Source organism: Ambystoma mexicanum, chromosome 3q, assembly GCF_040938575.1.
Source record: "Ambystoma mexicanum isolate Mex_15411 chromosome 3q, UKY_AmexF1_1, whole genome shotgun sequence".
NCBI lineage: Eukaryota > Metazoa > Chordata > Amphibia > Caudata > Ambystomatidae > Ambystoma > Ambystoma mexicanum.
Window position 1 is genome coordinate 1240027213 of NC_090926.1, and position 72089 is coordinate 1240099301.

Below are 72089 nucleotides of genomic sequence, written 5' to 3' on the forward strand. Positions count from 1 at the left end.
GTAGATTTGGCACGCGAACAGGATACACGCAGCCCAGGACAGCCGCGCTTGGAGATAGCGTCCGCGTGGAGATTTGGCACGCGAACAGGATACACGGCTCCAGAAATTAGCGTGTGGCGGAAAACACGCTACAAAAGGCCAAAGAAGTTGCTGAAGGGAATGCGAGGACGCAGGTCCAGAGTTCAGCTACAAAACGCCAATAATGAATTAATCAGAAGCAGCGATCGACGTTTCCACGCTGCTTATGTATGTGCTGCCGTGACACACGTGACGGAACTAAGTCACGTGAATTTAACGACGTGAAAAATGCAGACGTCGTTTTCCTGGCAATGCATCAAACAACCTCCTTTTCGAATAGAACGGTCTAGCGGTTCTATGGGCGTAACTCATTCTGTATGGAGAGGTTGTTCCCGGTCCAGAGATAGGTCCAGCAGGCATGACAATCGCTTATCTTCTCGCGAACCCTAACTCCCAGCGAGACTCATTATTCTGTCCTAGAAAAGGAACTGTTAGCCATCCGTCAAGCTTTTACAGAGTGGCGTCATCTACTTTTGGAGGCAAAACATCCTGTTCAGGTCCGTACGGACCATCGGAATCTTCAAGTGCTACAATTCCTGGAATGTAGGAATAATCGTCAAGCCCGCTGGGCCTTCTTCTTCGCACAGTATCAGTTCCAAATACAACATGTTCCTGGAACTCACAACATAATTGCTGATGCCTTCAGAGGAGGCATGCTGTCATGAGCCATCGGACTCGTCCCTTCTGGACTTCCTGGTCCCTCACCGATAGAGGCTTACACTCAGCAGTCCATCCAACATGGCCACCGACCGTGGAACGCTGCACACCAGTTTCCTTGTCGCACGCATCACGTTCTATAAAGCGGCCACGCCCCCACGTCTCTGCGCGTCTCAACGCTACTGTTTACTGTGGTTGACGCGTGCTGCCGAAGTTCGCTCTCGTTAAGTTCTTGTTCCTGGTTCCTGGCTCCATTGAACCCTCCACCTACCTCCTTTTCCTTGCCCTCCTTTTCATCCCGGATCTCTGCGTACACTCTGCCCAGTGTAAGCTTCGCTGTTTCCAGGAATTCCCGGACATTCTAAACGATCCAGGACTCGGATCGCGGAACGCACGTTGGAAGCCGAGGACATTCGCGCGGGCTTATATAAGACCAATACCGTACGCATGAAGACTCCATCGAAGAAAGAACACAAACAGGTAAGAAGGGGGGAAACCTGTGACAACCGTAGCCGGTTTGACGACAGGAAGAACAACAGAAAAGGGCGAAGGGCCAGGCACCGAAAAGGAAAGAAGAGCCAGAACAGAAAAAGAGCAGGGAAAAAGGCAGCAGCAGCTACAAGCAGAAAACTAAGGAACATTAACCCAAAGTGAAAGCGAACTCAAGGGGTTGCAACGCGCAGTCGAAAGAAAGGGCGGAGCTAAACTAGGAAGCAGAAAGAGAGAGGACAGAAAACTAGACCGTCAAAATGACGGTGTAGGAAACGTGCCGGGTAACTCAATGGCGGCACAAACAACATGAAGACCACAAGTGCCAGGAATGCAGGCGCGTGACAGGTAGGCGGTCTGTAGCTCACTTTTCAGAAGAGGCCCCATAGAAAATGTTTTAGATTTTCTTCCCATCCCAATTGCTTGGTTAATAGTTCGAAATTCAGAAAAACAAATCCTAGATCTTCGCCCTCCCAAGTATGGCTGAAGTATCCCTTGAAGTAGCAAGGGCCTTGCTTGTAACTCAACCAATTTTGTCAAATTCTCTTGAAGCCTAGCTTCGGCCTGAATGTGATGGGTGGGCAGTTGGCCCATGACAGCTGTCAGGTCAGCCATTTCTTCCTGCGGGGAAACTGAATCGGAAAAGGTTGACTCCCTCTGATAGAATTTTGAAGTCGTCTGACTCCTCCGAGTCTGAATCTGCTGAAGGGAAAGACTTAGATAGACTGGTTAAACCTGATGGACCAGCGACTGACGTTAAGTTTGAACCAAAAAAAAAAAAGGTTTGGGCCAGGGGAATTTAGAGCACTTTGTGTATAGGCGTGTTATAAGTGCCATATCATATCACATCATATCAATGAAGGTGTGGGCTGGCCATGTTTTTAATCTTATTCGATTCCACTGTTTGATGTTATAGTGAAAATGTATTTAATAAAAACTGGGTTAAAAAGAAAATCTTGTTGACCAGTTGGGACGTGCAGCTGGGAGAGCCAAACCTCTTTAAGGGTGGATACCCAGTCAGAGTCATGGCGTTCAAGGATTCTATTTTCCCCTTCTAGTGGCACAACGATTATCAGCATGGATTCTAAGTTTTTATCAAATGAATCACATCCCACTCTGGGCACCACATGTAAGGAAGGTATGGTATCAACAGTAAAACAGACACAAGTGACCATAGTTCAAGGGTGTTTATGGGACTTCAAAAAGGGTTTCAAAAATGCCTACCTATTCCTAAATCTGCAGATGGGAGCAAGCTACGACCATCAAATAATAATAGCGCAGTCCTTGTGGTGTCTTGTCAAAATAAAAGGGCCTATACTAATAAATCTATTACCTCCAAATACAAATAGTGAGGGAAACAATGTTATGTAAAAGAATGACATGTTCAAGAAATATGTAAGAATATTTAGGCCGGTGGCCTCCCTTCTCTCATGTTTTCAGCACGGGAGAAGGCAGTACTCTCGAGCTTAGCACAGTCTCTGGCTTCTCTAGCACAAGAGTGAAGTTCAAACACTATCATCAGGGCCTTTTGTGCCCGAGTCTCTTGGCCTTTGAAAATCTTTTCTTGCAGAGGACCTAATGCAACAAACAATACGTTATTTTCCTCTTCAGAATTTCACACATACTCAAGTTCTCATTTGATTCACTATTCTCAGCCGGGCTCAGATCCACTTTAACACAAACTTCATAGGATTTTCATTTGTTCAAATTCTCGGGTGATTCACTATTCACCCCGGATGCCCCTCAGCCGGGCTCAGATCTGTTTTAACACTATGTTCAATCAGTCTCCCTCTGACGTACCCGGACCAATTTAATTCACTTTAACACAAACTTGCTTTATCCAAAATTATTTCAATTGATCTCCCTCGTTCGGGCTCAGACCAACTTTCTCTATTTGTTCAATCAACCTGCTTGCCAGTATCAACATCGAAGACTTTCGATTGTGCACAGAATTTTGCTTGACCCATCGCTGGACCACTTTGATGTACAGTTCTTTGCCACTCTTTCACCTTTCTGAACTCTCAGTTGAATACCTTACAGAGACATTCGAATGACCACACATGCGCGGCCTGACCACTCTGTCAAGGGTATCGTAACTTGGTTTTAAAGTTCACTCACTTATCTGTTGTTCATTTTTTGCCCATGTTGGTTATCACATGCATTAATGCACTGTTTGCTTCAGCTCTCGCCACACAATGTGGCTGCTTGCAACCTTGGCTTCAACACAAACCTGTTTGGCATCAGCCTCTCCAACTCACAGACTGTGTTGATTTCTCTGGCACTGCTTTGTTTTAGGAGCCAAGGAAAGTACCATGGCGGCAAGTGATTCTCCCTGCCTTGATTATCGATGCACAAGGGTCCTGGGTACCTCCGACAACAATGCAGGATTCTCAGCATGTTTACCTGGTCTTACACTTTCTATTCTCGAGGGTTTGTGAAAGTAACGGACCCTCGTCGAAAAGGCTAAAGGCACTTCCCTCCTTGTGATTCCCTTTGGATTCACAGTTTTTCGCCTCGTGTTAAACTGCCTTCTTGGAACTGCTGCTTTCTCTGATGTTTTGCCTTGCTCAGGGTGTGCTCTCGTACTCCGCCTTTTATCCGTGTGGGGAAGTGTAATGGAAGTCAGGTGTGTGTGATGGTCAGTAATTGCCTGACCCTGCCTGACCATTTTATTGGGATATGTCAGGTATATGGCTCAGGTGTTAATCTGTTTTCTCTCATAACAAGCTGTCCGTGAGAAAGTGTTTGCGTTGTGAAAGAGGGTGGGGAGGGGGGGGTTGAGTTCCTAAGTATCCTACTTGATAGGATGTGGTATAGGTGTTACAGGGGATACCGCATCTCTCCCTCCAGTGACCCACTACCACTTCCCGAAGACCCCTCACCCAGGTGATCCTCCCGCACTGTCCACCCCCAGGAACTTGATCCAAAAGCGATGGCCATGTCCTGGCCACCTGGATGACAGACCCCCAGGGGCTAGCATGTGAGACACCTTCAGGTTTCTCACAGAAGGCAATACCAGGATTGCTGATGTCTTGGAGGTATGAGGGGGCGAAGAAGGTCTTAGTGTCAGCTGGCAGAGTTTTATACTCCAAGAAGCAGTCCATCTACGTAATCTGGAATGAGATTCGTAAGCAGCCTTTAAAACACTGAAGAAAGCCATCTGAACCACTCATGTACCAAACATTCGCCATTTCATCAACAAGTGGGCCTGATCTTACATAAGAGCTGTATAAATCTAGCTTAATAATGTTGAAGACCCTCTGGCGGCCTTCATCAGCAATCATTCGTTCATAATAAAGTCATAATAACATACAACACTTATAGCCTATCCACCTCATTTTGCTCTTTTCTTAACTGAGCCAATTAGGGAAAGAGGCTTAGGCTCCACTCCTGCAAGACATTTTCAGGTTATTTACTGTACATTGTGTGCATGAAAGTAATCCACAGCTCTCCTAAACCTTTTCCTCTTGTTTTGTTTGGAGTGCAGAGTTCTAACTCATCCACTTCAAAAAACCGCCTGCTCCCTTATTCCAGCATATAACGTCATGTGCTTCAGCTTTAGAGTGACTGGTGGGCTATTTGCAGTGTAATGTTTCAGGCCCATGCCTTCACACCATCCATCATGTATGAAGGTAGTAGAGAGGAAGCCTCTTGAGTAAAGAAATTAATTTTCAGGTAGATAGGGATGTCTGGAGTTTGGAGGAATGGTGGACCCCTGCGCTATCAATTAGTTTGAATGATTAGTCCGTTATGTCCTGTAGCCTAGAACATGGTTTGCTTGGGAACCAAAACTCCAAAGTTCCCAATGGTATTGTGTATTGGTAAGTATGCAAACCTTGTTTAGTAATGGCGCTGGAGAATGGTTGGGACCATATTTTGCGATTGCTGATTGAAAGAGGTCTGCAACACTTTGTTTGTGTTCACATGTAGAGTTTATTGGTAGAGGTCAAGTGGCTTAGCATGATATAATAGGTGCATGTGAGAAAAGCCAACACATGTTTCGACTGAAGTCTTTGTCAGGCTAAGTAGCTACTGTGTGTTTGCCGGATGGCGGACCGTGGTTCAGTGGTGTGTGTCTCGATGACACACACTGTTGAACCACGGTCCGCCATCCGGCAAACACACAGTGGTACTCAGCGTGCTATCAGGAACTGGTACTGCAACAACTGACAGGCCCAAGGCATCCTTAAGAAGGATCACCCACCACTGCCCTCTGCCTTGACAAAGACTACGGTTGAAACACGTGTTGGCTTTTCTCACATGCACCTGGCATATCATGCTAGGCCACTTGATCTCTATTAATAAACTCTACATGTGAACACAAACAAAGTGTTGGAAGACTTTTTTGAATCATCAATTGCAAAATATGGTCCCAACTATTCTCCAGGGCCATTGCTAAACAAGGTTTGGATACTTACCAATTCATTTTCAGGTAGTGTTCAACTTGTGGAGAAAACAAACGTTTTTCTGAAAGACTGTCACACTGATTGCCTTTTGTCAGGGATGCAGATAGTAGATGCAGAGGCTTGCTTGGCGCACACAATGCTTACTCACAAGACCCTCTAAGGCTGGCTGAGGCACCTATTCGTTTACCTTAGCAATTGGGCAATGTCCTCTTCAGGTGACAAATCTGTCAGAACGGTCAAAGAGTCCTCATAAAGGGGCAGCATCCTTGAGATGCAATCATTTAACAAAATGAGCGTTTAATTAGAGGTGAAACTTCCTGAGGGAAAGAGAATAAATATATCCACCCTGCTCCAATGTTTACCCTCTGATAGACCTTCTACGGAGTCTCCGGTCACTCCTACAATTTCTGTGTCCACCAAAATGGCTTCCGTATCCAAAACTTCATCAACTATGACAGTTTTCAATCCCTTTAGTGGAGAAGATCTGCTTTGAGAACCGCTCCATCAATATCATCTGCCAGTGAAAAAGAATAGGGTATTCAGATAGTGTCTACAGTAGTGGATGCAGAGCTATACTTACTCTTTCGAAAGATGCTCTCATTTGGTATTGAGGGATCATTTGAACCAACTAACATCTAAAGGCTAGTAGCCCCTAGAAGCAAAAACTCTGTGCATAAACGTGTCAGAGCCTCGGGTCATAGAGTGCAGTTATTAATGCAAACCCTCCACTGGTGAAGGAGGCACTGTCTTCTGGTGGACATGCTGAGTAGGGCATCAAAAAGAGCAGTCCGTCTGATAGAGTCAGTCTGTGGTGCTGGATCCCCACTTTTATGTGAGGCAGGGAAATATTTGTAGCTAGTTGGAGGTGGAGCGATAACTAGAAGTGACCTCTCAATTCTGATTAAAAAGGTTCAATAGCACATGTGCCTACTACAGGTATCCATGCAAGATCCGAGTCCATAGCCGTGGCCGAGCTCTCAGTTAATGAGAAGGCGTAAAACACCGCCTTGCAAAAATGCGATCTGCGCATATAGACGGTGCAGTTCACTGCCAAAGCCTGATCTGGATCATATACAGAACTCCAGAGGAAAACTTAGAGCAGAAATAAAAAATCAGGCACACCTGCAGTGCATGCTGTCGCTAACCTCCACTCCAGTGTAGAAGAGCAGGTGCTTTATTTGGACAGGTGCTTTATTTCAACATTTTGAATCTTGGGAGTTCTCACCTATGTCTCAGAGTCTCTCAAGTCAGATACATATTGAATAGCATGGGCGACAGGGGGCATCCCTGTTCCAATCCCCTAAATGTTTTTATACTTCTAGAGTATATGCCCTGTGCTAACAGGCATACTCGTACCAAGGTGGAGGAGTAGAGAGCCTTTATGGCCTCAATCTGATGCTGAGGGCAATTCCAGTTCTTTAATTTGTCCCACACGCGCTCTTTACATACACTATCAAAGGCCAGTTCTAAATCTATGAAGGCCATGCATATCAGTGTTTTGTTGTTTATTCCATTTAGTTTTAACAGACTTAATAGAAATATGTTCAAATGGGTCCTGTAAGGAACTCATGGTGACAACAGTAAAGACAGACACAAGTGATCACAGTTCAAGAGTGTTTATTAAACTGTAAATGCAGGGTGGAAAAATGCTTAACCTGAACCTAAATCTAAGATGGGAGCAAGCGTCGACCATGAAATGAAAAATAAAGTAGTCCTTGTGGCGTCTTGTCAAAGTAAAAAAGCCTCTACTGAAAAAAACCTATTACCAATTCCTTACAACTAATTACAGAAAGAGTGTGGGACAGGGTATTCAAATAAAGGAAAATGTGTTCAAAAATAATAAGTCAGGATGTGATTGCCTTGAGGTCTCCCTTCACCACGTTCTTAGCACAGGACAAGGTGGGACTTTGGAGCACAGCACACGGTCAAGCCTTCCCAGCACAAGCTAACAGTTCCGTCTAAGCTATCAGGTTCTTCAATGGTTAAGTCTCTTTTCAATAAAAGTCTCCCGTGTTCTAGGCCTGATGCTCTCAACAACATTCTGTTCTGAGAACACTTTGGGTGATGGCTTCACCCCTGGGTCACCCTCCTCTGAGCACAGACCCCTTAGAAGTTGTATTCAACAATTTAACAAGACAGTTCCTTTTGAATGGATTGTGTCCTCCCACGTATTCCTCATGTTTGATATTCATATCACAATTCAAAAGTGCCTATCTGAAAGGATATCCTAACTAGCAAACAATAACATACCATATTATTTCATTAACATATACTTACATTTTATTACTCACATATTTGAAAATTCTCAATAAAAACAATCATAAAAAATGATCATATCACATAAAACAATTACAAAAGTAAAAAAGCAACACAAGTATATCTGTATAAGTGGGTCCTAATGGTACGATTTTTCTAAGGTCAATAACAGTGTCAACAATTCACACTCGGGTCCTTAAGCCACAGAAGAATCTGGCTGTTTCATATTCTTTGATGTATTCAATAGGTTCCCAACTTGCACAAGGTTCTGTCCCTTAGACACACAGAATGTAGGACATTCTTCAGGGGTATAAAATGTCTTGTGTCGATTGTATTCAAAAAAGCTTCTAACATTGAGGGGATACCCTGCAGGTCAAAAAAGAAGGCACTAATTAGTACTGCATCTCTCTATATAGGTCATTTTAATTTAACCATTTAATAACCCCAACCCCCAATGGTGCAAGGTATATTATTAATCACATACCTCTCTGTCTCGTGGGATAATTGTCCCGGAGTCTCTTAAACCTTTAACTTGGTTTATAAATGGCAGGTTCCAATTGATTGCGGAAATATTGCCTTTGTTTTCCTCTAGCTCCCAACCTAGGGCATAATAGATAATCAGACTTAGAAGTTTCTAATGTCAAAAATGTCACCCTAACTCACTTAATAGAAAACATGAGAAAGGGAGAAGTCTTACCCAATATTGGCTGGGTCTTCAATTGTCAGCTTATTGTAAAACACCTACTGGGTGTTTCTGGTCTAAAGACACCCAAAATAGTTCAGGAATAATGCTTGTTGTTGTCTGCAAATAAAACAAACAAGCCACAACATTTGTCAGCTATGAAGGTATATAGAGGTACCCCATTCCTAACGTAGATGTCCAGAATCCCACTTACTTGCATATGAAAATGGTTTTCTCCACTCTATTCTTCTAATCCTCCCAGTGGAGTAGTATGCAGTACAGGCAAAACCACTCTTCTTAAGGTTTATCCAGCCTGATACAAAACCCAAAAAGACAAAGAGCCCCCACCTCTAGGTTAAATAATTGAATAAGTATTCACTCTGTCTTATGGCCCCTATTTAAAAAAAAGGCGTCTGAATACTCACATGGGCTTTCCTTTAGTTGTAAGCCACACTTTCTTTAAATGTAACTCCTGTTTACCAGCACGAAAATGCCGCAAATGTAAATTCGGCACTTTTTATGACGTCACTGCGTCATCGCGTAATGACGTCATCACGTATGCGTCATGACGTCATCGCGTATGCGTAAAAAAACATATATTTTTTTTTTGTACCCTGGGAATTGAAGTCCCAAGTGTATAATAACCCTGAGGGACATCGGAAAATGGCAAATATCCTCCAAGTGCCTAGATGCTTTTTTGAAATAAGCCTGCTTAATTTTATTTAGTTACATATAATGTTAGATGCCGGAGAATCCTAGTCTACTATTCACATGCAATATTCATAATGGCCTCAATTCCATATCGATCTACCCAGGATGCCAAAAGGAAAAGGACTCCTTAGTATGGGTAGCAGCCTACATTATATGAAGTATACACCTCAATGGCAGTACTCTGTTACCAATAATTGTATTTTGAACATTCCACGAGACTCAAAGAGGTTGGTTAAACAGGTATTCAGTCTTAGGGGATAGTCGAAGTTTCATTACATAGTTCAGGTGTTATCTCATGGAGCATCTACATATAGAACAAATATAGCATCTCTGGTGTGGAAACCATTGGTCTCTACTAATGTATACATACACACATATCACTACCACCACTTGATCAAATGTACCCCTTATGATGTGCTCCCAGGGTATGTGGAGTCATCAATACCCTGTAACGCTTTATACAACAATTATGCGTGGACTCAAAACAGATGGGAACCGTCCACTATTCCACCATACACTTCATAATGATTGCAGTTCAGTTTCTATTGCTCAAGGATGATCCAGCACCTCAAAGTTGTTTTATGCCTTGTGCCATTCCACATTTTCGTTAAGGCCTTGGATATGGCTTTTTGTCAATAAAATCAATTCTTGTTCCAAATGTAGCAATTTTTTATTGATCTCAATGTGTGAATGACCTTTAATATGTTTAAGTATCACCCATTCAAAATCATTACAACCATGGCTTTTTTCCAAAAAATGTTTTACAAGGGGAGCCTGTTCTACTTAGTTTTTTATACAACTTTTGTGCTCAATCATCCTTGTCTTACATTTTCTGTTAGTCTTGCCTATATAGATCTTCCTGCAAGGGCATTTGATTAGGTAAATTACATTACTGGTATTACAGTTTGTCTGTTCTCCGAGTTTCCACATTTTATCTGAACCCAAATCTACATTCTGAGTTTTAGTCGTTTGGGTGCACATTATACAATTGCCACATGGATAGTGACCTAAAACTGGGGGAAGACCCCATAGGTTAGTCTGTTGTTGTTTGCTCTTTTTGTTGACTATATCATTTCTCATGACTAGATTTCGTACAGTGGTACTCTTCTTGAATGCTACAAGTGGTCTACCTGCTTCTTTTGTCATGATTTATTTCCAATTTCTATTGATGATGCTTTTGATTTTGTATGATAGATTACTAAATGTGTTCACAAACACAAGAGGTGTCTCTTTTGCCATATCGTCTCCTTGTATTTGTTTGTCTAGTAAAGCTTCGCGATTATTATTAAACGCTCATTTAGCTGCTCGCTTGACCATGGGTACAGGGTACCCTCGATGTACCAATTTATCAATAAGATTATTCGCTCCTCTTTCATAGGATTTGTTGGTGCTACTGTTCTTTTTCAGGCGCAAAAATTGCCCAAATGCACAAGTTATTTTTCACATGCTGGGCATGATGGCTGCTAAAGTGCAGTAATGCATTCTTGTTGGTATCTTTAGTATGTGGCCTTACCAACAAACTTCCTTGGTCATGATATATACAAATATCTAAAAAGTGTACTTGTTCATTACTGGTGTCGCTAGTAAATTTCAAATACCTATTTTGTTGGTTCAACCACTTGACAAAAGCTTGTGCTTCTTCCTCATTCCCTTTCCAGATGACGAAAACATCATCTATATAGCATAGCCAACAGACTATATTGTCTTGAAATGGGTTCAAATTGGTGTACACTACTGTTTCCTCAAACATATTGACATATAGATAGGCCACATTGGGAGCCATGGCTGCCCCCATTGCTGTACCCTCAATCTGTTTATAGAATGACCCATGAACTGAAAAAGGTTATTGGTAAGTGCCATTTCAGTGCACCATTTTATGAAGGAATTAGATACAAGATGCTGATCTTCTCTCATAAGTAGAGTGTCACAACCCCCATCCAGAAGACCCCCTGGCAAGCCCATGGGCCAGGAAGGTTCTCCACTAAAACCAGGCATCCTTATCCTAGGCCTCCTTTGGCGCCAGGCTCATACTTGATAAAGGACTTGTATTGGGAACTACTTTATTTCAGCGTCAATCAACATAGAGACATCCATATAGCTTGGCTCCCTGGAACCAAGCTATGCGGTATAGTATTTTTGGGTGTGGTACCATAGGAACTATTTTACCTGGACTACTTTCCTGAAGCTATTTAAACCACGCCCAACTGGGATAACACGCTTCGCGTTACTTTGCAATTCTGCAACGTGACGCTCACCGTGTTCAGCTGCACCCGCGAACCTCGGAAGAACAGCCTCTGTAAAGGAGAAAAAGGACATCGTTAGCAGCAGCAGCTTACCTGTAATTTCATTGTTAGCTGTCCACGGCTCTTGAGATCAGCATCCTGGAACCAGCGCTCCCACCGAACCGACCGATCTGCAAAAAAGGAAGAAACAAGGCATTAGACATTTTTACAATTTAATGAACGGTGCCGAAAGCTTACCTCGCAAGCCGCTCCTCGACCAGCATCGCCTCAGGAATTCCATGCACCGGGTGATCACCGCGACCTGTGGGAAGACAAGACAACAGGTAAGCAATTGGCAAGGCATCATAGCGCTGCGCTTAGCGCCTACTCAACGCATCAAGGCGCTCTAAAAATGCCATTACTTACCGGCGAGAACCAATTCAGTCTATGCCACATATTGGACTTCCGCGCACCTAAGGAAGAGAAAAGACATTAGTTAAACCAAAAAGGCATGCAAGGACTATAATATAGCACAGAAATAAGACCTACCTGAAAGACTCAAAGCGGGCCAGCATCAGTGAAGTAACTCGATCGCAAACGTCCACCAAGCACAACACACCCCTGTCAAGAAGGCAGGATGGAGAACACACCTGCATTAAAAACAAGGTGAGGAGAGGTCCAGTGGGGCCGTGGTTATACGGGGTGGTGGGGGACTGTTTACCCCAGTTGTCCAGTCTTGAACATTGCCCACCTGTATTCCAGGCAGAACCCTCCCGCTGGTCACACCTGGGAACCGCAGAGAAGGATACCTGAGTCCCAACTGCTGGGTGGCGTCCCCGTGGAACCAGGTGAGCGTCACATAGAGTCTCCTCCACAACCTCTAACGTTGCTAGTTGGGGTATATTGGTATAGAAGGCTTGGATATCTAAGCACATCAATAGATTTTCATTTGGGTTGAATGCATTGCCTTCAATCCTATTGATGGCATCCGTGGGATCTTTTATGTAACTTTTCATTTTGGGAATAAAGGGTCTCAAGTAATAGTCCACAAATTTGGAAAGTGGCTCCAACATAGAGTTAACACCAGAGACAATGGGTCTCCCAGGGGTTTTTGTCAGGTTCTTGTGTATCTTAGGGAGAATGTAGATCAAGTACTCTCCTTCTTGTTTACTAATCATATGGAAGTCAACTGCTCTGGTCACTTTCTCCTTGATTATGAGGATTAAGTCGTTACTGGGGTCTTTGTCTATTTTCCGATAGTGGGATCCATCAGATAGGAGGTTCACACATTCCTCAATATAATCAGTTCTGTTTAATATTACTATGGCACCGCCTTTATCAGCTTGGCGAATAATGATCTTTTCATTGGTGCCTAGATTTTTCAAAATAATTTGTTCTGATTTACTGAGGTTTGAGTGATGTGGAATCCATTTGGATTCTAAAATGTTTACCCCCTCCTTTACTTTTCTCTCAAAGACCAAAGATTCTGGGGAATAAGTACTAGAGGGAGCACAAAACGTGGAAGGATTTCTGAGACCACTACAATTTTCCCCTTTGTTAAAAGGGCTGTTGTCAAAAAAATCCCTTATGTATATCTTGCGCATAAATTGATTGAATTCCACCCTAAATTCAATGGGGTTGTGGTACTTGGATATCACAAAATTGAGTCCCTTGTTGAGCACATCTTCTTCTTCCTTGGATAAGTGGACAGCAGAGAGATTTACTACCAGCCCCTGTGGCTGCGTGTCTGCATCCGTTCTGGTGCCCATTGTCTCTGATTGCTGCCCCTTCCTAAAAAAGACTGACGTTGATTCTGTCCTCTTCTGTTGTTACCTCTAGGTCCTCTCCCTCGATTCATGTGTGTGTCTCCACTCGTACTCTGGGCATTAGCTCCTTGCTCGCTGTATTCCTCATACTCAGTGGAGCCCCCATCGCTAGAGCTATATGAGGTATTACGAAAACGCACTCTGCGGTTTTGCTTGAATTGGGTCTTGATTCTCCAAATTTATAGTCTTTGCTGATGTACCCAAATGCTTTCTCGTGTGTGAAATTTTGTATATCTTTTTTCATTCTTTTCACACGTTCTGAGATTTCTGTGTTTCTGTTTGAAAATCCTGCATTTCTTTTAGATGTTTCTCTAAGCCCTTTTTGAATGCCTCGATGTCAATTTTTTTCTTCATTTCATCCTCTAGATTTTTTAAATCAATTTCTACCTTTTTAGCTGTTTCTTGTGCTATTTCTATGATTAGTATCAGCCAATCACGGCCACATTTGTTAGCAATATAGCTCCATTTCAACTTAAATTCTGGATTATCTAAAAATAGTCTGGGTTCATTCCTGACAGTCAGACCTTGGGGTAATGCTTGGTTTTTGACATATTCCAGAATAATGATAGCATGTAACTCAGTGCGAACATCTTTACTAAGAGCATCCAAATCTTTATTCAAGCCCACAATGGACAATGATTCCATAAGTTTGCGTACATATTCATCATTGTACGCTAAACATTTGTCTGAAGCCATAGTTGAGGCTCCCTGTTGTCTGATACCGTTATGCACTAGCAATAGGGGGAGGACGTGTAAATAACCATGTGTGCCACCGAGACCCTATTGGTCTCTGAAAACACTATTCTCAAAACGGCTTGATCCACAGTGGGGGGTTCACAACTTCTTACTTCATGGAGAAGTACTTATATTATACAAAAAGAAGTTTAACAATTCGAAAGTGCCTATCTGAAAGGATATCCTAACTAGCAAACAATAACATACCATATTATTTCATTAACATATACTTACATTTTATTACTCACATATAGTGAAAATTCAATGCCTCATCCTTGGGCAATAGAAACTGAACTGCAATCATTATGAAGTGTATGTTGGAATAGTGGACGGTTCCCATCTGTTTTGAGTCCACGCATAATTGTTGTATAAGCGTTACAGGGTATTGATGACTCCACATACCCTGAGATCACATCATAAGGGATACATTTGATCAAGTGGTGGTAGTGATATGTGTGTATGTATACATTAGTAGAGACCAATGGTTTCCACACCAGAGATGCTATATTTGTTCTATATGTAGATGCTCCATGAGATAACACGTGCACTATGTAATGAAACTTCGACTATCCCCTAAGACTGAATACCTGTTTAACCAACCTCTTTGAGTCTCCTGGAACATTCAAAATACAATTCTGCAGCATTGGATCTTCCATGGATTCACATGCTTAGAATATTCCCCGTCGTCAGACTGGGACCCCTCGGTACACATATATAGCCTTTTCCTATAGGAAAACTTCCAACACTTTTGTGTCCTATCTACGTCCTTTTGGGGCCCGCATACGCATGCCCCGTAGGACGTTGCGGTATAAAAGCCCCACCCCCGCGGCTCCCTTCAGATTTCAACCGTCTCCAAAGTAGTGGGATCTCCTGGCGTCGTCTTACTATTCTGTACAAGGTTGTCTACTAGAAGTTGGAGTTAGGTGAATTTTTCCTTCATGTCGGGAAAGGCGCTGTTCCGTCCGTGCGCGACGTACGGCTTGAAAAAAGTTTACGAGGGGGATGGACATATGGATTGTATATACTGCCTCCACCCTCATCATTCGGCTGATAACTGTGACATATGCAAAGGGTTTTCTCAAAAGACCCCCAAAGACCGAAATCGACGGCTGGTGGCATGGTTGAATGATGGAGCAGGGGCATACCCCCCTTCGGAGGTAGGCTCCACACAATCGGCAAAAACATCACACCGCGCTGTATCGTCAGAACCACTGGCGAAGAAATCTCGACCGGCGGAGAAAGAGTCATCTCGGAGTCATTCAGCTAAAGAGTCTTCGACGAGAAAATCGTCATCTTCGTCAAAAAAGCATGACAAGGAAAGGGCGAAATCCTCCTCGGGCGATCACCATAGATCGACCACGAGTCAAGAGTCGGGTAAAAGCAGGCCAAGTGCAGAAAAGGCGGGACCGCCTAAACCACCTGCTAAGCCACCGTCGTCGACGGCAGTCCAGTCATCAGCCTCCTCCCTACCACTGACGCACGTGGTATCTACCGTCCCGCCGACAATGACAGCAACAGTGGCCTCGTGAAACGCAGGTTCTACAGGAAGCCTGGAGGCCTGAAGTTTTCGATCCGATCCCTCCGGATACTTTACTGCAGGAACAGGCAGTGTTGCTGTCCTCGGGAGAGGACGAGAGCGGGGGAATAGCTGGCCCGGCAGACCTCGGGCTACGAGTGGTTGACAAGTCATCGACGAGGGGGTCCGGAGTTCTTGTGTCTGCCCCTCTTCTCAATCCTCAATCTGTTTTGTCGTTGGAGGTTCTGTCCACGCTCAAGTCTTTATTAAAGTCGTTGGAACAGAGGCTACCTCGGGTAAACCTGCCCCAGTCATCCGTCGACGAGCCGGGCCCGTCCCGTCCACTGACTCACTTACGCATGCCAGTCTCAGCACCACAGGCACCCCAAGAGGAAGGTGAGCTGCCAGATTCAGAGTCTGACAGAGGAGCCATGTCGGATATCTCCTCATCCCCCTCCAGGGATCCAGCCTGGGAGTCAGAGGTGGAATTAGAAACCCCAAGGAGCCCGGCTCAGCCGTCCCCTCCCGGATGATATTGCATCATTCCATTCTATGATGGAGAAAGCGTGTAAGGATTTCGGTTTGTCCCAGGAGGAACAGAAAAAGGACTGTTTTCTTTTCGACCACATGGATAAGAGAAGAAGGTCAGTGTTTTCAATACCCATCCTAGATCATGTGTGGAAGGAGGGTTTGCAGACACTGCGTCACACCTTTTCGGAACCGTCGGTAAAAGGTCGCCTTGAGAAAAAATTTAAGGCTCCAGAGTCTACCCCCAAGTGCTTATCCTCCCAACCAACGCCTGAATCGGTGGTGTCGGCGGAAGCGGCGAGGAAAGCTAAGGCCCAGCACAAGTGCCGACTCCGCCTGAGAACGAGGCAAGACGTCAGGATGCCTTCGGCAAAAAAGTTCTGTGGGAGCAACTACAGTAAAGGCTGCAAACTCTCTGGCTATTGTAGCCAGATACGACAGAGAAATGTGGCAGAGGCTGGCTCGGTTGCTGGATCATCTTCCGGAAGAGCATAGGAAGGCGGCGATGTTACTCGTCCGAGAGGGTGAGGAAGCCTCCAATCACGCAATAAACATTGCGGTGGACCTTGCTGAATCGGGCTTCAAGCAAGTCAATAATGGGGTCGTGTTACGACGACAGTCATGGCTTAAGTGTACCTACTTCAGACCGGAGGTACAATACAAAGTATTAGATATGCCCTTTGAGGGAGACCTTCTATTCGGAGAGAAAGTAGATGAGGCCCTGAAGGGAATGAAAGAGGACTCTGACACGGCACGTTCATTGGGTGCCCTCCAGAGTGGCCAAAGCTACAAGTCTTTTCGTCCCTTTAGAGGGGCTTCAGGTAATTCCAGATTCTCTGCGTCAGGAGACAGATCCTTCAGTAGATACAGGCGTGCTTCTCAAGCAGCAAACCGACGCCGGAACTTCCAGACCTCCAGGAAGAGACCATCCTATCCATCGTCATCGAGAGAGAAGCAAAACAAAGATCAGCAATGACGAGCAACACACCGTTCTGGGAGGAAGAGTATCAGCCTATGTCGACGAATGGGAATGAATAACGACAGATCAATGGGTGCTGGACACAATAAGGAACGGACAGTCTCTACAATTCAAGCGTAGCCCTCCGCACATTCCACCTGCGTTCGTCGCTCATTGCCATCTGAGGGTACTGCAACAGGAGGTAACACTCATGTTAGCAAGAGGTGCGATAGAATTAGTTCCAGCATCACAGAAAGGTCAAGGGGTTTACTCAAGATACTTCGTCGTGAAAAAGCCAAACGGAAAATGGCGTCCCATTCTAGACTTACGCGATCTCAACAAGTCCTTAAAGAGCCTAAAATTCAAAATGCTCACGCTCCAGGAAGTGATCCGAGCCGTTCAAGAAGGGGATTTTCTGGCGTCCCTGGATTTGCAGGACGCGTACTTCCATATTCCAATGTGTCGGAAGCACAGGAAGTTCCTGAGGTTTGTGATAGGGCGGACTCACTACCAGTTCACGGTTCTTCCCTTTGGGCTCAAAACCTCCCCCAGAGCGTTCACGAAATGCCTGGCCCCAGTAGCGGCCTGGCTAAGAAGGCAGGGCCACCATGTATACCCATATCTCGACGACTGGCTGGTAAGGGGATCCTCCCCAGCGTCGACCAACACAAGTTTGCAAGCCACCATGCAGCTTCTACAACACCTGGGATTCGCCATAAACTTCAAAAAATCCTCGTTGATGCCATCGAGAACGTTGGTGTTCCTGGGGGCACAGTTCGAAACCCAGTCGGGGCTAGTGAAGCCTTCCCTCGACAGAATCTCAAAACTCAATCAACTGGCGGGTCGACTACGGCGAAACACCAAGCTTTCAGTGAGAAAATACGTTTCGGTCCTATGGGCCATGGCATCCTGCATCCATCTGGTGGCCAACTGTCGCCTATTCATGAGGCCAGTTCAGGAGTTCCTGGCGGACCGGTGGACACAGGCCCAAGGATCGTGGTCAGACAAGATAATCATCGACGACGACAAACTGCTTCGGACTCTTCAGTGGTGGCAGAGTTTCCACAACCTGAACAGTGGTGTACCCTTACAGGAGCCGGAGTTCCAGCTAACCATAGTCACGGATGCGTCTCTAACCGGCTGGGGAGCTCACATGGGCACTCTTCAAACGCAAGGTTGTTGGTCTCAAATGGAGTCACTCCTACACATCAACGTGTTAGAGCTCAGAGCAGTGCGATGTGCCTTGAAGGCGTTCCTACCACACATCAAGGGATCGAGAGTATGAGTGCTGGCGGACAATACGACGGCCATGTTTTATGTGAGAAAACAAGGGGGGACGCGATCCAGGACCCTTTCCATGGAGGCCCAGAAAGTGTGGCATTGGGCTTTGAAGTACGAGATATCCATCGTGGCTCACCATCTCCCGGGAGTGAGGAACTCGCAAGCGGATTCCCTCAGCAGAAGGATGGCCCAAATACACGAATGGGAAATGGACACAGTTCAGCTGACGAAGGTTTTCGAGAAATGGGGTCACCCCCCACTGGACGTCTTCGCAACAAAGGAAAACAAGAAATGCAAGCAATTCGCAAGCAGATGGCCTCAGGAGGGTTCCATGGGGGAGGCGTTCTCCTTCCCATGGACGGACAAGTTCCTTTACGCTTTTCCTCCGTTCCCCCTCATACGGAGGACGGTGCAGTGGATACGCAGGTACAGTTGCCGGGTAATTCTAGTGGCACCGTACAGGCCGAGGCAACCGTGGTTTTCCGACCTGCTTCACTTGTCGCTGGAACAACCAATAGCGTTTCTGAGGGTCCCGAACCTACTGTCCCGGGACAAAGGTACAGTGTGGCATCACGACCCGGACAGTCTCAACCTCACAGCCTGGCTCCTGACTTTTCGGAATTTGGTACCTTTGACGTTTCAGAGGATTGCCAGAAAATTCTGCAAGCGGCTCGGGCCCCTTCTACCAACAAATCTTACACCTATAAGTGGCAAAGGTTCTGTGAGTGGTGTCGAGAACAACAAGGACTACACCCGTTAAGGGTGACTCCGGAGCAAGTTCTGCCTTATCTGCTTCACTTGGCAGAGAAGGGTTTATCTTTCACATCGATAAAGGTGCACCTGGCGGCCATCTCTAGGTTCACGAGGAAGAGACAGTCGTCTCCTTTATTCGGCGACAGGTTAGTGAAACACTTCATGAGGGGCTTATTTCGAACTTTTCCCCCAATAAAACGTTTTCCACCAACATGGAGTCTCAACATAGTGCTGGCAGGCTTAATGAAACCACCCTTTGAGCCTATGGCCACCTCGACCATGAAATTCATTTCGTGGAAGTTGGCGTTCTTAATTGCTATCATGTCAGCTAGGAGAATCTCGGAACTGCAAGCGTTGGTCGTAGACCCTCCATACCGGAGATTCTTTAAAGACAAGGTGGTTCTGGCAACTAATCCTACTTTCGTTCCGAAAGTTCCTACAGTGTATCACAAACAATCGTCCATTGTCCTCCCTACTTTCTTCGCGATCCCATCATCGGCAGCGGAAAAAGCTCTTCATACCCTTGACGTTAAGAGGGCCCTAAAATTTTGCCTACATCGTACACAAGAACTCAGGTCTACTCGACAACTGTTCATCGCGTATGGTCCGTCGACGAGAGGAAATGCAATTTCTAAGCAAGGACTGGCTCGGTGGGGATCGTTGACGATTGCGTTTTGCCACTCCAAGGCCGGAAGGCCGCTGCAAGGGCATCCTAGAGCCCATTCTACAAGATCAACATCCTCTTCAGCAGCATTATGGGCAGGAATTCCGCTAACGGACATATGCCAGGCTGCGGCATGGTCGGTGCCCCACACGTTTACCCGCCATTACTGCCTTGCGAGGCAGCATGCGGACGAGGTGCAGATGGGAAGAGCAGTCCTGCGCCATCTGTTTCAATAAGGTAAGCTCTGCACTGTGGAGAGTTTTTTCTACCTGTTGGTAACCGTATGCTTTATGGAGGTACAGGTATATGGGTAAACTTATTTCTTGTGTACCTATGCATTATGTATTTTTTGTGGATGTTTGTTGCATTGCATTCTCACCGCCATCTTCCAGTTTACTGCTATACAATCTATTCTAAGCATGTGAATCCATGAAAGATCCAATGCTGGAGAAGGGAATAGTTTCTTACCTGTAACTCCATTTCTCCAGCATTGGTATCTTTCATGGATTCACATGCGCCCGCCAGCCTCCCCAGGATGCAATGTATATGCTTGATAGGTTTAACCCTTCCTACTTTGGAGGGGCCAAAATCTGTAGGGAGCCGCTGGGACGGGGCTTTTATACCGCGACGTCCTACGGCTACGGGGCATGCGTATGCAGGCCCCAAAAGGTGGTAGATAGGACACAAAAGTGTCGGAAGTTTTCCTATAGGAAAAGGCTATATATGTGTACCGAGGGGTCCCAGTCTGACGACGGGGAATATTCTAAGCATGTGAATCCATGAAAGATACCAATGCTGGAGAAATGGAGTTACAGGTAAGAAACTATTCCCTTATTGGTAACATAAGTACTGCCAGTGAGGTGTATACTTCATATAATATAGGCTGCTACACATACTAAGGAGTCCTTTTCCTTTTGACATCCTGGGTAGATCGATATGGAATTGAGGCCATTATGAATATTGCATGTGAATAGTAGACTAGGATTCTCCAGCATCTAACATTATATGTAACTAAATAAAATTAAACAGGCTTATTTCAAAAAAGCATCTAGACACGGGAGGATATTTGCCTTTTTCCGATGTCCCTCAGGGTTATTATACACTTGGGACTTGAATTCACAGGGTACAAAAAAAAGGTACTTTTTTTTTTACGCATACACGATGACGTCATGACTCATACGCGATGACATCATGACGCGATGATGCAATGACATCATAAAAAGTGCTGAATTTACATTCGCGGCATTTTCGTGCTGGTAAACAGGAGTTACATTTAAAGAAATTGTGGCTTACAACTAAAGGAAAGCCCATGTGAGTATTCAGAGGCCTTTTTTTAAAATAGGGGCCATAAAACAGAGTGAATACTTATTCAATTATTTAACCTAGAGGTGGGGGCTATTTGTCTTTTTGTCTTTTTGAGTTTTGTATCAGGCTGGATAGACCTTAAGAAGAGTTGTTTTGCCTGTACTGCACACTACTCCACTGGGAGGATTAGAAGAATAGAGTGGAGAAAACCATCTTCATATGTAAGTAAGTGGGATTCTGGACATCTACGTTAGGAATGGGGTACCTCTATATACCTCCATAGCTGACAAATGTTGTGGCTTGTTTGTTTTATTTGCAGACAACAACAAGCATTATTCCTGAACTATTTTGGGTGTCTTTAGACCAGAAACACCCAGTAGGTGTTATACAATAAGCTGACAAATGAAGACCCAGCCAATATTGGGTAAGACTTCTCCCTTTCTCATGTTTTCTATTAAGTGAGTTAGGGTGACATTTTTGACATTAGAAACTTCTAAGTCTGATTATCTATTATGCACTAGGTTGGGGGCTAGAGGAAAACAAAGGCAATATTTCCGCAATCAATTGGAACCTGCCATTTATAAACCAAGTTAAATGTTTAAGAGACTCTGGTACAACTATCCCACAAGACAGAGAAGTATGTGGTTAATAATATACCTTGCATCCTTGGGGGTTAGGGTTATTAAATGGTTAAATTAAAATGACCTATATAGATAGATGCGGTACTAATTAGTGCCTTCTTTTTTGATCTGCAGGGCATCCCCTCAACGTTAGAAGCTTTTTTGAATACAATCGACACAAGACATTTTATACCCCTGAAAAATGTCCTACATTCTGTGTGTCTAAGGGACAGAAACTTGTGCAAGTTTGGAACCTATTGAATAAATCAAAGAATATGAAACAGGCAGATTCTTCTGTGGCTTAAGGTTCTGAGTGTGAATTGTTGACACTGTTATTGACCTTAGAAAAATCATACCATTAGGACCCACTTATACAGATATACTTGTGTTGCTTTTTTACTTTTGTAATTGTTTTATGTGAAATGATCATTTTTTATGGTTGTTTTTATTGAGAATTTTCACTATATCTGAGTAATGTTAATGAAATAATATGGTATGTTATTGTTTGCTAGTTAGGATATCCTTTCAGATAGGCACTTTCGAATTGTTAAACTTCTTTTTGTATAATATAAGTACTTCTCCATGGAGTAAGAAGTTGTGAACCCCCCACTGTGGATCAAGCCCTTTTGCGAATAGTGATATTCGTATCACCCAGCTTTGCTGCTTCGGGAAGAAAATGTCCCCACCAGAGTGCGCTGTGTTCGATGCTGTGGTATCGACGTACCTCGAGGGCTGCTGTCGCGTGTCGACGTCTTCCACGTCATAAATAGCTTGAGCCGTGCCTGTTGGCTTCAGTTCTGTTTTTCCGAAAGCTTTGCTTTCTGTGTGAACGGCTTGCTTCAGTTTTCTAAGGAAAATGTCTTCTTCTAACCCTTCTACCCCAAAGTCTGGCTTCAAAAAATGCCAGGTATGCACAGCGAAAATGTCGATTACCAATCCCCACAGTGTCTGCCTGTGGTGCCTGGGTTCTGAATATCGAACCAATAACTGTGGGTCCTGTCAGGCCATGACGTAGAAAGCTCCCAGGGAGCGCCGAGGTAAACTGGCGGTGGGTGGGCGACTTTGAAGTGATCTTCGAAGAGAGATAAAAGTCGGATGAGCCCAAAGATTCTTCCTGACGCAAAAAGTCCCAAAAATCTCGATGAAGGAGTCGATCGAGACAATCCTCGTCAAAAAAGACAAAAAAGAGACAAAATAGATCTCCATCTTCCTCTTTCTCTGATTCCTCTACAGAGGTTATCAGGTGCCCAACCAAGACTGATTCTCCCAAAAAATGGGATGATTTCAAGAAAGCAATGCTGCAAATCTTCAAGAATGTAGCCTTGACCCCCTCGAAGGATTCACGCAGAAGCCATGCCCTGGTCGTTCCTTTGGACGACTCAGAGAGGTCTAAGAATACTATGGCAAAGCCAACTACTAAATTGGCAAGTCGCTCTCGATCCGACGAAAAATCGTCAAGAGTATCCTCTCGAGAACAAAGTATCTCAGCAATACCTCAGAAAAAGGGCAAATCGTCAAAGCACTCGGCAAACTCGTTGACTCCATCAGAGTCAGACCCTTCGAAACATAAATCGAAGGCAACGTCGAGTAAATCGTCCCTGCTGTCGAAACCTTTGTCAACGCCGTTGTTAAAGGCTTCATCAACGCCCTCGTCGAGAGTTTTTTGACGCCATTACCAAAAGTATCATCAGGCGCCATTCGCAAAAGCGTCATCGACGCCATTGTCGGTGACTGCGCTTCGACCATTGCGAGACCTCTGCCCTTGCCAGACAAGGATTTTCATCCTACGCCGAGGAAAGACCTTTTCAAGTCCATGGCCTCAATTTATAAGGAAGATCAAGCCTCTGAGGATGAATCTTCTTTTTTTGGTGTGAGGTATAGCACAAAAAATGTTCCTGAAGAACCTATTGATCAGGGGTCTAAAATTACCGATCTCTATGACTGTCTTCGCCAGAGTTCGAATTTGGCAAGCCTGATCCAACTGAGCATGCATATTCTGCAAACAGAAGCCTTATGAATAGAGAAATTGAATACATGGGCTGGAGCAGGAGCTCTCCGACCTACATGATGGATATACTGATCCAAGGCACTCGCAAAAATCCAGTGTTACCTTTTCATGCAGCTCTGCAGAAAAGAGTTTTGGCAAACTGGGATAATCCAGAATCTGGGTCCACTATAAATAAAACCTTTGCCAGAAACTGTAGGCCTTCCAGTATTGATCCAGATTACTTAACAAAACATCCTAAACCTGAAAGCCTGGTGGTTCAGGCAGCCACATCAACCAGGCAGTCAGCCTATCCATCTATTCCTCTGGATAGAGACGACAAGAGGGTTGATGCCTGGGGGCGTAAGATCTTTTCTTCGGGCAGTATGGACTTAAAATCTGCTAATGTTACCTGCACCCTTTCGACGTTTACTTACACTCTGTGGGACTGCATTAATATGGCAGCTGAACACATTCTGGCAGGCGATGAGAGAGACATCTTCCTGGCTATTGTGAAGGATGGGAAGGAGGAGAAAATCTGGCTTTGCACTGGATTTGCCGGCCAGGTTACTCAATATGCCCTTTGACGACTTGCGGTTGGTCTGCAGCAAGGCGGATGAGAGTCTGGAGAAGCTGCAGACCTCCAAAGCAGCAGCTAAATGACTTAGCGCCTCCATATGTCAACCACAGCTACACCCCTACTCAGGCTCATCTTCCTGGAGGGGTTGTCCTTTTCGTTTCTATTCCTCATTTGGAAGGGGAGGAGGACAGGCTGTACTAAGGGGACAAAAAAGATTCCCTCGTGGTGGACAAGGAAAGGGTACTAAATCAGCACCAGCAACGGCAACTGTACCTTCAGCCGCTCCTGCAGCCGCCTCTAAGCCACTCTGAGGCCTTGCCCCACGAGACCCTGGTGGGAGGCAGAATCTCTCAGCATCTGAACGAATGGCGGGGCATTACTTCAGATGCTTGTGCACTGGAAACAGTAGCCCTGGGTTACTGCCTGCCCTTTCAAAGAAGGCCTCAGGATCATCCACAGGGACCCAACTCTGTCAAAATTCCAGACCTACTCCTTGTGCAGGAAATCTTATCCCTGCTAGAGAAAGGTGCAATAGAACATGTACCTGTAGCTGGGAGGAACAAGTGTTGGTACTCCCCTTATTTTCTCATTCCCAAGAAGGACGGAGGATTGAGACCCATCTTGGACTCAAGAAACCTGAACAAGTTCCTCAGGAAGGACAAGTTCAAGATGGCAGCCCTTTCTCAGATCCTTCAGGCTGTCCAACTCCAAGACTGGTTGTTATCATTGGACCTTCAGGGTGCTTACTTTCATGTGCCAATCCATCTCATGCACAGAACGTAACTGAGGTTCGCGGTTGGCAGTCGCCATTATCTGTTTCGGGTTCTGCCATTCGGGCAGACCTCCGCCCACGAGTGTTCACCAAACTGATGACGGTAGTGGCAGCGTGTCTCAGGAGAGGGGGGATTCACATCTGCCCCTACCTGGACGATTGGCTGATCAGGGCACGCTCTCCCGAACAGGCCCTGGAACATCTCAGCATCACCTGCCATTCCCTACACAGACTGGGCTTCTCCCTCAATTACAAGAAGTCCCATATGATACCATTGCAAAGACTCCAGTTCATCGGAGCGGTCTAGGACACTTCCTCAGGCAAAGCCTCGCCTCCCGAGGTGAGAGCTCAACACATTCTGCAGATGGTAACAAAATTCCAAAATGCCCAGGGTCTACCGGCGTGCAATTTTCTGAGGTTGCTCGGCCTTCTGGCATCCTGCCTTTTTCTGGTGCCAGAGGCCCGATTGAAAATGAGACCCCTCCAATGGGCCTTCAGAACTCAGTGGTGCCTGTTTTTGGGGAATACGTCAGATCTTGTGCAAGTTCCGAGCAGAGTGGCTCAAGACCTTCTATGGTGGGCTTGCAAGGACAATATTCTCAAGGGAGAATCTTTTTGGCAGCCATGGCCGGAGATAACGGTAGTGATAGATGCCTCACTCACAGGGTGGGAAGCCCCACCAACGATCTGACATTCAGCTGTTGTTGGTCTCCATCGGAGTCCAAACTACACATCAACCTTTTGGAGTTGAGGGCAATCAGACTAGTGTTGAAGGCCTTTCTCGCTTCTGTACGGGGAAATAATGTCCTGATAATGTACTACCTCAACAAAAGAGGAGGTGTAGGGTCACTACCACTGTGCAGAGAGGCAATGCAGCTCTGGTTCTGGTCAATACAATAAGGAATCTCTCTATCGGCAGTTCACTTAGCAGGAGAGAAGAACACGGCGGCGGATGCTCTGAGCAGGCAGATCACAGTCTCCCATGAGTGAAGACTAGCTCAGGAAGTCCTTCAAGAGATCTTCACCCTTGGGGAAACTCCTCAAGTGGATCTGTTAGCGACCAAGGTAAATCGGAAGTGCGAACAGTATTGCTCAAGGGAATTTCCCCCAAGAGGAGCTCTAGGGGACGCGTTTGTAGTGGACTGGGAATTTCCACTCTTGTACGCATTTCCTCTAGTTCCCCTAACGTGATCAGGACGTTGAGAAAGTTCAGGAAATCTATGATCCTAATTGCTCTGGACTGGGCCAGGAGGACGTGGTACCCAGACCTTCTGGACATGTCCATCTGCTCTCCAATACGTCTTCCACAAAGAAAGGATCTTCTTTTCTCGCAAGAGGAAGGTCGGGTTCTCCATCCAGAGGTCAAGATACTCAACCTTCACGCATGGTTTCTGAGAGGCTGAGATATAAGGATTGGGACTGCCGGACGGCGTAATGGGGAATTTGCTTTCGACTAGAAGGCCAACAACCAAATCCTTGTACTGGTGTTGTTGGAATACATTCAGTAACTGGTACAAGGATAAGAATGTGGGTCCATTCTTATGTGGCACTCCTATGGTGCTTTCTTTCCTGTTACATTTAGCCAATCTGGGGCTCCTGATTGGAACAATAAAAGGATACCTGGCTGCGCTTTCCATCTTTAAGCGCTGCTTTGAAGAGGGCTCTTTTTCAAGATGCCATTATTTGTGTAATTTCTAAAGGTTCTCACTAGCGTGTACCCTCCAGTCCCTTTTCATGTCCGTGTTTGGGATTTGAATTTGGTTTTGAGTCCTCTAAGGCTACTCGCATTAAAAACAGTCCTACTGCTTTTAGCATCAGCCCGCCGGGTAAGTGAGTTACAGGCTCTCTCATGTAAGCCTCCTTACACCGTATTCCATAAGGATAAGGTAATCCTCAAAGTCAGACAATCATTCCTGCCTAAAGTAGTCTCAGACTTCCATTTGTCGCAAAGGATAATACTACCAGCCTTTTATCCTTACCCACATGCAGGCAAGGCGGAACAAAGTCTTCACTTGCTAGATCCAAAAAGGGCTCTGAGCTTTTATATGTCAAGACTTGCAAAATGTAGGCAAGATGGTCAGCTTTTCATTGGATATACTGGCCACAAGTTGGGCTTGGGCGTAACAAAACAAACTATATCCAGGTGGATAATTTTAGCTATGGGAGAATGTTATAGACTGGCTGGCAAAGAACCACCAGGTGGGCTAAGAGCTCACTCCACTAGGGGCATGGCAACTTCTGCAGCTCTCCGGAGTGGTGTCCCGGTATGTGATATCTGTGTAGCAGCTACTTGCTCCTCTATGCACACATTCATAAAACATTACTGTTTAGATTCGACATTGTCTCAAGGGGGTCTTTTTGCAAAAGCTGTTTTGCACAAAGTGCATGACTAAATTAAATAGTACTCCCTCCTCCAAATTGACACTGCTTTGGGAGTCTATCATTCGATCCATTCGAAGAACAAGTTTCTTACCCCAGGTAACGTTCTTTCGACCTGATGTTCCTCCCACATATTCCTCATCGCCCCTCCCAGCCTACCCCGCTGTACAATTTATGAGCTTACACTCTGCACTTCCTGAGAGCTTACTTTCTCCAGCATTGGATCTTTCATGGATTCACATGCTTAGAATATTCCCCGTCGTCAGACTGGGAACCCTCGGTACACATATATAGTCGTTTCCTATAGGAAAAAACTTCCGACACTTGTGTGTCCTATCCACATCTACATCCTCCCCGGGGACGTCCACGCATGCCCCATAGGACGTAATGGTATATAAGCCCCGCCCCCGCGGGTCCCGTCAGATTTCAACCGTCTCCAAAGATAGTGGGATCTCCTCGCGTAGTCTCTACTGCTAGATTTTTCGAATTGTCGAAACTCCTGTGAGTTTGTTAATTTTATCGGAATGTCGGGTAAACCTCTTTTTTGCCCGTGTGCCACGTGCGGATTGAAGAAGGTTTATGAGGGGGACGGCCATTTAGACTGTATTTATTGCCTCCACCCTCACCACTCGGCAGAAGGATCAAAACCGCCGGCTGGTATCCTGGTTAAATGACGGTGCGGGAGCGTACCCTCAGTCAGAGGTGGGCTCGGTGCGCAGTGTGGCCTCTGCGAAAACATCAGGAGCCCCTCGACGCTCAACCTCGTCGGAACCCCCGGCTAAGAAGTCACGACCTGTGGAAAAGGACATTCCACGAAGTCACTCTTCTAAGGACTCTTCTAAAGACTCTGCAAGAAAGACATCTTCGTCCACTTCGTCGAAGAAAGGAAAGGAGAGGCCTAAATCCTCCTCGGGCGATCAACACAGATCAGCCACGAGTAGAGATTCGGATAAACGCAGGGAGAGGGCTGTGAAGGCGGGACCGCCTAAACCACCTGCAGGCCCAACGTCGACGACGACGAACCAGTCGGTGTCTTCACTGCCGCTGACGCAGTCGATTTCACCCGTCATCAACCCAGCGACGACCTCGGCGACGATGTCCTCGTCGACGGAAGTTCTGGCCTGGAGACCGGAGGTATTTGATATGGGGTTGCCTGACACATTGCTACAGGAACAGGCAGCGTCAATTGCCTCGAAAGAAGACGACGGCTTCAGAATTGTGAGCCCGGAGGACCTCGGTCTACGACCCAGGTTTCCATCAGGAGCAACCTGCTCTCAGGTGTTTACCCAACCTCCAAGCTCTCAGGCGACCCTGTCCATGGAGGTACTGTCCTCCTTACACTCGCTCCTGAAATCGCTGGACGAAAGGCTTCCACCTGTACCGTCGACACCCCCCGTCGACGAGCCCGGCCCTTCACACCACCCGACCAAATCGATCGGGGTTCCAACTACTCCAGCAGTCCAGGAGGAAGGTGAGCTTTCGGACTCCCTATCTGACCACGGGTCAGCGTCAGATATATCCCTCTCACCATCTAGGGATCCATCCTGGGTGTCGGATGTGGAAATGGAAACACCAAAGAGTCCCACTCACCCGTCACCACCGGACGATATAGGTTCCTTTCATTCTATGATGGAAAAAGCGTGCAAGGAGTTTGGCCTGGTCCAACAGGAGGAGAAAAAGGACTGTTTTCTTTTTGACCATATGGGCAAGAGTAGACGCTCAATATTCTCAAAACCCATTTTAGACCATGTCTGGAAAGAAGGTGTCCAAACCATGCGTCACCCATTTTCTGAGCCGGCTGTCAAAGGCTGCATTGAAAAGAAATTTAAAGCACCAGACTCTACACCGAAGTGTCTTTCGGCTCAACCTACTCCGGACTCGGTGGTGTCGTCGGCGGCGACGAGAAAAGCAAAGGCCCAACATAAATGCTCTACCCCTCCAGATAATGAGGCGAGGCGCCAAGACGTGTTTGGTAAGAAGGTTCTTTCTTTGGGGGCCTCAACGGTGAAAGCAGCTAACTCCCTGGCGATTGTGGCCAGATATGACAGGGAGATGTGGCACAGACTGGCACCTATCCTGGACCACCTCCCGGAAGAACATAGAAGAACGGCGATGTCCCTGGTTCGAGAAGGCGAAGAGGCATTGAATCATGCTATTAACATAGCGGTGGACCTGGCAGATTCGGGTTTTAAACAAATAAATAACGGAGTTGTTCTGAGACGCCAGGCTTGGCTTAAGTGCACCAACTTCAGACCCGAAGTACAGTATAAAGTTTTGGACATGCCATTCGAAGGTGATCTTCTTTTCAGAGAAAAGGTGGACGAGGCCTTGAAGGGCATGAAGGAGGACTCAGATACAGCACGCTCGTTGGGTTCTCTCCAGAGTGGTAAGCCCTTTCGTTCTTTTCGTCCCTTTAGAGGATCAAAAGTAAGAGTGCTGACAGACAACACGAGAGCCATGTTCTACTTGACAAAGCAAGGCGGCACCAGATCCAGGACCCTTTCGGCGGAAGCTCAAAAGATCTGGCACTGGGCGTTGAAACACAACATATCCTTAGTGGCTTACCATCTCCCGGGTGTGAAGAATGTGCAAGCGGATTCCCTGAGCAGGACAATGGCTCAAATACACGAGTGGGAGCTGGACACCGGTCAGCTTCAAATAATCTTCGAAAGGTGGGGGACCCCCTCAATCGACCTCTTCGCAACGAAAGAAAACAGGAAATGCGAACAGTTCGCGAGCAGATGGCCTCAAAAAGGATCCCTGGGGGAAGCGTTCTCGTTTCCTTGGACGGACAAATTCCTGTACGCTTTCCCTCCGTTCCCCCTTATACGGAGGACAATCCAGGGGATTCGCAGGTACAAATGCCGGGTCATTCTAGTGGCACCGTATTGGCCGAGACAACCATGGTTTTCCGACCTCCTACATCTGTCGTTGGAACAGCCTATAACTCTCCAGAAAGTGCCGAACCTACTGTCCAGGGACAAGGGAACGGTGTGGCACCACAATCCGGACAGCCTCAACTTAACAGCATGGCTCCTGACTTTTCAGAGTTTGGCAGCTTGAAAGTCTCGTCGGATTGCCGGAGAATTCTGCAGGCGGCTAGGGCCCCTTCGACTAACAAATCATACATATGCAAATTGCGAAGGTTCTGTACGTGGTGTCAAACACAGCACGAAATTCAGCCTTTAGAAGTAACCCCTGAACAAATTCTTCCGTATCTTCTTCACCTAGCTGAGAGTGGTCTGTCATCATCGTCCATCAAAGTGCACTTGGCGGCCATTTCAAGGTTTACGAGGAGGAGACAGTCTTCACCATTATTCAGTGACAGACTGGTAAAACATTTCATGAGGGGTCTCTTTAGAACTTTCCCCCCTACGAAACGGTTCCCACCATCGTGGAGTTTAAATGTGGTGTTGGCGGCCTTAATGAAGCCTCCATTTGAGCCAATGTCCTCTGCATCCATGCAGTTCCTATCTTGGAAACTGGCTTTCTTAATTGCCATTACATCGGCTAGAAGAATGTCGGAATTACAGGCATTGGTCATAGATCCTCCATATATGAGATTCTTTAAGGACAAAGTAATTTTATCAACTAACCCTACTTTCATCCCGAAAGTACCGACGGTCTATCACAAGCACTCGACCATTGCTCTCCCTACTTTCTTTGCGACACCGTCGTCGACGGCGGAAAAGGCTCTTCATACGCTCGATGTGAAAAGAGCGTTAAAGTTTTATCTGCAAACAACGCAAGAACTCAGAACTACCAGACAGCTGTTCATTGCATATGGTCCGTCGACAAGAGGAAGGGCGATTTCCAAGCAAGGACTGGCCCGATGGGTCTCGTCGGCAATTGCTTTTAGTCACTCCAAGGCCGGGAGACCCCTACAAGGGCACCCTAGAGCCCATTCCACGAGATCGACAGCCTCCTCCGTGGCGCTATGGGCAGGAATTCCTCTGACAGACATCTGCCAGGCGGCGGCGTGGTCAGTTCCACACACGTTCACACACCATTACTGCCTGGAAAAGCAGCACGCGGATGAAGTACAGATGGGGAGAGCAGTGCTGCGCCATCTTTTTCAATGAGGTAAGCCAAATGGTGAAACTGTTGTCTTTTGCCTTGCCGACGTTTGGGTTTTTTCCTTGATGTATCGCCTTTATATAAATATGTTACTGCTTACGTGCATATAGATATATATATATATATATATATATATATATATATTTGGACTGGGAATGTTTTATTTTTGTTATGTATGTTGCATTGCATTCTCACCTCCTTCTTCTAGGATACTGCTATACAATCTATTCTAAGCATGTGAATCCATGAAAGATCCAATGCTGGAGAAGGGAGTAGTTTCTTACCTGTAACTCCATTTCTCCAGCGTTGGTATCTTTCATGGATTCACATGCGCCCACCAGCCTCCCCGAAATGCAATGTGCAGGATATGTGCATAAACAGGTTTCCCCCTTTCTCTTCTTTGGAGGGGTCGAAATCTGACGGGACCCGCGGGGGCGGGGCTTATATACCATTACGTCCTATGGGGCATGCGTGGACGTCCTGCGGAGGATGTAGATGTGGATAGGACACACAAGTGTCGGAAGTTTTTTCCTATAGGAAACGACTATATATGTGTACCGAGGGTTCCCAGTCTGACGACGGGGAATATTCTAAGCATGTGAATCCATGAAAGATACCAACGCTGGAGAAATGGAGTTACAGGTAAGAAACTACTCCCGTCTGGGGGTATGCCTGGTCAATTCTTCAATTGATGACAACGAAAAAACAGAACTGAAGCCAACAGACGCGGCTCGAGCTATTTATGCTGCGGATGACTTTGACACACGATGGCAGCCCTAGAGGAATGTAGATGCCAGAACATCAAGCACAGCACCCTCTGGTGGGGGGAAAAAAATGTCTGCAGCAGCAAAGCTGGGTGATGCAAATATCAAAGATGAGGACTACGTGGGAGGAACATCCAGTCAAAAGAACGTTACATGGAGTAAGTAACTTGTTCTTCTCAGTGAACTTTGGGTGATAACCTTCTACCCCTGGATCTCCACCGGCCAGGCACGGATCCCAGATGACAAGGGGGACACTTCCCTTACCCTTGTCCTGCAATACTTCTCGCTTTCAAAAATCTTAATGTCTTTTTTAAACAGTTTTTCTGGCCTTTTCCCTGGTTGTCGGCTTCCCTCTGCCGGGTTCACTCTAGCCGACTTTTGGTTTTAGGCTTCCCTCTGCCGGGTTCACTCTCGCCAGATTTTACAGACAGTTCACCACAGGACTTTAGTCTTCGTCCCTTTTCATTAGCATCCCTCTGCCGAGTTCACTCTTGCTAATTTTACGATACATAGTTCATGTACTAATTTTCACTATGCGGGATTCACTTCCCCTAGCTTTCACAATCATCTGCCTGTCAAAGACTTTCGACGGTACAGAGGATTTTACAAGATCCCTGTATGACCACTTTGACCTTTCTTCGTCTCTTCCCAAGGCCTTCTGGTTAGGGTAGTCTTTACCGTTGGATAATCGCCCAGAGTTTCCTGCATGAGCACCCAGGTGGTGCCGAACTCCTCTATTGCTGGTTTTCCTCCTCCTTCGTTAATAATATCTTTAGCTTCTCAAAGTTCAATTTAGCCGTCGACTACTTTTCGTTCAACACAGTTTGGTTTCTTATCGACACTCTCCTCGACTCACCGGCTGTGATGTACTGCTTAGCTTTCTTTCTCCTTAGAGTCAAGGTTGGTACCACAGAGAAAAGTGTCTCTCCCAGGCTTAGTAATCAACGGAGGAGGGTCTCGTGTACCGTTGACCTCTGTTGCAATATACGTTGGATATTGTTCACAGACTTCTTCCCTCTGCAGAGGTTTCATAGGCCTTGGTCGGAAAGGGCAAAGTCGACTCTCTCCTTGTCACCCTCGCGGTATGCGCCGTCTTTCTCCTCCTCTTGAACTGTGCTGAGTTAGCTCTTACGTCTGCCTTGCTCCTCCTGTGCTCTTGTGCTACATCTTTTATCCCTTTGGGGAAGGGAAAGGGCCGTCAGGTGTGTATGATTCTGGTCAATTGCCTGATTTTGCCTGACCCGGGTATTCGGACACGTCAGGTATCTGGCTCTGGTGTTAGTCAGTTGTAATATCCTACGTGGTAGGATGGGGAAACCGTGTTGAAAGAAGGGTGATACCGCGACTCACGCATCAGTGTCCCACTCCCCAAGGACCCCCCATCCATGTGATCCTTCCTCACTGGTCCAACCCCAGGAACGGGATCCAATAGCAATGGCCGTGTCCTGGCCACCTGGGTGTCAGATCACTGGGGACTAACTAGGGAGACACCGTCAGGTTTCTCACAGTCCCTACTGCCTTCACAAAGTCCGCCTGACGTGGGTCCAGTCGCCTCTTTTCCTCAGCCCATGTTTTCAGCTTTCCCAGTAATAGGGATGCAAAGATCTTCCCCAGGATATCAAAGAAGAGCGATAGGGCGATAGTTGGTTGGATCCTCCCTATCGACCTTCATGAATATCGGTACAGTTAGGGCTAACTGCCATGATTCTGGAACTGCCCTCGTCTTCATTATTTGCCTAAATAGTAAATCAGCAAATTCAGCCCAATGTTCTGAGGCTTCTTTCAGAATCTAGTTAGTGCTCCTGTCCGGGCACAGGGCCCTGGAGTAATTGAACTTCTTTATCATAACCACAATGTCCTAGTTAATAGACATTTTTCAGATGGTGTCCCATTGTTGTCTGCGTAAACAAAATAAAGTAGTGCTTAATCCAGGCCGATTCTGCAATTGGATTGGTTGTTACAGCCTATTGGAATTTACCATCATTATTTAACAGTTCCCATGGGTTGCGATTATTTTTTTTACAGATAACCTTTGGCATGCTTTTGGCATCAAACTGATCAATGAGGGCTCTCGCGGCCTTCAGAAAGTTCTTGTAACTCTGCTTCAGTTTTTTTGATGTTTTTTCTACTCTCTTCCCCACCCATCTTTCTCAATTTCCTCAAGTCCGCCCTTAGCAATTTCTTTGCGGTCACCACCTCCCAATTGTAACTATGGCTTTGTTTAAATCCCCCTCTCTCATGACTTGATTTGATTGACTCTAAGTTTGTCAAGAGCCAAGCATAGTCAATACCTTCCCTCGCTGAATCAACATGTTGCGCAGCATTTTTAATAATCCCTGGGACGTCTCTCGGTTTCACATTTATTCAACCTCTTCCCTGGGAGACTTGTATAGTGCCCTCTAATCTTTCCGGCTGCACTTATGCGCTTCTTTTATATTATTTCTAGAAGTTTATGGTCACTACAACCCTTGTCAATCACCTTAAGACTCTCGGGTCAATGCCACGTATTTCGGGAGACAAACCAGTAATCTAAATGAGCTTTCTGCAAACCTCTTGCCGATGTAAATTTCCTCGGGACATCCCCTTTAATTTGTCCATTCAGCATCGTGAAACCTCTGTCACCAAAATCACTCGTCCACTGACGTGCCCGCTGTGATAGGGCCTGGTCACTCATGGGAACCCCATGGTCATCCAAACATCTGATGTTTATATCACTGCAGATGATTACCTGAGGGTTATCCTAGAAGAGATAAGTCTTGTCTAATAGACCCTATCCAGAAACAGTCGCTCGCCACACATTGCAACGTTCCAATACAAGTTAAACAATATTATTGTTTCTTTCCTTTCAGCTTCTATCATGAGCATTTCTATATGGGCATAGGGTTTGTACTCTTTCTTTACTGTTAACCCTTTCCCCGCCTTATCAGTGTCAAGAGACTCGAATAGGGTCTACCTGTAGTACCTTTTTTTAGCTGGGTTCAAATAGCAGGTGTACCCTTCACCTAAGGGTTTTGACCTTATCCAAGTCTCTTGAAGGGAAAGGATATCATGCTCCCCTAAACCCACATTTTTTTTATTAATAGGTGCAGGAAACCCCAGGTGTTCCAGGCTGCATCCATAAGTGGTTCCCACTTGATACCTCCTGGCGTTAGTTTTTTGGTGGAGGAGCCAAGGCACCTTCCAGCCATGACCATTCCAATGTCTTTTGAAGTTCGCCCTTCCAGTATTCATATTCTTTGACACTTTGTATTGGTGATTTAAGGTGTCTACTACCACTCTCAAGGGGCATGTGTTCAAGAGGTTTCCTCTCGATAAGTTGATTCAGGCTGTACTTGGGACCAAGTTTCATTTTGAATACTTATGGGGATTCTGTTACATTGTACGGACTTAGCATGGCCCGAGGCCAAGTCCTGGGGCTCACTCAGCTCAAAACCCAGAGGCAAAAAATCGCATGCAGCTTCCATCAGGGTCGTTTTTATCAAATCACTCTTTAAGTGGAGAATGACCCAATCCATGCAATCCTCTGGTGAGCTGATTCTCTGATGTTTCAATAATGTTTCTTTTGTGCTTCAGGCGCTGGTTTAGTTGTCTATTGGTGATGTTTCCATACTTTTTCTTTAGTTCTTCGAGAGCTGGTTTAGTTGTCTATTAGCTTTTTCCTGTTTTTGTTGTAAAGTTTCGAAAGATTGCCATGTGGTGTCAGGGTCGCCATAATGTGGCTTCTGAATGACCACTTTCTTTACTTTAATTGTGTTGTCATGCAACTTACGGTCTGGCGAGCCCTCCACTGACCCTCCCTCTTCTGAAATAGTGTCTATAAGGTCAGTTAGATCCAGCTCTCCTTCCATACATTCTTCTTCTGTTTCCGGATCTTCTATCAACGTTTTGTCATTGGGTTGATCAATTTCTTCAGGTTCTGTGCTTTTTGTTAGTTGGGTCCTACTTAAACCCGGTTGTAGAGGCCATTTTTGCCTCATTGCCGGAGGGGTTATCAAATTCCGGAAGAAGGCTCTTTAACCATTTAATTCGTGTTTCACTCCCCTTTGCGAATCTTTAGATTTTTTTCAGTTGGGGGCAGAGGTGCATGGTTTTATCTCTTATTGTCTCTTTTTGGGTCATTTGTTTCTGGTTGTTTCTGGTTGTCAAATATCGAAAAGGTCGCAAGCCCTTCAGTCCTTTTTCCGGATGACTCTGAGGCCTCGATCACCACTTCACTTAGGGCGTTAAGGCCATTATTCCCGGTCACTTGATCGTTAACTTGTTGGTTCATCATGGGATCTCCGTCTCTTAGCTGGGGATCAGAATCTTCTGACACTTCAGAACTCTTTTGTTGTGTTCCCTCTGTTGTTCCCCAGTTTTCTTGTTTGGGGTTAGAACCACCGACCTTTGATCTATCTTTGGGTGGAAAAGTGTTACGCTCACCTGGACCCCACAGGGGTGTCGATCGGACCCGGACAGCTGCAGTCTCCTTCAACGTGATGCGTAGTGCAGAGATGACTGTCTGGACTGGCCTGCCTAGTCTTGTCTGCTGGACCCGAAGAAGTATTTTCCTGCAAGTGGAGACAGGGATTAACCACCTCTGGGTTTTAGTAATGGCCTCCCAACTGTTCTCGCTCTCCCCCACTAATCACCTCTGATATCCACTTAGTAACCTCACCTTATGTTCGTAAAAGATTAGCTCTCCATCCTGCGTGTCTTGCAGGGGCGCGTAGATACCAGTTACTTCACTGGTTTGAAGGCGTTGGGAGAGTTCCGGTAAGTATTGACTCTGAAGTCCCTGGCGGGATTGGTAAGTATCAAGTTCAAAGAGTTCAATGTGCCCGATGTTCACTCTTGTCCGCTTCCTTCATTAAGTTGCAACTGAGTTCGTGAGAAGAAGGTCTCGTAGCTGCTGCTGGCGTTCAGGTAAGAGTCTGTGTTACCCAATGCTGTCTGGTAACTATTGCATGCGTTAACGTGTTGTTTTTCTCCCTCTTTACAGATGCGGCATATGAAAATGTAGAGAGTTATGGAATAATACAGCCGGTGGTAAATCAGGTAAGTCTATGGTGGTAAGAGGTTGTATTTGTTGATTCCCTTGGCTCACCTTGTTTTTTCTTGTGTCCCCTAGGTGCCAGATTACGTCGAAGAAATGATGGAGACAGTGCCGGATCGAAAGATGCTGTGAGAACTGGTGAGTACGGCGCCGTGCTGGAGCTGGCGAAGCGATGCGTGCAGGACTGATGTACTTTCCAGGTCCGGAGATGAAATGGTTCCGGAATTAGGTGAGGAATTTGAAATAAATTTGTTTTCTAACCTTGTCCTTTTGTTCTTCTTTATTCTAGGAGCTCCGGATTCGAGGCGGGCGTGGCAGAAGACTGGATGCTGGCTGCAGGCACGCGGGCGTGGCAGAAGACTGGATGCTGGCTGCAGGCACAGTGAGCGTCACGCTGCTGGATGCAGAATGACGCGAAGTATGTGCTGCTGTTCGGGTGTGGTTTAAATAGCCTCCAAAGTAGTTCCAGGTAAGAAGTTCCCTAGAGCCACGCCCGAGTAAAAAATAGTCCCTGTAACAAAATAGTCCCATCCAGGCCTCATGTAGGCTTGGACTCTTTTGCAGCATGGTCTGCATCAGGTAAGTAAAGTCTAGGAGCCTGGCACCTATGGCGCCAGGACTGATTTCTATGATGAGCCTGGCGCCTAAGGCGCCAGGTCTGAACCCAGACAGCCCCTAGCCGGGGCTGCTGAGGTTTAAACAAATGTCTGGATGCCTGCTCCCGGTGCTGAGGGCCTTGGTCCTGATGCCCGGGGGTAGGCATCATGACAAAAAGCCCAACGTTTTTGCGCCGAAAGTCTGTCCTTCTGTTTTGATTTGGATTCTAATCCATGATGGTTATCTTTCTTGAATTGAGATTGCATTCACTTACAATCCGCTAGTAAATCTTCCATTATCATGTTCTTATCCGCCGTTTCTTTCCTTGCCATATCACACAATCTCTCTTGCCATCTCTCTGTACTCAGCCTCCTTTTCCACTCTTGATTGAGTTGCAGCAGTAAAAGTCTCCAGAAAAATAATTTTGCAGTATACCATTGCTAGCAATGTGGATTGATCTTTGATTGCATCATTTAGTGATTCGTATAGTTTGGAAGAGAGGGCCGGTGGGATCATTAGGGCGGCCATTATGTTATTCTGCAAGGAGGTGATCGCGTCAGCTGACAAATGAACCTCTGTAGGCGGCTCTAACTCCTGTAGTGTTGAGTCGGCTATCAAACTCTCCAAGGATTCTGAGGCTATCGAGTCCGTGAACACCCTCTCTCTACTTGAGTGCCTTTCTTGATTTTTGCCCAACTTCAATATATTCCTTATTGGGCTCTGCAAGGATCGCTCTTTGATATAGTTTTTCTTGTTTGGATAAGGGTCCACGATCTCTCATCCACATTGTTTCTTGTATTTTCAAGTATCACTGATGGTTCAGAAGATTCTAGTCTCCTCCTCTTCTTATGTCTTTTTTGTTGGTTCCTCACTAGGGAACTACCCAGGAAGCTGTGTTTGTTTTTTTCTTTTTTCATTGAGGCAATGTTTACTTTTAATTTGTTGATGTCCCGATTTAATCTCATGATCAGAGAAGATTGGGGATTCGTAGCATGAGGCAGAAATACATGCAGAGCCACTGCGTTTATTGATCCTGTCATTGTGGAATCACAGGAATTCACTCGCACTCGGCGCTCCTCCAAAATCGGAATACTGGCAGCCGAATGTTGATGCCGTGTGGTACTTGACTCCGCTACTAGCTCCTCCCAACTCTCCACATGTATCCGCTTTCACCCATGCTGAGGATATTTCCATCTGGTGTATCACGTCCGTCGCGATGCCCCTGCAGGAAAGACCTTAGGTCCTCTCTATTACCGGGGTGGTGGAGCTGTCTCTCTACCCTGTTCAACCCCCGTACTTCGGGGCACCACGTCAATTGTTTGGGTAGCGTTCAACACCAGGATATCCTTCCCAGTGTCATTTGTAGTTTCTTCTACCACCCCCATTTATATTCCCTGCACCCCCACGCCCCTGCCTGGATAAGCACTTAGTGCAGTTCTGAGAACGACGTGTTAATCACAGCCTCCATTTCATTGTCTGTGAAAAGAATTGCAGATGGGGGCTGAGGGGTTTACCTGATTATCATTGTAACTGCATCCTGGAGTTTCGGCTGCTTTCAGGTGCGGGGACCCGTGCTTGCCATAGTACGGGGTCCAATTCCGATGCAATTAATCCAATACTGTTGCTGGTTTTGAAGGCTCTTATGATTGTTGTTATTGTTACCCCCATCTCGGGTCTGCTTCTGCTTCCCTCTCCACCACAACAGTGTAACCTCAGCCACAGCACTCAGCCACCACTCTGTTCCTGGTGGGGTAGATGTAGCGAGACATGCCAAAACTCCTCCTTGTGCAATATTGACTGAAAAAAAGACGAGTCACAGGACCACAGGTTCGTAACACTCAGCCACAGCATGTTCCCTTAAGCAATCCCTTACAGTCTGCCACGTAAGATGATGTCATTGATGACGCATATCGATGGTATAAAACCTTTGTTTAATTCCATTTCGTGTGAATGTTGCACTACTGCTTGTCGTTCGTCAGATTGCTCTACTTTATGTTATGTTATGTTATTTTGCATTTATATAGCGCCTTATGTACCATTAGTATGATCTCATGGCGTTGGTAGGTAGGTTGAACGCCCTCGGGAACCGTATTTCAAGTCAGTAGAGAGAGAGAGTCATAAGGTCCGTGTGAGCACCGGATATGTGTGCAGCTGGTGTGGCACTCGTATGATAGCTGCTTCTTAGCGGTAGGTGTGGTGGTTGGGAGATCAGGAGTATGTGATTGTTCTGGCAGGGTGATACCAGACTGATTCTGGCTGCGTTAGGCCTGAGGATAACGCCTAGGCTGGCGGGTGTGAAGCCAGCTGTGTTTAGTTAGGGTGATGGGGAGGATGTGGCAGGTATTGGTATCAGAAAAGCTATACCGAATTTCTCATAGTATCGCTGTGTTCTAGTTGAGTGGTGGTGTATAGAAGAGAGTACGCGTGGTGGTGTGATATGGTGGTTTTCAGTAGGCCATCTCCATTCGGTTCTGCACACTCTATCGGATCTGCCCATTCCATCTATGCCACCCACTCCATCCGCTCCATCCATTCTATCCGCCCCATTCACTCCATCCGCCCCATCCACTCCATCTGCTCCATCCACTCCATCCGCTCCATCCACACCACCAACTCCATTAATTCCATGCGCTCCATCTGTCCGATGCACTCCATCCGTCCCATGCATTTCATTCGTCACATGTACTTCATCGGTTCTATGTACTCGTCATTTCCATGCACTTTATCCGCCTCATGCATTCCATCCGTTCCATGATCACCCTCCATTTTATGCACTTCATCAGTTCCATCCGTAACATCCACTCCATCCGTTCCATCCACTACATCCGTTCCATCCACTCCATTTGTTCCTATCATTCCATTCGCTCTATCCATTCCATGAACTCCATCCGCTCCATTCACTCCATCCGTTCCATGCACTTTATTGGTACCATGCATTTTATCCGTTCCGTGCACTCCATCAGCTCCATGCATTTAGTCTGTTCCATGCATTCCTTGGACTCTATACATTCCATCAAATCCATCCGCTCCATGCACTTCATCCGTTCCATGCACTTTATTGGTACCATGCATTTTATCAGTTCCATGCACTCCATCAATTCCATGCACTCGGTCTGTTCCATGCACTCGGTCTGTTCCATGCACTCCATCCGTTCCATGCACTCCATCCGTTCCATGCACTCCATCCGTTCCATGCACTCCATCCGTTCCATGCACTCGATCCGTTCGATGGACTCCATCCGTTCCATGGACTCCATACGTTTCATGCACTCCGTACATTCCATGCACTCATCTCCTCTGTGCACTCCATCTATTTCATGTACTCCCTCTGATTCATGCACTCCATCTGTTCCATATACTCCTTCTGTTCCATATACTACATCTGTTCCATACACTCTATCTGTTCCATCCATTTCATCTCTTCCACCTGTTGAAAACGTTCCGTCAGTTCCATTCGTTCCCACTACTCTGTCTGTTGGATTCCTCTATCCATCCCATCACTCGATCCGTTTCACCACTCATACCGTTGCGTCTTCTCCATCTGTTGAGTCTGCGCCATCCGTTGCGACTACTCCATGCATTCCATGCACTCCAGTTTTTCCCTGCACTCCAACCATTCTTGCACAATGTCCATTCCATGCCCTCAATGAGTTGCATGTACTCCCTCAGTTCTATGCACTCCATCTGTTCAATCAGTTCCATGCATTCCTTCTGATTCATGCACTTCGTCCGATCCATGCCCTTCGTCCGATCCATGCGTTCCATCCGTTCCGCTCACTTCATCCGTTCCGCTCACTTCATCCGTTCTGCCCACTTCATCCGCTCACCCAATTCATCCATTCCACCCACTTCATCGTTTCCACACACTTATGCTGATAATTAAGTAGTATGTTGCCATATTCTTTGAATCCATACGGTTATTTGGTTCCCAAATCGTTAATGGTAATTCCATCTAGCACATGAGATGCTTCAAGGTACTATTGCACATTTTGGTAGTGTTGCAGATGGGTTCTGGTCTACTTGAACTAGGCCCAGATCTAGACTCTCGGACTCTCGATTGCTTCTACCAATAGTCAGAAAACCATGGAGCTCCCTGTGGAGATCGGTGCGGAGAAACGCACATGTGAGAGGAATCGGTCAGCAGGTGCCCCTTTGACGAAATTGTTGTCTGGTCCTTGCAGGTGCCCCATGGACTGAAGGCGAACTGTTCGATTGGGGAAGAGTCGATGCTGAGGGACTCGAGCTTAGCCACAGATGTAAGTAGAACATCAAAGGTGGCAAAAATATGGGGAGGGACTGTATTGTATATATATATATGTATAAAAGTAACAGGAGTTTTGGGGATAAGAAAGAAAAGAAATACATACCTCGTTTTGCTGGTTTCAAGAGGAGCGAAAGTGTATGCACTAAAAAGCTCCAAGTGGGGGTGTTAAGGATTCCTGAGGCAAGACCAAAAAGAAGACTGCGTATCAAACTCCTAAATGGGATTAAAAAGTGAGATGAGATACATTTACTAGAGATACATTTACTAGAGATAGGAAAGGAAGGCATACGCAGAAAATTTTAAAGTGCACATGGGTATGGGGTTATAAATATGGCTAGCTTGCAATTCAACCAATTTTGTTACATTTTCTTTCATCCTAGATTCAGCCTGCATTTGATGGGCCGCCAACTGGGCGATGACATTGGCTAGGTCAGCCATTTCTTCCGGGGGGTAAGGGTCCCTTCTGTGTTTTTTTCTGAATCAGAAAAGGAACAGGTCTCGACTCCCTCAGATAAAGTTTTGAAGTTGTCTGATTCTTCTGAGTCTACCGAAGGAATTACCTTTGGTACGTTAATCTCTAACCATGAGAGCCTCGCTATGGATGACAATTGGGTACCAAAAAAAAAAAAGGTTCAGGAGCGGGGGTTTTAAAGCACTTGGTCGAATAAAGGTAAAGACTTGTTGAACTTTCAGTATTATCCCACTGTTGTATATTATAATAGGATAGAGGAAGGGTGTCTAGTAATACTTGAGTTCTAAAGAACAGATCCTGTTGACTAGTCGGGATACGTAGTTGTGAGTTGTGAGAACAAAACCTCTTTTAGCATGGATACGTGGCCAGAATCAACAAGCTCAACGATTCTATTTCCCCCCTCTGGTGGTACGACATTTATCAGCATGGATTACATTTTTTATCCTTTGAATCTCATCCCACCTCTGAACCATATGTAAGGAAGGCATGGTATCAAAGTAAGACAGACACAAGTGATCACAGTTCAAGGGTCGTTATTGAGCTTTATGAAGGGTGTGAACACACCTATCTAAACCTAAATCTAAGGTGGGAGCAAGCTATGACCATCAAATAATATTAATACAGTCCTAATAGAGTCTAGCCAAATAAAAAGGGCCTATACAAAAAAAAATATTGCCAATCCTTACTGCTATGCTACAAATAGTGTGGGATAATGTTCACAAAAACAAAGAAGTGTTCACAAAATTATAAGTCAGGATGTTTAGGCTGTTCGCCTCCCTTCCCCATGTTTTCAGCACGGGACAAGGCGGGTCTCTCGAGCACAGCACACTCTTGGGCTTCGGCATGAGGTCACAGTTAATTTGATCAACATCAGGGCCTTCTGTGCCCAAGTCTCTTTTATTCAAATTCTCTTGCTTCAGAGGGCCTGATGTACCAGAAATAACAAAAACAAGTTCCTTTCCAAATATTCAAGTCGGGCGATTCACTCTTCATCCTGGATCTCCCTCAGACCAGCTTTAATTTGCAGGCATCCCTCAGTCAGGGTCTCATTTGCCACAGCAATATCTTCTTGGGTGTGTTACTGTTCACCTAGGATCGGTACCCCTCTTCCGGGCTCAGATCCCCTATTATACCATTAGTCCCCTTCAGCCGGGCTCAGACCAATTTGAGTTCGTAAGCAGCCCTCAGTCAGGTTCACACTTGCCACAACAATATCTTCTCGGGTGGGTTACTGTTCATGCAGGAACCCCTTTTCTGGGCTCAGACCCCTTTTCTACAATTAGTCCTCCTCAGCCAGGCTCAGACCAATTTCAGTTTACAGGCAATTGAAGACTTTCGAATGTGCACAGGATTCAATTTAACCCGCGTAGGCCACTTTGATTTCACAGCTCAATAATTCTTACCCGATCAGAGGGGGTACCAAACAGAAACCTTCGAGAGAGCACCCACGTGGCGTGAGACCACTAAGTATCTGGTACTTAGTTCGGTTTCATAAAGTTCTTTTGTATACAAGTTCTCTTTCTTCGTACAGTGTTGCTGCTTGCAACCTTGAGCATAACACAATCCGGGGCTGCTATCAGTTTCTGCAACTCACCGGCTGTGCTGAACTCACTGGCGTTGCTTTGCCGTCAAAGTCAAGGACAGTACCACGGTGGCAATCGCTTCTCCTCACCTTGGCTATCAATGCGGGAAGGCCCTGTGTACCTTTGACACACACTGTCAGCTACAATTCCCAGTCTTATGTTTCTTTTCCTTGAGGCTCCTTGAAAGTCCCAGCCCTTTGTTGAAAAGGGGATGGGTAATTCCCTCCTTGTCATCCTCTCTGGGCTCGCCACCTTTCTCCTTGGTTTAAACTGCCATCTCGGAATTGATGCTTCCTCGTGCGTTTTGCCTTGCTCCGAGTGTGCTTTCGTGCTCTGCCTTTTATCCGTGTGGGGAAGGGTGATGGAAGTCAGGTGTGTTTAATTATCAGTAATTGCCTGACTCTGCCTGACACTTGCGTTGGGACATGTCAGGTATATCTCTGGTGTTTGTCCATTGTGGCTCACGATGAACTGTCTGTGAGAAAGTGTTTGTGTTGGGAAAGGGGCAGGGGTTGAGTTTCTAGGTATTATACCTATTACGGTGGGGAAAAGGTGTTATAAGGAAGTGGATACCACGTCTCACCCTTTCGGTATACCACTTCCACTCCCTGAAGACCCCCTATCCAGGTGATGCTCCCGTACTGGTCCACCCCCAGGAACTGGATCCAATAGCGATGGCCGTGTCCTGGATGTATATCCCCGGGCACTAGCGAGTGAGATACCTCCAGGTTTCTCACACTAGGGAGGGGAGAGAAAACCAAATCTAGAAACAATAGATACCTACCTGAGTTGTCCCTAGCAGGACAGGTATACCAAAGAGACCCTAAAGGCTGGAGGGGGACTATACACCTGTTCATTCCAGACCCCTGAGGACATGAGAGGGTCAGCAATCATCACAGACAATTCCACTATACCAGAAGCCATGAAGTTCAACGGATAAGACATTGAACAACTATGTACGACGTTCGGAACCCCGAGGATTACTGGAATTGCACAGTAACACTTGACTCCATGAGTCTTTGAGTGACCTTGTTGGGACTGGTTTTGGACCTAGCCTTCTAGAAAAAGGACTGGACATTTTGTCTCAGGGCCAATGGCGCAGGTAACGTGGGTGCTACCCTATCGTTCGAGCCATCCTAATTCTTAGTTTTGATTAGCTCCCTTCTTCTGTTATGTAAGGAAACCAATAATAGTAGTTCGTTTGTGGCAGTTTTAGGGAGCAAAAGGTTGGACAGGTCTTAACCATAGAAGAATAAGGTCCATGGTGTCACTCTAGGATGTGTCGTATGCACAATTGATGACGTTATCTGGATGGATGCAAACTAAGTTCACAAAATCTTCAATATCTGTGTTATCACAGAAGGAATTTAGTTTCTATGGTCTTTTTGAAATATATTTTCAGGCCTACAAAATGGTCCTAACAACATTTACCCTGAAGTCAATGATGTCTCAAATGTCTATAGTCTTATTATGAAAGCTAATTTTTATATTTATGCAACCTCATTTTGTATATTTAACTGGATGTGCCACATCAAATAGAACCTATCAATATGAAATATGAGCAATTGCTACTTTATATTAAATGTGATTATATGCTAGGACTGAACTTTTTACATACTAAACTTGAGATAACATAATTATATAGTTTGGTTTATTAGGTCCCTTTTTGGGATGTACAAAATATTTTCTTCTCACAGTCTGCTTAGTTCCATACACTGCAAGGTATGTTGTTTGCTAAACATTTACATGGTGGACTGCATATGCTTTTCACATACTAGCATCTTATGAACTGCAGATTGGAGCCTGGAGCATTCCGGTTTTCGAAGACAAAAGGAGCCATTTCGTCGTCCGCTATGTTACGTCCATATCCAGTTGCGGTGGAATTGTGTCACTTGGATTGGTCATCTTGACCTAGTAGTTGACTTTCTTCATTGCCGGTGTAAACAATTCTTGTAGGCGAAAACCTTCCCAGCGTGTCTGTTTCTTAGAAAACATAGTACAATTGCCATTCTGCACATTTAGTTATACTGGCTCTGAGCTGATAGACTTGGCAAATGAAGGCTTCCAGTTTGTCCAGTCCCTGTTCAAGACTTCTTTGTTTTGTTCCACGTGAATTAAGAGCCAAAAGTATTTCGCCAGTTGCTGTAGCTCATGCCATGAAATTTCACATTTCCCTGACAAAACACCTATAAAGTCAAATCCAGACAGTGCATAAAAATGCAGGCATTGCAAAAGCCTTCAAGGAGCCTAATGAGATGAATATCTTTGCATCTGAAATAATATGTTTTGAAGTAGGCACAAAGTAAGTTTTTGTAGGAGTTTTGGATACCTTCCCGTAGGAAGAATGAAAGCATCTTTGTCCAGTGCAAATATCTAGAATGTGTACCTTCCCAATGCTGACATGATTAGTTGTCTTCCTCTTCGTGTATACTGCTAAAACAGTCCAAAGAAATATGTATGCCACACCACTAAAATGTATTTTTAGGTCATTTCATTTATGCATTTGAGCTAGGTAAGCACTTAATTGGTTTTAATGTTTAAAAGTAGCTTCTTCGTAGTAACATTCGCTATGCTTTTGCTGTTACTGATTTCTTTTGTGGGTTGGCACATTTCCATTGTGCTTCTTTTGCTTTGTCATTGGGGGTCATTATGAGTTGGGCGATAAGGGATTACCGGCACCGGTAAGGAGACCGGTGCCAGTAATCCCTTACCACCCAATTCCGAGGTCCCTTAGCGGGAACCGTAAGGAACGTGTGGTCTGACCACACGTCCCTTACGGGTCCCGCTAAGGGACCAGGGCGCTAATAACGGGCTTGCTAGTCGCGAGCCCGTTATTGGCGCCCTCCCCATTCCCATTGAGCCCTATTGGGGCTCAGATGGGAATGGGGAATGGTTTGTTCAATGGGGACTTACCGGTCCCTCCAGGGTCCGAATGCACCGGTAAAGACCCCATTGAACAAGACCGGTGCCGGACACCGGTATTGGAGGCAGCCATGGCGCAAATGGTGCTATGGCTACCTCCAATCTCGGAATGAGGCCCATTTTCTGGATTCGGTTAATGTATTTTATTATACTCCCAGTACAACCTTTGCATGTCTGACTGCCTTTTGTCTTAGCCAACGATTGTGCCTCCATCATGCAATCAACAATTGCAACAAATGACATCTTTTCATGCGGATTAGTGATTGCTGTTTGTGCTGCTGCTTTGTGGTTGTGGTGGGGAAATTGACTTCAAGACTTCAATTTCAATCGCGTTGCTTATTCTTGCAAAAATGCATAATTCCATCATTAGACAGTGATCGCAGTACAGCACAGAATTCTAAGATCCGTCATGTCCCAAGTAAATCAACTTGATTCTGTGATCTACTTAAAACAATATTCAGGCAAATAGTGATCTGACTGCAATTAACTCTTAATAATAAAAATAATAATTTAGTATTTATATAGCGCTACGAACCCTCAGGTATCTGAGCGCTGCTTATTATTACCCACGGTGTGTGGTGCTCATTTATCGACCTCGGAAGGATGAAAGGCTGAGTTTGGCCCTGCCGGGATTCGGACCTGCGTCAGCAGGCGCTGCACTGATGTCAAAGCGAGCACTCTACTCGCTGTGCTATCGGTCCGGCTAACAGTAGCAGCCGCTCATTTTTTCTGCGCTTTAATACTTGTTAACATTGTTCTTCTTAATAGGATCTGATAAGTTCATGGTGCTAGTTTCAGAGATCAATCTTTGATTTAGACTCATAAAAACTAATACTTAGAGCATGGAGCTAATATCTTTTGTAATACTCTTGATAAAAACTGTCTTGGTTGCAGTCCTGACAAATTTAAGTCTATCATATGGAAATGGATTTCCAATCCGTTTAAGTTCAATAAATAATTTGTTTATGTCAATATCCTTCCTGTTTACTATTTCTTTAAAGTATTAATGATGTTCGTTTGATGCTGCATGCTCTGTCATCCCTACCATGATTGATGTCTGCTCCGATACATTTTTAAGTGTTGGTGCTGTTTTGTGTGCAAGTGCTCTAAGGTGGTGCGTTTTTCTAATAGACTTTGAGTAAATTTGAAGACCTGCTTTGATGTTCAAGCTCTTTATCTGCTCCATAAGTGCAGAATATAATATTTGGTTTCCTCACAACCCCGTTTCCCTTTTCAAACTCTTCTAGTATTGCAGCATCTTACTCTGTCAAGCCACTGCTTTCTGAAAGATACTATGCCCTCATCCCAGCATAATTATGAACGTTTAATGCAAAGAAATACCGAATGTATACCTCTACTTATGAAATGTGTACATTCCAGTCTCCAGATCCAACAGACCACATCACTTGCCACAAAGATTCCTTAATTGCTATCTATTCCTGCATTATTTCCAGTGTTGGGTATGACTGTCCATTGCCAAACTCCTTCATTTTTTCAGACATATTTAATGTTTCCATGGCTTCTAGCAGGTCTTGACTATCTCGGCTCTTCATACATTTGGTTTGTAATTCTTCAACCTTATGAATAATTTCTGCATATAGATGATTCTTGAAGAACACTTCCAGGTGGCAGGCCTACAGTGCTTCAAGTGTGCTTTTTGTGTGCTTCTTTGTCACGTCGAGTATGTGCACTCATGATTTGTTGTACGTTTTGGTCGCTGTACCAGTCACCCCACATTTCAAGAATACTGAATTCATCAATAAAAGGGCCAATAACATGAAGTAATACCATACGTATGTGTAGTTCACCTGGCTGTAAGACAAATTGATTACAGGCACTGATGGGATATTAGTTGTAGCACAGATCGTAGAGATCCAAATTTAATGTCACAACACATTTTGAATTTGGCCCACGACTTTCTTTTGTTACATTATTCAGATATGTCAAGAAAATATTTTATATCCGTTGAGTTAGCGGTTAGGATTGACAGAAAAACATATGTAGCTTTAGCACTTCCTGCAATGTTGCTTTCAAAACAGTTGAGATTGGAAAACACTCAGGATAAGAACTTATTTTCCTAGGTTCATTTTGGGTGTCTGTAACCATTGCTTAATTTTCTGTCCTGCTTGCAGATTCTGTGCTCTCACCATATACATCAGATCCCCCTTTGTACCCTCATGTTATGGAGGCTGTTTCTCCTTCCTTATTGGAGGATGTTGAAAAGGTCCTTCAGATGGGGTCGATAGAACATGTCCCTTTTCTAGACAGAGTCTAGTGTTTTTATGCTGGATACCGGGCGGGCTTCCACACCATACTCTATCTCTCAGGTTGCACACTTCACATACCCACAGAGGGGTTCAGTATGATCACTGTTGCATAGATCTGATCTGCCCTCTTGCCAGTGAGAGTTGATCTGTGCAGTGCATCTGAAGGACACATATCTGCATGTCCACATTAAGCTAGAATTCGGGCAGTTTCTCTGCTTTTTAAATTGGGAACTTTCATTTGCAGTACACAGTGCTTCCCATTTGCCTAAACTCAGCACTGTGTGTTTACTAAGATGATGGTGGCAGTAGCGAGTTCCTTCAACTCCAGGGAGCCCGTGTGTACTCATACATGAACGACTGGCAGGTGAGGGCTCAGTCTCAACAGGTGGCCAGGGATCATCTTCAAATCTTGCAAGATCTTCTTTTTGACCTGGGCCTCTCAGTGAATTTTGGAAAGTCTTCCATGACGGCCACACAGGATCTGATCTGTATTGGCTTTTACCAGAACACTGTCTGTGTCCCAGTCTTCCCCACGTCAGAGAATTCGAGACATTGGGCCTCATTACACGGTAGGCGGTAAAGGTTAACGGTCACCGGTAAGGGTACCGGTGACCGTTAACCCTTACCGCCTTAATACGAGGTCCCTTTGCGGGTTGGTACTTTAATGCCTACTTTTAGCAAGCGTTAAAAAACGAACCCGCAAAGGGACCTTGGTGCTAATTACAGTACCACAATTTGCGGTACCGTAATTAGCGCCTTCCCCGTTCCCATTATGCCCTATGGGGGCAAAAATGGGAATGGGGAAGGGCCTTGGTAAATGGGGAATTTCCGCCCGCTCACCTTGGAGTAGGGCGGTAATTCCGCCATCCACCAAGGCGGACACGCTAAAATACCGGCGGCAACCATGGCGCTAATAGTGTTATGAGGCCCATTGTTTCCAGGTGCCCGCTATTCTTCGTGAAAATCTCACTGGCAGCCTGCAGCTTCCAGAGGCTGTTAGGCCTCATTTAGTCTAGTTTAGTTTATTAGATATACAAATAGCAACAAGGCTTTGTATAACACATGACATAAAATACATAGACAACAATTATATCAAAGTGTTCATATGAATATACATAAACAAAGACATCTAAAATCAGCAAGGGGACCCTTGTGTCCTGGTGGTCCCCTTGGCAGGGATGGCTCCTTTGTTAGGGAGGAAGGGTGCTGCCTCCTTAATAGAGATGTATGTTTATCTTAACATTAAGAATGTTAATCCAAACCTATATTTCGAATGGATTGTGTCCTCCCACGTATTCCTCATCTTATGATATTCGTATCCTGCCAGCTTCGCTGCTTCTGAATTATTTGTTTTCTCGGCAGAGGGCGCAGTGCACGAGGTCGTGCCGTCGATGTCCATCGACAGGCTCCATACCGTGTCGACGTCACATCAGTATAAATAGTTTGTGCCGCACCCGTCGGCTTCAGTTCCGTTTTTCCGATTGCTTCGCTCTCGAGAACGGCACGCTTCAATATTTTCTTCTGATAATGCCGTCTTCTTCCACACTTTCTACTCCCAAGATGGGGTTAAAAAAATGTATCAACTGCGGATCAAAGATGTCGTTTACAGATCCTCACCGCGTTTCTCTTTGGATCTGCTACTGTTGCAGGAAATTTTAACCCTGCTAGAGAAAGGTGCAATAGAACAAGTACCTGTAGCGGAGAGGAACAAGGGTTGGTACTCCCCCTACATTCTCATTCCAAAGAAGGATGGAGGATTGATACCCATCTTGGACTTAAGAAACTTGAACAAGTTCCTCAGGAAGGACAAGTTCAAGATGGTAACCCTTTCTCAGATCCTTCAGGCTCTCCAATTCCAAGACTGGTTGGTATCATTGGACCTTCAGGATGCTTACTTTCATGTGCCAATCCATCCCAAGCACAGAAAGTACCTGAGGTTCGCGGTTAGCGGTTCTCACTTTCAGTTTCGAGTTCTGCCATTCGGGCTGACCTCAGCCCCAAGGGTTTTCACCAAACTGATGGCGGTTGTGGCAGCGAGTCTCAGGAGAGGGGGGACCACTAAGCATTGACTCATTGTGCGATCGGAATATGATCCCTGGCCACACCTCTACCAGCAAATCACCACTATAACATTGCTTCTCATGATCACCGCACGACAGTACCATGCCCCAATCTGTCTGTGTCTCACAGCAGCCTCAAGCCACAGGCTATACGGCCCTCGTACTACACACAATGGTATACTGAGCCCTCTGCGCCCTATTATAAGGGCATTGTATTGTTGTCCTATATAGCAGATGGCATCGATCAATGTTCTCAAGCTGCACCGTCATCTTGCCTATGCCAGCTCACTTATCTGAGCAGTACAGCTTGTTAGGTAAATTTAGCCCACAGTGCATAGCCTTTGCGTTCTGATCTTGACTTTGTGTCCCCTACACCAGCCTATGCCATTTAACCAAACATGTTACTGTCACATCATGTCTTTGGAAACTAGCCTACCCAGTGATATTGGCATTTAACCTATTCTGTGATACTTGCGTTTAGCCTAATCTGTGATACTTGCATTTAGCCCTTTCTGTGATACTTGCATTTAGCCTAATCTGTGATACTTGCATTTAGCCTAATCTGTGATACTTGCATTTAGCCCTTTCTGTGATACTTGCATTTAGCCCTTTCTGTGATACTTGCATTTAGCCTAATCTGCGATACTGACACTCAGCCCATTTTGTGGTATCTACACTAAGCCTAATACAGACCATTAGATAGTGTCGGACTAGCAACAATAGTGTATACCCACCAGATGAACGGAAAACTCATCTGCAGCATGTACACCCTGCCTCTCTACATATGCTTGTTAAGCACCCTGCTCACTGCAAAGACCTCACCTAACCATCCTAGCTTAGAGCCCAGCAACCGTGACTATTCTAGCAACAGCATTCTTCTCACGATGGACATCCTGCTTAAGCCCACACATCCTCCGCACAACACCACGCACGCAGACACACACATGCCCAACCACAACTATAGACTGCGCAGACTTAGACCTTGCACCCTCCCCATTAACTTCCATGGCACTCCTACACTGGCACCACACAGAAACCGCCGACTAGGCTCACACACCATCATAGTGCACACAAACCACCACTGCTCAAATGTCCATAAATGCAACAATTCAAAACTGACCCATGCCTCAGCCAGCCACAACTCTTACAAACAACGTACCGCATCAACTAAAACAGACACTCCACCTCTACCTAAAAAGAATCTGTGTCCCCTGCAATACAAGTACGCTTTACTTAATGTACGCTCCCTCAACGCCCATGCACTAGAAGTTAATGATCTAATCACTACCCAAGACCTAGACATATTAGCCATCACGGAGACCTGGCTTCACGAAGCCTCAGGCCCTGCCATCACGCTAGCCCTACCTCACGGATATGCTATCCTCAGACAAGAGAGGCTTCCCAAAACAGGAGGGGGGGTAGCTCTAATCTTCAAAGAAACCTTATCTATCAGGCCTCTACCTCACCAAGGGGAAGGAAATGTAGACATCCTATCAGTCAAACTAGCACTCTCTCCAACGAGTACTATAAATATCCATGTCATGTACCGTCCACCGGGCCCCACCACCGACTCACCTTCTAGGGGACAATATTTAAAAAAAACACCAAAACTCTACTCATAGGAGACCTAAACCTAGGATTCAATGACCCCAATGACAAAACTGCCATCTCTCGCCAAGGACCTCCTCGATCTAAACTTCTCACAAAAGATCACATCTCCTACTTACGCAAAAGGTTGCATCCTGGACAGGGTGATAGACCACAACTGTGAATCAGTCATCGCCTCTAATACTAGCCTCCCTTGGACAGACCACAACTATCTACAAGTCACCATTCCAGTAATGCCATGCGCCAAAGCACCTACCCCAGCACCGGCTACCCTGGCCAGAAGTGCAAAAAAACTCACTGCGGACAATATCAATGCATGTCTTAACCTGCCATGCCTAGCACTTCCTTTCTCCTCAGACCCCAACATCCTAGCAGAGATATTCAAAGACACCATCAATGCCCCATTAGAAAATAAAGTTGGTTTGTCAGACGCCAGAGTGTTGGCACAGGTTCTTCTGGAAGCTGCAGCACACCATGTAGATAGCACAGCTCAAGCCCTTATGGTGGAGATTCGCACCGCGCGCCAAGCGTGGCTCTATGCGACAAAGTTTTCGAAGGAGGTGCAAGATAAGGTTCTGGACCTTCCTTTTGACGGCAAGGAATTGTTTCATTCTTCTACGGATGAGGAACTCACAAAGACTAAAGCGAGTACCCAGACCGCCAAATCTTTGTCAGTCCTGGCAAAGGCCCCGGCTAAGGCCCCTTATACACAGAGGTCAGGGTCCCAGACTCGATCCTTCTCTGTGTTCAGGGGGTTTCAGGACCACTGTGCGTGCCAAACTGAAACTCTGGCTACCGTCACCCGCCAAAAGCAACAACGGCAAGGTGGTCGATTTTTCTCTCGCGTATCAGCCTCCTCTCCAGGTTCAGGTACTCTGCCTGCCGACAAATCAGCCAAATGATATCTTTTGTTGGTCGCACCAGACTCCGGAGGGAGGACGAATCTCGTCTCATCTGGAGGCATGGCAGACCATCACTGATGACCGGTGGGATTTGTCCGTCTCTCGGGCGGTCTTTCGCTTGCTCCTCCCCCTCCCCCACTCTTCAACCCTCCCTTCCAGCAGGTCGGGATGCCCTCTTTCAGAACCAAGGTACAGAAACTTCTAGACCTCAAGACGGGGGAGCCTGTTCCTCTAGGGGAGAAGGGGAGGGATTCTACTCCCGTCTGTTCACAGTGCCCAAACCCAACCAGGCTTGGCCTGGGCACTATCCTCAACCTTTTCCAGTTCAACCTTTCTCTTCCCCAAGAGAAATTCAAGATGATCACGTCTTTCCAAATAAAGTCCTCTCTTCGGAAGGGCGACTGGCTGAGTGTAGTGGACCTTCAGGACGCTTACATGCACATCCTGATATAGAGGCTGCATCGTAAATATCTGCGGTTCTCTCTGAGAGAAGAACATTTTCAGTTCCATGTGCTCCCTTTTGGTCTTAGCTCAGCGTCGCGTGTCTTTACGAAGCTGATGTCGGTCATCTCAGCTTTCCTTCATCTACAGGGTGTTCATGTATATCCGTATTTGGACGACTGGCTCCAAGGCAGTCCTTGGCCACAGAGGGCAATGAACAATCTCCAGTCTCTCCTCCAGCTCCTGTTCCACCTTGGGCTGTCGGTGAACTGGCAGAAATCTTCCATGACGGTCTCCCAAGACTTGATCATCCTGGGTTTCCGTTGGAATACGATAAAAACCAGGGTGTTTTTAACAGTGGACAGGATTGCGGATCTAACCACCACATGTCAGCTCTTCCTCCAGTCTTCGCACATGACGGCTTGGTGGTTTCAGAGACTTCTGGGCCTCATGGCTTCTTGCGTGCTGGCCCTTCCTCTTGCCCGTCTGAAAATGAGACGTACTCAGCTGGCTCTTCGGAGAGCTTGGTCTCAAGCTTTGGACTCGGAGTCCAAGATGATTCCAGTTCCATCTTGAATGACGGCGGATCTGCAATGGTGTTCTTCGACCAACAATCTTTCAGTGGGAGCCTCTTTTCAGGAGCCCTGGCCAGAAGTTATAGTTACCACGGACTTCTCCCTTCTGGGGTGGGACGCGACGCTGGATCATCTCCAGGTATTCGATCTGGAACTCCTGCCTATTTTTCTGGCGCTAAAAGCTTTTCAACCTTCCATCACGAACAAGGTGGTCCGTATTCGCATGGACAACTCTGTGGTGATGTTTTATATACCATTTTTCACCAATGGAGCACTCCAGAAGTGGACCTTTTTGCGACTTTTATAAACAAGAAACTTCCTCTTTATGTATTCAGGAACGGTCTTGGGGTATCCTCCCTAGGGGACGCTCCCTAGGGGACGCTCTCGAGATTCCCAGGTACAACATGAAGGCCTATGCTTTCCTGCCACTACCTCTAGTTCATCGGTCACTCTGCAAGCTCAGGAATACATCGAACTGCACTCTCCTGTTCATAGCTCCTTGGTGGCCAGCCAGATTCTGAGTCTCGGAACTTCAGCATCTGTTGATTCTTCTTCCGATCAGTTTGCTGTTGATTCCCGACCTGCTTCACCAGTGCGATCATCATATGTGGCATCCTTCCCCACAATCGTTCAACTTGGCGGCCTGGTGCCTGAATTCAGATCGTTAGCACAGTTTAACTTGTCCGAGGACAATATGCGCATTATCCAAGCAGCCCGAAAACCTTATACGAGGTCCCAATATAGGAGCAAGTGGCTCTGTTTTTGCATTGGTGTTTAGCTAAACAGCTCAACCCCAGGCATGCTACGATTGACACTGTTCTTTCGTTCATATCTCACCTCGCAGCCTCTGGCATTTATGTCTTGTCTTGCAGGACTTACTTGTCTGCTATTGCGGCCTATCTATCCACTGACAGCTTTCCTTTTTGTTGACTATCCCAGTCATTAAAAGGCATTTTGCAGGACTATTACATCTTTTCCCACCGGTACGCAATCCTCATCCCAAATGGGAGTTGAATGTGGTCCTCACCGCCTTATGTCATAAACTATTTGAGCCCATGGCCACTACTAATCTCAAATACCTTTCTTGGAAGGTCTCCTTCTTGATCGCAGTGACATCGGCGAGACGAGTAAGCAAGCTCCAAGCTCTGTCGGTGGAACACCCGTTCCTCACCTTTCATAAGGATAAGGTTGTGCTCCACACTCATCCTTCTTTCCTGCCTAAAGTGGTTACCGATTTTCATTTGAATGAATCGATCTCATTACCTGTCTTTTTTCCGAATCCGGCATCAGATGCCGAGAGAGTCTCACACAACTTGGATGTCAGGAGAGCCCTAAAGTTTTACTTTGACAGAACGAGTGAACTCAGGGGCTCCTCACAACTCTTTGTCTCATTCCGAGACCCGAAAGGGAAAACTGCTTCAAAGGCAACTGTCTCCCGATGGATTGCCTGTTTTTTTTTCCATCCACCCGAACTAACTGTGGTGCGTGCTTGGGAATCTCCCACAAATATGGAGGAAAGGGGACGGAACGGAAAGGGGAAGTTACTCACCGTAGTGACTACCTTACTCCTAGTCCATAGTCCGCTTTCCTCCATTCGCCCGCCTGCCATCCTCTCTAAAAAGTATCCTCTATTATTGCTTAAATGGTCACAGACCTAGCGATAGAAAAGGATTGAAGGGCGATGCGCGGGGCGGAGCCCAGGAGGGCGAGGTTACGGCCATGGGCGGTACCCCGGGTAAAAGTAGAAGAAGGGCAAAAAAATGTAAATTTGTGATGCTTTTTACAAAAGTGCTCTGGTCCCGTCCCGAAGGATGGAATGTCTCACAAGTATGGAGGAAAGGGGACTATGGACTTGGAGTAAGGTAGTCACTACGGTGAGTAACTTTATTATTCTCAAGTGTGCACCATTTGAACCACTCTATTCATGTCCTCTAAGACTACTAACATTCAAAACCATCTTGTTAGTGACATTAACATTAACCTGTAGGGTGAGTGAGTTGCAGGCACTATCTTCTAAACCACCTTTTATGTTTTTGTATAAGGTAGTTTTAATGTCAAACCTTCATTCCTACCTAAGATTATATCAGATTTTCATCTGGGACAAAAGTTTTTATTACCTACCTTTTACCCACCACCTCATCCTGGCAAGGAAGAGGAAAGGTTACACAGACTTGGCCTAAGAAGTGCTCTGAGTTTCTACATTTCAAGAATGTCAAAGTTTCAACTAGAAGACCAACTGCTTATAGGGTATACTGGTCATACCGTGGGACAGGCTGTAACTAAACAAACCTTGTCCAGATGGATTATATTAGCTATTACTGAATGCTATAAACTGATCGGGAAAGATCCCCCAGAAGGCTTGACAGCCCATTCCACTAGGGAAATCGCTACTTCTTGTGCTCTGCAAAGAGGGGTTGCAATAAAAGATATTTGTGAGGCAGCCACTTGATCTACCATTCACACTTTTACAAAGCATTACTGCCTTGATTCCACCTTAAACAAAAACAAAGAGGTGATGTCTGGAAGGTTTAGAATGAATCTTAACCACTGGCAATGCTCTGGGCAACCCTCCAGACCACCGTTCTTCACCTGCCAAGCCATTACAGAAGGGGAAAGACCATATGCAAATCAGGCTTGGCCCCACCCCAAAAGGGGCAGTCCAGCCTGAACTGCTAGGCCACATCCCTTCTGCACGAGACCACAAGCATCCCCAAACATGTTTCCACCTCTTGATTACAAAATCGACAAGCTTGTGCAGATGTCTTCTTCCATCTATACAATATCTCTCTCGTAGGCCAAATATTCAGTCTGAAACGCATGAAATCGGTTCGATGTCTAGGATTCAGGGACTGCTTTAGATATTTTTCTATTTGTCCTTGTACTTTTAAAGCAAAAGGATTCAAACCGAATTTCATTATTTTCATGCATGCGTTTCAGGTTTTGATCCAATCGGATCGCCATAGTTTAGTTTTGGCTTTATTGGGATTTTCGATAAGCAAGATTTCAGAGACATTTGCTCCTGGTAAAAAATGTTTAGCACAAGCACACCATTTCTTTAGAAAGTTATCATCTGACAACAGTAAATAACTAGATATAATGTTAAGTAGGCCATTAGTACTATCTTTCATGATGCATTTTCTGTACAATTGACAAACCTTCCATTTATAAATAGCGTAGAGAGAGGTTAGACCTAATTCATGTCTAATGATCGAAATAGACTCAGAATTTGGTAGCATGAGCGATCTTTTCCAAAATATACTTTCAAATTTAACCCAATATGTATAAGATTGGCATTATTCAACTTCAGACCCATACAAAATGGTGGGCACATATTTTTGCTTGTAGTAAATAAGCATGGGGTCAATGGTGAATTTACAATATTTGGCCCGAATTATTCGTATTTGTGATAGTGCACTCAGATGTTTTAGTTGCAAATGATGTTCATATGTTTTGTCGGACAATTGACTAGTCACACAGACCCCCAAATAGATGTATGACTTTACAAGCAACAGGTCAGTACCTTGTCATTGCCAGCGGCACGGTTTCTGTCCTTTATTAGGACCAAATTGCATTATTTGGGTTTTCTTAGTATTAAAACTAATGCAATTGCGTTTGGCATATGTATCTAATGCATTTAGCATATTGCGCAAACCAACAGGTGTTTTGGACAATAACACTATGTCATCGGCGTAAAGAAGCCATTTAATGGCTGTGCCTTTCAATTTTGGTGGATCAACAATCAGCCCCTTAAGGCAAGAACCAAAGTCTAAAAGAAAAATGTTAAACAATGCAGACGCCAGCAGGCATCATTGTTTCAGACCCCGTGAGGTCTGTATGGGATCGGACATCAGGCCCTCGTTGCTCAAGCGAACTAAGATTGAAGTGTTTGAGTGTAATTCAACTATCCATTTAAGTATATACCAAAGGCAACTTAAAATAGCAACTCTCTGGGGACAAGGTCGAAAGCTGACCTAAAGTCCACAAAGGCCATATATATCGCTTGGTTACGTTGCTTGTTTAGATGAATGATAGCCTTCAGGGTGATCCGATTAATAGCAGAGCCTAAACCAGGGATAAACCCTGTTTGAAAGGGATCTCTATGGTTTAGTTGATTTAACCATCGATTAAACTCACCCAAAATCAAACAGGCAAATATTTTTCCAGAGCAGTCCAACAAAGCAATGGGTCTATATGACGCCGGATTTGCCCTGTCTCCTTTCTTAAATATAGGGAGAATAATTGATGGTTTCCAATTCAGGGGCAGTAGACCAGTCATCATAATATGCTTAAACATATGGTATAGAATATCCGACCACAGGTGTTTATTTTGTTTTATTATGGCATTATGCAAACCATCCGGTCCAGTAGCTCTAGATACACTCAATTTTGATATTAAAAAGAGTATATCTTCGTGATCAAAATTAACATTGTGATTGACTCCAATGCTATCCCAGATTATACCAAGATCTAAAAAGGGTGTTGTATATATATTACCATAGAAGTCTCTCCAGAGAAATAGAATTCACCTGTAATGCATGTTGGTTTTATATAACAGTGCCCATATATCCCCTGATGATTTAAGGATAATTTGCTTCATCATAACCTCTCCATCGTGTTGATATTGGGAAGCACGCCGGTTTCTAATCCCATTTTTATACTCCCTCTTTAATCGTTTGATCTGATCTTGATTAAAGCCTGGTATGGAAGCATGCTCATTTGTTAGTTTTTTAACATTCCTTCGTAATTCACTTTTCCTATGTTTTACTTCTAGATCAAAAGCATGATGGTGAAGAGGGGTAGATCCTTTGGGACGTGCCCTCTGTGTTGAAAAAAGCTGCATGACATGTACATAGCAACCACCATCACCTTCATTATTAGTAGCATATTGTCCAAGCAAAACATCTCTGAACTGACATAATTTCCTACAGGTCCATTTTAACCGATTACCAGCATTATTAACCTGTAAATTAGCCATATTCGTGTTATGGGATTGTTTCTTCATTTTGGGCCAATCATATATCAGATGTAATGGACTGTGATCACTCAGAATGGTTGGCTGTACTGAGAACATAGTTATGTTATTCAGAAAATGAGTATTTACAAAGATGTAATCCAAAGTGACATGGTTATTTGCATTATGCCATGTGGGTTTAGGAGGAATATCCCCCTGTAATGAACCATTGACCATTACAAAATTTCGATCAGCCATTATGCTTAACCAGCGACATTCATCAGACATAGAGCTGAAATATTTAGGAGATAAAAGATGTAAATTCAGGTCCCCCATTATGAATGTTTTGGTAATAGTAACATCTAGTGATAATTGGTCAAGAATCATAATCAGAATTTCAAAAAATGCATTTGAAGACAGATGTTTTTTCCCCCAATAGATGTTTACCATAGCACAAAAGCTTTCCCCCTAATGAATCTTCACATATTGGAAACAAGGTGATGGTGACCTATGCCAAATGATTTCAATATTCTTGTCCTTTTTGAAAGCCATAAGCAACCCGGCCATGGGACGCCCCCTCAACAGCTCTATATCCGGTACCACAAAAATATTATACTGGTCCCATGTCGGTAAGTCACGAAGCCAAGTCTCCTGGAACACTAGTATATCAAACTGAAGGAGGTCCTTATTTCCATTATTAATGAAATGTTTATGACCTCTTGTGTTCCATGAGAGAAGGCTAATTGATTCTAATTTCTGGGTTGGTTATGATCTTGGATTACCACTATCTAAGGCCATTGCATGATGCGTTACCGCTGCCCCCGTTGTCATAGAGGCTGCATTAACACCATATGTTCGGATCTTTGGAGGATCGATATTTGATTCATTCAACTCATGGGGAATCTCATCTTGTGTTAATAGGAAGCCCAGATTATAAAAAGCCGTCCGAGCAAGCCACAATGGGCCTCATTAGGACCCTGGCGGAGAGGGTTTTACGCCAGCGTAGTGCATGGCGTACCTCTCCGCCATACTACGAGTTCCCGTAGCGCCATGGAGGTTTTCTCCGCCTGGTTTTACCAGCCGGAGAAAACCATGGCGCTACGGGACCTCGTTGTTAATTACGCCACCGTATTTTACGGTGGCGTAATTAACTCCTTCCCCACTCCCATTATACCCTATGGGGCAAGAATGGGAATGGGGAAGGGCAGAATGGGGATTGGGGATTTACCGCTCCGCCAAGGTCGGAATGGGGCGGTAAATCCGCCAACCCCCATGGCGCTATCGGCGGCTTTCCGCCATGCTTCGCGGTGCATTTAGCACCGCGAAATCCGCCTGGGTCCTAATGAGGCCCATACCACCCTTGATTGCACGAATAAACGTGCTTCTGTTGGATCTTTATCATTGGTAAATTCTACCAAGCTAATGTCAGCTGATGTTATATCTTCAAGTGCAGTAATTTCCGCACAGATATTCAAAAAGCTAGCTCGATTAAGATCATATGTGGCAAATGGATAGCCACGACATTTTATAAGTAAACGATGATGGTTTTTGAATTGAGCATTACCAAGATGCCTGGACGTCCCTAAGATATGCTCCCTCTGTTGGATCTTGAGCGGCCTGATGATGGATAATGAGCCCATGGTCCCCAAATCCACAGGCTCATGTGATGGTATTGTTTGTAATCTTTTTGGTCCATTTAACAACAGCTCAATTTTGGGTATTTCCCTTTTGAGATATTGAGTAATTTGATCAGGTTTATTTTGTGTGCCCTGATTAGTTGACCTTATTGTTTTCGTGAGAGCTTCATTTTCTCTGGTGTATCTTTCAAAAGAAGCTCGTATCTCCTCACGCAAATCTTGCAACATACTTTCTGTTCCAGTTACTTGTATTTTTTTTTTCCCCTTGCAGGTGAGTACCATTCATTTGGTTAACCTCATTCTCAGTAATCGGAACCATATAACGCTGTACAAGAGCCTCATTTACTTTAGACTGTTTGTCAAAGGAGGCTCGTAGTTCAGCTCGTAAATCTTGTATAACGTCAACAGTGGAGCTTGAGGCATTTCCAAACACAACTGAAGATTTAGGTAAGTCAACAATAGAACTTTCGGCCAACACTTTGTTTTCATCTGCTGAGGTTTGGAAACCCCCTGTGGTTGCAGATTGTGAAAAAGTAACCACATTTTGGACCTGTTCACTATTTTGTGATAGAAGGGGTCACAATGGCAAGCAAATCGTCAAGAGGTTTGTATTTTAAAGCTTCTTGTCTCCTTAGCTGATTTTCAATGGCTAAGTTAAATTTTCGTTTTTTCTTGGCCGATATCACTAATTTTGCGGCTTTTTTAGCTTTTAACTTAATATTTGTGTTGCCGGATAGTTGTCTATTTATTGGTTCAGTATCCATTGGCATATGTCCCATGGAAGCCGCAGACTGAGCTTTCAGATTAACAAACATCGGTGCAAATGTTACACCTTGTACCTTCGGAACTACCCCGGTCAGCACAGCAGGTGCTAATTGAATAGATACTTCCTGAATTGGGGACAGAGTACCTTGTCCTTTCGTAATGGTCTCAGAGGGGTTAGCAAGAATTACTTGAGCTCTTGCTTCCTGATTGACAATTGGAGCCGAATTTAGATTAGTTACTAAACTCGGTACCAAGTCTATCATCACATCTGGTTCTTGAGTTATACTTGTTTGCATGGATTGACTAATCATCTTACGTTCACCAGATCGAGATAGTAAACTGCGTGCCTGCTGTTCTTTTTTGAGGAACATATGTAACATACGTATTTCTTTATTCTGCCATATCATTTTCTCATCCAGTGATTCGTACAGCTTTGCCAAGGACAAGAGTGCAGTATTCATGACACTCAATGTATTGTTTAAGGCCGGGGCCTCCGGAAAAGAAAATCTGTTTTCTTTATACGGCATCTGACTGTCACGAATAAAGTATGGATGATGAGTATCAGGTTCAATAAATCTGGTGCATCTAGGTGTTGGAGTTACAAATGATGTATTCGAAATGGTAGATGGTGATTTGTCAAAAAGTACAGACGATTTATACAACTCAGGATTATCAGTCTCAACTGGTGAAATGGGATTTGCATTTTCTAGACAGTCACTTGTATGTGTGTTATCAGCCAATTGAATCAAATCACCCGTATTTGAACATATATACATTATCTCAGGTGTTTCAGATTAATGTGGGCTGGACACTATCATAGAGGCTAGGGTATCATCACCAAAGTCACCCATCGCTGTTAGTTTTCCATGTTCAGCTCGTAATATCTGCTGAGCTGCAACGGAGCACATTGGTATGATAAAGGGTGCATTAAGGAGATGTTCTTCCATTTGAGCCGCAACACTGGTAGTTTCTTGTGAAATGCATATTTCGCCTGTTGTATAAGCTAATGCAATCGTAGCATCAGCTACTTCTCTTCCTACCTGTTGTAATTGCACCTTAATAATATGAGCTTTTGGATCAATCACAGCCTTTTCTGCATCAGTATTTATGGTCACCATTTCCAACACGGCCTCTCCTGAGACTTGTCTTATTACCTGTTGTGATTGCACACCAACAATATGTGCTTTTGGATCAATCACAGGCTTTTCTGAAACAGTATTTGTGGTCACTGGTTCTATCACAGCTGCTTCTGGGAAAGTATTTACAGTCGTTGGTACTACAGGCTGAGAAATGACATTTATAGCGTCCACCTGATGAACCATGATCGACTCTACCACAGGTGGATTGGACGTTAGCGGTGGATTAGTCTCAATTTGTATGAGCATTGATGTTGTCTTTTCTAGCCCACAACCTCTGTTATACAAAAGGTACGAATATCCACATTTAGGGAGGTCGCTCGTTTCCTATCTTTATTTTCTTTGAATCTTTTAGTGATTAAGGCTTTTTTAGTCATAGCGGGCACTAGATTATACGTATTTACAATAAAATCGGGCATTCCCGTTTTTGGTGAGTTAAATTGTCGTGACATGAAAAGAAAAAAATGAGAAAAGATTAAAAAATAAAATAAAAACAGAGTAGTTTCAAAAAGATAGTGTTACACACCTTACTTTAAAACCCGAACCCGCTCTCCCGCTTTTCAGCTCGACAGCGAGACAGCAATCTACTTAGCAATTCACTTGTGCAATTCGCGCGCGCATTCGCGCGTGCACAGTGTTTTTAAAGGAAGTTGCAGATGCTGCGTGATGGGCGGGTTCAGATGACTAAACAAACAAGAAAAAAAAACGAATAGGTCAGAATGAGTAAAAATGGGTAAAAATGGAGGGAAATTCAAAAAGTCTTCAGTTTGATTCTCAGAGGCCAGTATGGGGCTCGCCTACCCAATAGAATCAGTCCAAGGAAGTCAATGGGGCGTGGCCAGCACACGACTTGAAATCCGGCGAAATCCTCCAAAATCCTCCAGCGACCCAGCGAGACAGCAATACACTTAGCAATTCACTTGTGCAAGACCATATGCAAATCAGAGCGACGCCAGTGGTTAAGATTCATTCTAAACCTTCCAGCCATCACCTCTTTGCGTGGGTCCCATGCCTGCTGGGCCTAGAGACCCAAGCTACTCCTCACCGATGAGCCCCAACAAGGGCGAAACATGTTTGGGGATGCTTGTGGTCTCGTGCAGGCGGGAAGTGACCTAGCAGTTCGGGCTGGACTGCCCCTTTTGGGGTGGGGCCAAGCCTGATTTGCATATGGTCTTTCCCCTTCTGTAATGGCTTGGCAGGCGAAGAACGGTGGTCTGGAGGGTTGCCCAGAGCAACGCCAGTGGTTAAGATTCATTCTAAACCTTCCAGCCATCACCTCTTTGTTTTTGCTTTTATTCCACATTAAGCCCGGATGGAAGCTTTGGGAAAGCAGTCCTTCATTCGGTTCATAACAACCCTTGATTGCAACATTCTTACTCCCTCCGCCAAAACTAATACTGCTATGGGAGTCTATCATAAATGAGGAATACGTGGGGCGATACAATCCATGCGAAGAACCAGTTACTTACCCATGGTAACTGTCTTTGGATTGGATGTTCCTCCCACGTATTCCTCATCACTAACCCCACAGTAGAATTTCTGTGATTTACAATTAACATTCCTTCAGAGTCTGGTATGGTCTAAACCACATTAATACTGGTAGTTCCACTGTAAGAAAAAACAGAACTGAATCCAACGGGAGCTGCGCGTTCTATATATACCTTTGATGGTGTCATCCTCGATATGTAGACCCTCGAGGGACTTCGAGTCGACCACATCGACGCACAGCACCCTCTGCCAAAACTTTTTGCTGAAGCAGCACTAGCTGTATATAGGAGCTATGCTAGACAAGGAATACGTTCAAGGAACATCCAATCGAAAGAACGTTACCAGGGGTAAGCAACTTGTTCATCTGGCTGGTATCTTGGAAAGCTGCCTTCCTGCTGTCCAATGCTTCTACGAAACGAATCAGGGAGATGCAGATTCTTTCTGCTCAAGAGCACTTCTTTTAAAAAAAATAAAAAAATTATTTGTATTTGATTTATTCAAAACCTTCACAAAAAGACATCTCACATAATTGATACAATAAAATCCCATAAATTACGAAAAGGTTTCATAGATACAAACAACTAGAATTTTATGTTTACATTTAAATTATCCACAATTCCATTCTTAAAAGTTGATTTGATCGAGAAACTTATTGCAGTTGTGCATTAATTATTGCAAAAAAGCGATTAAGGGCAATAATTAATGCTTAATTTTCACCCTAATCCCCCTAATTATGGCATTTGGTAACGCACATGAAAACCCAAGCACATCTTTCCACAGACGACCTTGTAAGCTATTCAGGTATTCCCCCAAGACAAGAAGATGCATATCTAACCCATATAGCAGAATAGGTTCTGCTTTGGAGTCATAGTACTTGATGGCTGGTAACATACAAAATTTACAGAGCTTACTATAAATACACTTCACCTGCAACACCAAATGTCGTACCTTGCTGACAGGTGATTCTTTCCACATTTTGACAGAAGCTGAATTACACAGATTGTACCCCAAATACCGCAAGTTCGATACACATTCAATCTGTTTTGTACTCAAGGCCCATGTCATATTTTTTACTCTTTTAGATCCTGAAAATACCACGATTTTATATTTTTTCGCATTGGCTTTTAAGTTGTTAACTTCGCCATATTGCATGAAGAGATTGTGAGTTTAGCTTGCAATCCAATAGGCGTTCTGTCAAAAAAGATCAAGTTGTCAGCAACGGCTAACCAGTGCAGTCACAAAGAACCCAGTCTCACAGGTGTTATTTTACGTCCTTTCCAGATTTTGTCCATAGTGGACAGGTAGAGGTTGAACAATGTTGCTGTCATATTACACCCCTGCTTCACTCCTGTATATTTTCTAATCAAACAAGTTACTGCTCCCTCTTGATTAATACAAATTCGATATGTGGTGTCCCGATGTACAATGGATACCAAATGTACCAAATCTGCAGGAATTCCATATCTTAATCATTTTTGCCACAAAATTGCTCTTATGACCCAGTCAAATGCGGATGTCATATCAAGAGGAGCCATGCAAATTGGTCTAACAGATGAACCAAGAACCAACAAAGTTGCGTTAAGTGAGGTCACTTCCTTCTGGCTAAATCCCACTTGAAAACGTGATACTATATTTGATTGTTGAATATTACTCTCTAGATTTTTCAAGATTAAAATAGAATATACCTTTGATGAGGCATCAGTGAGTGCTATCGGTGTATAATTGAAAGCATCACAAGGGTCACCTTTTTTGAAGAAAGGCACTATCAGTGCTTGTGACCAGGTGCAGGGAATATTATTAGAACAGAAGATTGTATCGAATTTAATTTTGAGAATGGAGGACCATAATATGGGATCTCTTTTTATGGCATATACTGGAATGCCATCTGGGCCAGCCGCTCTTGATGAGTTTATTTTATTAATTGTCCAAGCAATGTCATCCTTGCTCCAGGGATATTGATTGTGCCTCACAAGGATCATTAATTGCATTGAATAATAATGGTAATTCATATTTACTAGTGAAATATTTGACCCATGATTCCTCAGTGATCGTGCTATCAGTGATACGTTTGTCTTTCCCTGTTATTGATTTCATTGAAGACCAAAAGGATCCTCTGCTATTTTTGCACAAATCTGAAATCATAGCCTGATTATCGCTGTGATATATTTCAATTTTCAATGACTTAACCACATTTCTATGAATTTGACATGCGTTTTTATGCCTATAAATATTGGACGTTCGAGTAACCCAAAGTTAGTAGGCCTCTTATTTTTTAGTTTTTTAGCTGTTTAGACTCAGCCAATAATTGATTATAAGCATGTCTCCTGGGTCTAATGTTTATAAAATCAGCCTGGCCCACACATAATTTGAGACAGTTAACAATCTCTGTAATATTGTTTGCATTATCCTTACCATTTCTGTAATTGGGATTCAGTACGTCTGCTTTTTGGAGGTTTTTTCTCAACAAATGCATACATGAATTACAGGACCTGTTATTCCATCTAAACGTGAACCCGGAACGTTCTGCGTCTACAAAAGCAGTTGCAGGGACCATCTCTATGACTGGCGTTTTATTATGTAGTTTAAATTGCAGGATCATATGGGCACCAAGTCCAGGATTTGAAATTCCAACACTCCTTCATTTGGCTCTTATGGATGCGGAAACATAAAAGTAATCAATCCTATATTGTGCGCTGCCCCTAGACCAAGTGTGTGTCAGAGTCTCATTAGCAGCTTCCAGCTGCCATACATCCCATTCTGCGAACAATAGATTCCATTCTCGCCTCTTAGTCACTTACGGATCCCATTCTATGCAATTCAGGATAGTTACTCAACCACAAATCCTCCAGAAAATTGCCGTTAAAATCCCCCGTATGATTATGGGGCCTTGACAGTGGTTAATGGCCCATTCTTCAAGGAATAAGGTCAGTTTGGATAGCTAAGCCACTAATTCAAACTTGTCCTGATTCGAATACAAGCTTACTATGAGAAGTGAAGATTCTTCTTCACCGCCAAACTCAGTTTAACTGCTAGCAGGTCTTCAGGGGAATGAATTACCTGTGTCGTACTTTTGATCCCCTATCTATATATATTGCTACGGTGACCGACTAGAGCTCTCTTTGACGGGCTTGTAAGATGCCGTTAAGATAAAATTTATTAACAGCCATAGTCTCCTGAAGAAGCATGATCGTAGGTTTGATGGGAAACGTAGGATTGTAAAACCATGTATTCAAACCTTTTAGGCCACATACATTCCAAGACATTACCCCAATAGATTGAATGCTAGGGCTGTGTTAATCGTTGCTGTAGAGCCATAAATGATTTTATTGCGGACTCTCCCTACGACCAATATCGGCAAAATCGTAGCAGGGTTAAGTGACTGTGTTTTCATTTTGTCATTAGTGCCTATACTTTTAGTTTTGTTAGGTTGTAAATTACTTTCTTTATCAGAAACTTTAGCTTAAAACGCTACAAAACTATTGGCTTCTTCCATGGAGTTCATTACATGGAGCTTGTATCCCAAAGTCAGAAAAGCATCACATTGTTCCAAAATAAGTTTTGCAATTATTACTGAATGGAATTTGCATATCATCTGATCTAGTGGAAGCACCAGTGAAGCACCTCTTTGCACTGGACCCTCTGTGAGACGCTCTTCAGCTACATCACGTTTGGACTTTGAATTGTGGCTTTCTAAAGTTGAAGCCCCGCCCCTTTTTCACCAACGAAATAAAAAAGGGCCTCCGCGCGCACCAGCACGCGCGCACCTAGTGGAAGCACCGGTGAAGCACCGCTTTGCACCGGACCCTCTGTGAGACGCTCTTCAGCTACATCACGTTTGGACTTTGAATTGTGGTACTTGGATTTATTTGGATTCACTTTAAAATACTATGCTGCGCTAAACATTGTGGACATTATTACCTAGTGCCCAGTGTAATAACTACTCATTTTTGCTTGATTTAGGCTTTCTAAAGTTGAAGCCCCGCCCTTTTTTAACCAATGAAATAAAAAAGGGCCTCCATGCGCACCAGCGCGCGCACCTAGTGGAAGCACTAGTGAAGCACTGCTTTGCCGCTTAGCCGCTACGTCGCGGGCAGTGCAGGCTCTTTTTATTCACAGTGTTTCCCCTGTGGGACCCTTGTCTGATAAACTACGTGATGAAACGGAGCCTATATACCCTCCGTACGGACATGCCGCGGCTCCAGATTGAAGGCGGCCTTGTGGATAGTTGTAAACGGCTTAAAGTGGTCCAAAACACCAAGTGTGTTCCACGCCGAATGCACGGTTTAAAACAAAGAAGCTTGTGACTAAAACACACAACTAATTCGAAAGATATTACTACAGGTGATATATGTTTTTTCTATCCAGATCCAGCTGTGAAATTGCCTCCTGTTCCAAAATGTAGTAATGAAACATCTCCTGTCCTTGGTGGCGTTGAACCCTGCCCACTTAAGAGCCCTACTGATATAGATGCAGAGGCAAATTCTACTCGAGTAACCACTTGTAATATCTCTCTCTGATAGTACGGTTCTGAGAGGGGATTCTATGGTGGCAATAGCTATAGACAACCCTGACAGAAGCATTGAAGTTTCCGATGACGTTGCGGTTATTGATTTAGATTCTCCAGGTTCAAATTTTTCTGTACAAGAGCTGATTGAGAAATTGTTATTTTCGCCCAGAATATACTCTAATGCAGAATCCACAAAATCAAATTTAACATCCACTTTTCTAGCTCCTACACCACGAAAATTGGATGTCATTGAAAATCATCCAAACTCTCAAGGCATCTCAAAGGTTTTAGAATTAACTTTGGAAGCGATGAATATAACAATTAAAACAATAACTCAACTTTTTGATACTCTAAATGACAAATTGAATATTCAAAGCTCCCAAATAGCTTCTATCATAGCGTGGCAAATAAATCAGGACAAACATTTGGAACAAAAAGATGGGCCTTCAGTGGGACAAACAATTTTTAAATACGTACCTCCTCTATTGGTGGACAAATGCACGTCACTTCTAAAACTTTCTATTTCATGTCAATTCCCAAAGATCAGTACAACTAATGTTGATAATATTCCACCTCTTCCATATATCAGCAGAATAATTACTGAACAATTACCCACTAAGGACAAGTCTGATGAGTTGCAAAACAGTACTCAACCTATAGTATCAGCAAAACAAACTTTTACTATTTTTAGCAAAATGGGACCCACAAATAAAAAAATAGCTGCCTTAAGTAGTAAAAAGTCTAAAAACATAAAAACCAGCAAGATTACTACGACAGCAGCTACGAAACAGTTTATTAAAACTTTGATAGTCCCACCTAACAACACACAAATAGCCTCATTGGCTCTAATGAAAAAATACATGCAATTAAATCAAGTGCGAAAACTGAAATCTGCTATTGTGAGCACGTCTGCACCTACTATAATACCATATGCACCTCTGGATGAATTAGTTGATGCAGTTCAAAACCACCAAAATGTCTTGCCAGCTCCAATTTCCAAAATGCCTAAAGTCCCCATGACTGCAATTAGTGATCAAGCAGCTCAAGACATAAGAAGACAAGAGATAAGGAAGGAAGTCGATGCATACATGAGTAGATTTTCAACTTCCCTCGCACTAAATGCACCAGTGCTTGCACCTAGTGTGCGCTCCCATGTTGTAGTGCCAGATCTTACAAATCAAGTGCGTTTGATTGATGGTCGACTAGATGCAATTAGTAAACAGTCTCTAAAAGAACAATCTAGCAATAGCGGACCCCTGACATAACAGAAAATCAACGTTCTATAAATGATGACGAGGTAGCTCGATTGTTGCACTCTCTTTTACCACAAAATCAAAGTAAGGTGTCATTTGCGACAGCTACCAACACCCAAAAAATTCACCAAAATATGAAACAGAATTCTAATTCGCATAATCGTAATAAGAACTCTACTGCGCTGATCCTTGGTTGCCGACCAACTCCTTATCCTCAATATGTCCTTAAACGACGTAGCATTTTGGAATTATTTTCTGATATTCCACTGTTGGAAGACATAGGAACTGTGGACATAGAGCAAGTTGAGTTCTTTAATGATTTTACATTGAGTACTGCATGTCTTTGGCTGAGATCTCGAGTTGTTCATAATCTTATTTGGGAAGCCAAAGACCAGCATCTCGCTCAGGGATTTTTAATATTGGTGGGACCAACCAACACTGATAATGAACAATTAAAGACTGGCTCGTGGGTAGAAGTTGCCTCAACGGAGCTTGCTAAAACTACAACAACAAATATCTCTGTACAACCTGGTCCGAAATGCATCTGTAATTGTGGTTCCAGAGGTTAACTAGAGCATTTAAGAGTGGAATAGTGTTTTATTACATTAGCTTCTTGGAATACGCGTGGTCACCATCATTTAATAAATAATGAAGATTGCAAATTAGGTTGTTTTGATTTTATTTTATTACAAGAGACATGGCTCACTGAAGCCCCAATTTGGAATGACCACACACTGCATTTGACCTCAGCACTTAAAGGAGAAAAAGATTGTCCTATGCCCGGCCTTCAGGGTCGGACTGGGACATGAAATAGGCCCGGACACCCAAACAAAAGTGGCCCACCCCTTGCTTCAAAAAAGTGGCCCACCCCGCGCCTCAAAAAACGTGGCCCTCAAACCATCATCTGTGAATAGCGTCAATTCACGACTTTACAGAAAATGCTACATTACAACACAACTCATAAAATAACATAACTTTGCATACAGTTCTCTGACCGGGTCCACAGCTCAGAGGCGCAGGGGTGGCATGAACACAACCTTTCACCCCTTGACAAAACAGGAAGTGGTATCATATAGCATTTTTCCTAAGTACACTATGAAAAATAGGGTTATGATTTCACTAATGTGATATACATTTCCTACAAGAAAGGATCACCATATGTATCATTCATATCTGTGTGTGTAGATCCATATTGTCAAATTACTGTGAATGTAAGCAGATGCCCAAGACCAAATGATATGTTACTGCATAGCACTTATGCTTAAGCTCTTTTTTATAGTTTCCTTGCACTTGCACGATCTCAATGTCACCTGGCCTAGTAGGATCGTTATCTCTGTCTCCCCATGACGTGACAGTGGCGAGCAATACAATGCTTGACCATTT